The 70,478-nt window shown below is 56.0% G+C and overlaps 1 protein-coding gene across 1 annotated transcript; it reads right to left on the reverse strand.

Annotated features, from left to right (window-relative positions):
* Nucleotides 1-2,893: 2,893 nt before the first annotated feature.
* LOC311169066 (uncharacterized protein) lies at nt 2,894-30,443 on the reverse strand (the record flags this gene model as incomplete). Its single annotated transcript, XM_084230758.1, has 18 exons — nt 2,894-2,918; nt 3,614-3,752; nt 4,350-4,485; nt 4,621-4,881; nt 5,025-5,244; nt 5,371-5,458; nt 6,651-6,789; nt 7,497-7,598; nt 8,970-9,012; nt 10,464-10,691; nt 17,029-17,167; nt 19,615-19,750; nt 22,479-22,739; nt 23,960-24,179; nt 24,265-24,352; nt 25,955-26,093; nt 26,692-26,793; nt 30,426-30,443. The coding sequence occupies 18 exons, from the start codon at nt 30,441-30,443 to the stop codon at nt 2,894-2,896; spliced, it is 2,484 nt and encodes an 827-aa protein (XP_084086884.1).
* Nucleotides 30,444-70,478: the final 40,035 nt, after the last annotated feature.

Below are 70,478 nucleotides of genomic sequence, written 5' to 3' on the forward strand. Positions count from 1 at the left end.
CGAGCCCGGAAGCCGCTCCCGCCAGGCCCGACGCCGGGATCCGCCGGCCCGGGGGGCCCGCGGGCTGCCTCGCCCCGCAGCTCCCGGCCCGGCGGTGACCGCAGCGGGCAGCGTGCGGCCCTGAGGCCGGGCGGCTCCCGGGCGCCGGGGAGCTGCGAGCTTGGGGCCCGGGCCCGCGCGCCTCACCCGCGTCCACCACACGCGAGCACGCGCCCCTGCGTGCAGCCTCACGGGGCACACCCGCAGACACGCCGCGCCCACGAACACCGCCCCCCACGTGCACGCCGCACACACCTCCCCCGCGTACACGCCTCACTCACGGACACACTCGCGTGCACACCTCACACGCATACACCCACCCGCGCACACGCTTCACCAGCATACACGCCTCACCCGCGTACACCCCACGCGTACACACCTTACACACATACACGCCTCACCCGCGTACACCCCACGCGTACACACCTTACACACATACACGCCTCACCCGCGTACACCCCACGCGTACACACCTTACACACATACACGCCTCACCCGCGTACACCCCACGCGTACACACCTTACACACATACACGCCTCACCCGCGTACACCCCACGCGTACACACCTTACACACATACACGCCTCACCCGCGTACACCCCACGCGTACACACCTTACACACATACACGCCTCACCCGCGTACACCCCACGCGTACACACCTTACACACATACACGCCTCACCCGCGTACACCCCACGCGTACACACCTTACACACATACACGCCTCACCCGCGTACACCCCACGCGTACACACCTTACACACATACACGCCTCACCCGCGTACACCCCACGCGTACACACCTTACACACATACACGCCTCACCCGCGTACACCCCACGCGTACACACCTTACACACATACACGCCTCACCCGCGTACACCCCACGCGTACACACCTTACACACATACACGCCTCACCCGCGTACACCCCACGCGTACACACCTTACACACATACACGCCTCACCCGCGTACACCCCACGCGTACACACCTTACACACATACACGCCTCACCCGCGTACACCCCACGCGTACACACCTTACACACATACACGCCTCACCCGCGTACACCCCACGCGTACACACCTTACACACATACACGCCTCACCCGCGTACACCTCACGCGTACACACCTTACACACATACACGCCTCACCCGCGTACACCCCACGCGTACACACCTTACACACATACACGCCTCACCCGCGTACACCCCACGCGTACACACCTTACACACATACACGCCTCACCCGCGTACACCTCACGCGTACACACCTTACACACATACACGCCTCACCCGCGTACACCTCACGCGTACACACCTTACACACATACACGCCTCACCCGCGTACACCCCACGCGTACACACCTTACACACATACACGCCTCACCCGCGTACAGACCCCACCTGTGTACACGCCTCACCCGCGTACACGCCTCACCCACGTACAGACCCCACCTGTGTACACGCCTCACCCGCGTACACGCCTCACCCGCGTACACGCCTCACCCATGTACAGACCCCACCTGTGTACATGCCTCACCCGCGTACACACCCACCTGCGTACATGCACACCCCTGGAGAGGCCTGGCCAGCGCTGTGCCCCACACAGCCTGAAACCCGGGAGTGCGTGCGGGCGCGGCTCCAGGGCGCCTTCTGACTTTGGGCAAGACTTTGGGCAGGACTTTCATCTCCCTAATCTGCTTCTGCATCTTACCTGGCAGGCTCCTTATTGATGGCTTTTACTCCATTTTTATCATGTTTTTATTCAGTTCAAGCAATATTTATATATTAAATGTTCTTATATACGATATATTTTATATATATCACAGATACTTCTTCCACTTTTTCATGTATCTTTTGCTTCACTTATGGCTTTTTTTTTCTCCCAAGTTTAAATTCTTTGGTCAAAAATATGTTTTTTTGTCGTGGTTCCATCTTTGGTGTCACACTGAGAGTGGCCCTTGTGTCTTGATTGGTTATTTTATCATTTAACATTATGTTTAAAATTTAAATATCATTTTGAGTGCCGAGCGAGTAAGGAATGTGACTTAATTCCCCTCTACTCAACTAGTCCCAGGCACAGGGGTGTCTCTTGATGCTCTGGGTCCTTTAGCTGATTCCCGCGGAGAGCAGGTGACCCCAGGGCTGGGGGCCCATGTGGGTTTGAGTCCCAGGCAGTGATGTGGCAACTGAAACAGATGTAAAGGGAATTTTCCTCTTTGCTTTTGTGTTTCAAAATGTGAAGAATTAAGGAGAATGGAAATGACTCAGGCAGAGATAAAAAACGTAAGGGAAAGGCAGAATGTTTCTCCGCCTTGTTCCAGATGCCCAGCCCGAGAGGAAAATGACTGAGTTTGGTGAAGAGAAACAATCTGTAGAGGAGTTTGGGGCGCGGCCCTCTGGGAGGGCTCACCGGCCAGGCCTCCATAGGGAGGCGGGGGGCTCACTGTGTCCTGGGGGTCACGCACCAGCTGGCCGTCGGCACCGGCACCCCCGGCACAGTGTAGGCGACGCAGAGGGCCTTGTGGAATGTGGCAGGAGTACGCAGTGGGGCCGGGGTCACAGTGGGGGCTGGGCAGTGGGGACGGGCAGGGGTCGTGGCAGGGCCTGACAGGGGGACGTGGCGGGGGCCGGTGGCTAAGTCCCGTCCCGTCTCGCCTGAAGGCACAGAGTGAGTCATGGAGCATATGATCACTGAGAACTTATTTTATTGTCATGCCCCAGACGCACTTATTCCTGTCTGCGAATCCCGCCGCGTCTCTGTCTCTGACGCCCTTTGGCCCTGGCCCTGGAGCAGATGCCGGGTGGGTGGGGGCTCCACAGGGTGCGCCCGGCCCTGCGTCATCCGGGACCTCAGAACAGCAGGACACAGCGGATGCTGAAATGTAAAGCACTGAAGTGAGGCGAGTGAGTGGCCCGAGGAACACTTTTGTACCCCAGCTGTGCAGAGCGCCCCAGGCCGCAGCGCCCCCTTCCCTGCATCCCAGGCCCTGGGGCGCCTCTGTGAGCACCACCATCTGAGCAGGTCACCTGACAGCAGGGTCTAAGTTAAAGACCTAGATTAAAACATTATACATCAGGAAACGAGCAGAAAGTGTGGGGACAGCTGTGGGGAGACAGCTTGAGGGGACCTGCTGGGATGCAGCCTGGGAAATAGAAGCTTCACCAGGGCTGGATCCAGTTGCGCCGGGGCCTCCCTGCAGGGCTGAATGGACACTGAGCAGACGCCCGCAGCCTGGCGTCATTCTGGGGCCTGCATCTGCCTGGAGGGGGACATTGACTCCAGAAGGTCAGGTTGCTTGTCCCGCCCTCTAGGCAGAAGCCATGCAGGCCTGGCCAGTGCAAGGTGGCATCCGTGTGGCCCCCTGTGCGGCCTAGACCACAGGGCACTTTCCTGTAATAGGCCGTCGTGCCCCTGGGTAGCCTGGAGGAGAGACCCTTTCGCGGCCTACGAGAGTGCAAGGATACAGAGCAAGCGCTCGAAGAGCCCCACAGGCCCACGAGGTCATGATGTCCACTCTGCGGACCCTCCTAGCTGTGGTGTGGCGCACAGCCTGGCCCGACGACACTCACGTTTTCCCAGCGCGGTACAGCTCCATGGCCTCGTGCAGCTGGGCGAACGGCAGCTGGTGGGTCACCAGCGGGTCCATGTTCAGTCTGCCCTGCAAGGAGTCGGTCACCAGCTGGGGCACAGAGTCTTTGGTTTTGTAGTCTGCAAGGGGAAAATGCTGTGGTGATTCCCAAACATCAAAGTAAGCCCAGAAAACCCAGGAAATCATAGAGATGGCCCCTGTTCCTCTGAAGGTGCCACTGACCGGCAGAGAACGGTCTGGGCACCGAGGCCTGCACCTGTCAGTGAGGAAGCCGCCGCTGCTCTGCCCCTGGAGCCTGCGGAGAGAGCCTGGTGCTCTCCTGTCAGGACACCCCGGCCCCTGCGTCCCCCGTGTCTCCCCACATCCTCCCGCAGGTCCCAGGCCGGGCAGATGCTGCTTTACCGTGGGTGCGGCCAGAGCCAAGGGCTTGGCTCCTTTAACCCCCAGTGGGAGCCCGAGGGGCGGCTGGGAAAGCCACACAGCAGAAGGGTCCACCTCAGATGCTGACAGAATCATTAAACAGTGGAAAACCCCAAATCTGTTTTGCAGGAGATAAAGCTTTTATTTTAATTGGAAGAAACCCTTTTATTAAGTTCCCTAAAACTGATTTGTTGAATGCACGACTCAATGGCAAGGTCTTTGGCGCCTCTGCAGCTGCAGCTGCTCTCCGGGGAGATAAGGAGGTCAGCAGCTACCAGCGCCCTCCCCGCACCTACCGCCCAGACACACGCCCTTCAGGGTCCGGCCAGAGATGAGCGTCATCGCATGCAGGGAAAGCTGTGCCTCTGGTGTGGCGAGGCCTATGATGCAGCACACGCCGTGGCTCATGTTGCAGGAGTCCCAGGCGGCCATCTGAGGGGTGCGTCCATGAGGGGTGGCCCGGGGATGCCAGCTCCAGCTGCCCCGTCCCGGCAGAGACGCCTCCGCGCTGCCCCCTGCCACCCCCCCCCCCCGCACCCCTCACCAGCAGCCCCGCCAGCCTCTCACCATGGTCTCGGTGCAGCCCACGGCCTCGAAGGCGAAGTCCACCCCGAGGCCGGTCATCTCCAGCACCACCTCCTGCACGGGCTTCTGCAGCTTCCGCGGGTTGAGGCAGTCAGTGACCCCCAGAGCGCGGGCCCGGGGGAACTTCTCCTCGTTGATGTCCACCCCGATGATCCTGGAGGCCCCCAAGGCTTTGCAGCCCAGGACGATGGCCGAGCCGATCCCCCCGAGCCCAAAGACCGCGCAGGTGGAGCCGGGGGTGACCTGCAGACCCAGACGGGTGATCCGGAGACACAAGAACAACCATTGAGCCTCTGGGACAGTTGAGATGTTTGAGTGATGTGGCCTAGCTCTGGTGGCCCAGGGAAATCCCTGCAGCGCCAGCTCACACATAACACCTCCCTCACCTTGGCCGAGTTGACGGCAGCCCCAAAGCCCGTGGGCACCGCACAGCTGAAGATGCAGACCCTGTCCATGGGGGCGGCCGCGTCGACTTTGGCCACCGCGATCTCGGGCACCACCGTGTACTCCGTGAAGGTGCTGGTGCGGAAGGAGTGGTGGACCCGCTTCCCCCTGCAGGAGAACCTACTGGTGCCGTCCTGCATCAGCCCGGACGATGGCAGGACACTGTGCCCGGTGCCCAGACGGGGCAGCACGCCAGGAGCAGGAAGAGAGAGAGAGAGAGAGGAGGCGCCTTAGTGGCCGCGCAGGACCAAGAAGGCTCAGTGACCGGGGCGAGGGGCTGATACTGACTCTTGCTTCTCGCAGAAGTTGCCCCTGGGGTGCAGGCAGAAGCTGCATTGTCTGCACTGCGGGATGATGAGCGTGAGGACTTTATCCCCTGCGTGTGAGAAGGAAATGGCCATTAGCGGAAAATCTTCATCACACAGAAGCACACAATGTATCTGCCGAGCTCCCAGTGGGCCCCACAAGTGGCTGTGGGCAGGCCATCGCAGCCCAGACAGCCGGGCCCTGCTGTGGCGGGAGATGCCAGATAACCTGGTCTCAGAAACCCCAGCATTCTTCCTGGCGAGTGCAGGAATTTGGGTGTATTCTCGGGGTGAGCAGTCGTCAGCCTGCTTCTCCCTGGACTGGGTGGAGGACGCAGCTGGGCGGCCTGTTTCGGGCCACGGAGCTGGAAGCTGCACTGGTCAAGCCTGGGTCTGGTGGCAAGCCCCGGGGAGGCAGCTGGGCGCCGGAGCTCAGCCCCCAGACTGGTCCCTGGGTGCCCTGCAGACATTGTTGTGACAGAGACGTGACCCCTCTGACCTCACGCAGTGCTCCTGCGTATTAAACGTCTCTTGTAAGTTTAGACCAGGCACATTTTGTCTTCACCGCCTATAAATTCTAAAGGTACTGGACAGCAGAGAGCAGCTCTGCCCTCTCGTCCTTTCTCTACAAATACTTAGCATTTCCCACTGAACTCTACTGAAACGTGTCCAGCTAAAGGGCGCTGCAGTGTCACCCCCTGAGTCACATCCTGGGACACGAGTCGGGGCGCCTCCCACGTGCCCCGCTGTGCTGGTGCTGGGGGCCCTCTGGCCACAGCTGAGTGAGTGCGGGATGGAGCTGCACTGCCTGCACTTGCTGGGGTCTCTGCGTGTCTCCCTGCCGAGGCCCGGGGGCCTGTGCATCCTGGCTGCGTGGCTGCTCTTGTTCATTGTGGCCATTTGGGGCCCACTGAGGCCTGTCCAGACCCTTTTTCATGCGCCTAAGTAAGAACATGGACCTGCCTTTTGGCTCTCTGAAATGTCATTGCTCCTGTTGGCTGCACACCGGGCCTGGTCCCAGGGGGGCAGAGCATCCGTCTCCCAGCTGAGCCCCCTGGGCTGAGCCCACCAGTGACCACCCCCATGGGGCCCGAGGGCCCCTCCCTGATCCGCAGCATGGTGGGCACCCAGGCTCTGGAGCCACAGGGTACGGGTGACACTGGCCTGAGACATGTCGGAGTCGCCAGCCGGTGTTTGCCCATGAATGTGGATGCGTGTCATGTCCCGTCCCTGCCTGGGGGCTGTGTGTGGGACGTCTCCCACCTGGCTGCACTGAGCTCACGCCAGCGCCAACGCTCTCCACGAACCCAGCTCCCTCGTGGCCTGGGATGAAGGGGAAGTTCATGGGGATCAAGCCCTTCAGCACATGGTCGTCCGTCCCGCAGATCCCTGAGGATACCAGCTGCAGGGGGTGAAGGGTGGGCGTCACCAGCCCGGAACCTTCTGCCTTTATCTGAGACTAGACCTTCAGATGCTTCTATGGGAATCATCCCTCTTGACCCTTACAAGACAGTCGGGGACACAGGAGGGGCTGCCACCCCCCTTAAGAGCTGACTCAGGGCGACGGAGACACATGGCTGTAAGGGTCGGACCTGGCGCCCTGGCCTCTGAGCCGTGTGGTGTCCTGTGTGGTCAGCTGGCGGCCAGTGCGGGCTTTATGGCCACGTGGCGGCAGCACCGCCTTCGAGGGACACTGGACTTTAGTGTCCAAAATTGTGGAATGTTTTTCTCATGCTCTGGGAAACAGATTTTTAAAATTTTAAGCATGTAGATTGAAAACATGAATAACATGAGTTCAAGTTTAACTACTGGGGGCTTCCCGGGTGGCCTGGGGGTCAGTGTCAGGCTGCCACCGCGGGGCCTGAGTTCCATCCCCGGCCAGGGAGCTGACCCACAGGGCACAGCAGACCTCTCCTGTCTCCCGCTGCTCCCCCCAGCGATGGATGCCTGTTCTGCGCCCCACTCTGTCCCTGGTGAGTCCTGTCACCCCCGCACCCCAATTCTTGTACGCAAAAACAAAAAAACCCGCAAAACCAACCATTGCAAATATAGGGAAACCATTTCCTGTCATTTGCCATCAAAAGTAAAGGTTAAAAGACTTGCATTTACCTTGATCCGGACTTCTCCTGCCTTGGGCGGCTCCACTTGGACGTCCTCGACGGCGAGAGGTGCGTCGGCTGCCCAGGCGACGGCGGCCCGGCAGGTCAGCGTCTGTCAGGCGGGAGCGAGAGGCTCGCGGGGGCTGCTGCAGGCCTACCTGACCCTTGGCGCTGGTGTGTCGGGAAAACGCCATCGTCCGAAGTCGCTGTCAGCTCTGAGCGTGCCGTTTGCTTTCCGTCCAGGGCGGCTCCTCGCTGTGCGGGGTCCTCTCCGCGGCTTCTCTGGGACGCGTTTCCTCCCGCTCTGCGCCCCTCCCGAGGCCCCGCCCTCCCGACGCCCCGCCCTCCCGACGCCCCGCCCTCCCGAGACCCCGCCCTCCCCGAGGCCCCGCCCTCACGAGGCCCCGCCCTCCCCGAGGCCCACTCCCGACGCCCCGCCCCTCCGTCCCTGCCGGGCCTTTGGCCTTGCTGGACACCCGCAGCCGGCGCTTCTGGTGCGTGCCGAGCCTGGGGCCGAGCCTGGGGCCGAGCCTGGGGCCGAGCCTGGGGCTCCTGGGCCAGAAACGGGCCTCCAGCGGGGAGAGACCCGTGATGCGTGAGAAATGCCGCAGAGAAGCCCAAGCAAAACGCTGCAGGAAATACCTCTTTATGCAGATAATTCTGCCTCACTTGCCACACGCAAGTGAAAATACGTCCTCGTGAAAGGCATTTTCCTAGTGTCAGGTGACACACACTCAAGGCAGGAACCTAGGAAGCTCAGGCAAGGCTAGGGGGGACAGAAAGCCGCAGCCTGGCGGCCACTGGCACTCCAGCACTGTGGGAGCAGGCCCGGCGCCCATGTGTGTGCGCCCGTGCGTGCACTGTGCACGCCCGGTGCCCGCGTGTGCGCCCGTGTGTGTGCATGTGCGTGCCCGGTGCCCAGGTGTGTGCCCACTGAGTATACTGTTTTGCAGTCTGTTCTTCCGCTTACCATTAAGAATATGTATTTTTGGTTTATTTTGACTTTTTGTTTCCCACCTACCTGACTGTGTGCACACCCTCCTCACCCCACCCGCTCTAGCTAGCCACCCCGCCCTCCGCTGTGCCCTCCAGCTTGAGTAGTTTGCAGGCGATCGTACAGCCACTTAGGACTGGGTTCAACGATAGGCCACAACTTATTTCATTGACTTCCTTGTACTCGACACGCTTCCCCATTACTGTCAGAACAGCACCCAGCTGACGAGAACATGCATCATCATTTGGGTCAAATGACGGGCACATTTTAAAGGCTTCTGATGCAATATTGTCAAATTACCACCTGAGAACTTTCTAGCAATTTATATCCCAGCAGTGGGGTGTAAGTTCCCCCAGGCAGGAAAACGCTGGGGTTTGTCATAAAAGATTTTTGATGATCAGATTGGAAAAAGTGACATCTTAGTTCAGTCTCGGTGTGTCCTTGGGCTGGGAGAGGCGAGACCCAGGTCTGTCTAAAGGCAGCACTTACTTTGCCCGGCGTGTCCATGGGGAGTTTCTGGGTCCCTTGGTGCCTTCAGGTTTACCCAGGAGAATGTCCCTTCTTGGCTCTGCTTCTGAGCAAACCGGAGTGACTATTTATAAGTTTTACAAACCGAAAGTCATTATACAATCACTGAAGAGTCATTGAACATCGTTACATAATCACCATCCATAGGCGGAAACCAGAGGGGCAAAGGGCTGGCAGGTACATGAATGTGAGGGCCAGGAGGACACTTGACACGGGAGGGGGGGATGGGCTGCGAACCCGAGGGAGGGAGCACCGGGGATGGGGTCTGGGGTGATTTGGGGCAGGCTGACGCGGTGACACCAGAGGGGGGTCCTGTAACTCCAAAACATCAACAGGAACGCAAACCAAAGTGACCCCAGGAAAGGAGAACGTGAAGGTCATCAGGTGGAGTTGAGGTGAGAGGCAGATGGAGCCGCAGGGTGACAAGGACGCAGAGGGCTCCTAAGAACGGCCCAGCCTGGGGTGACTGAGAGACGGCACTCGTCAGGCCACGCTGGAGTTTGGGCATGTGGATTACACGTGGAAGGCCTTGGAGTTTGGGCATGTGGATTACACGTGGAAGGCTTCAAACCGGCCTCAGGCGGGATGGGCAGGCACCCCCGACGCCAAAGTTAGGATGGGTGGTGAGAGCCCAAGACAATGCTGGTTTGAGGGGAATCAGTAGGATTTACGTTCAGGGAAGTTGAGCTGCCCTTGCAGAAAGGCAGATCTGTGTAACATGGAGGAGGGGCAGGGCAAGGCCCGGCAAGCTCAGTCACCGTGGCAGGCCGTGCCCTGTCTGCTCTGGTTATTTGCTCCAGGTTTTCCTGCACCAGAGTGTGGTGGGGGGTGGGGGCTGGGGGCGGGCGTCAGAATTGGTGATCTGGGCCCCAGTCATTGCCTTGGCTCCTGTGGGCCGAGGCTTCCACACAAACATTAGATGGGACCAGGCGCCCCTGGGAGCTGAGGCTCTGTGCCCCCGAGCAGCTGTGGGCCATGATGTGGGGGAGAGAAGCTGGGGTGGTGGGGCGGCTCGCAGGCAATGGCTCTGGACTGCCGAGCCTGTCCTTCCGGGGCAGCAGGTTCCGGGATCCTGGGGGCCTCACAGCTGCTGATGCTTGGAGTCCTCCCCGGGGTGTCGCCCTTTCCCGGCCTGCGCCTGGGCACTCAGCCAAGGAACTGTTCCTCCCAGGGTGGGTTTGGCTCTGGCCTCGGCCGTGAGCCGCCCTGGGTGCAATGGGCCGGCTCGAGGCCTCTGGCGACTGTTCTTGGAGCCGTGCGGGCGGGGCAGGCGGGGGACCTGTGGCCACAGCGTGGAAAGGGGCCCTGCGCGGCTTGGAGGGTCTTGGTCTGCCGCCTCCCTCGTGGGTGCACCCCGCGGACACGGCCGGCCCTCTGCACCTGCGCTGATGTGGAAACTTGGCGGGAAGCGGCTGGGCCTGCTGGGCCGTCTGACCCGAGCCCCGCCGGGCACACCTGTGCAGACACCGGCCCGTGTCCTCCTCAGTGCTCCTGCTCAGCGTGGGCTGCAGAGCCGAGGGGACCAGGGCCTGCGGGTCGAGGTAGCCATTGGCAGGACAGAGCGCAACGCCCTCCCAAGGCAAGGCCTGAGGGACCCCGGCCCCCGCCGGCGCCACCTGGCCACGCTGAGCGGCCCCTGCACTTCTGGGCCCGGGGTCTGTCTTGGGCAGGGCTCTTTTGTGTCTGAGATGGAGAAGAGATGGAGATGGAGAAGAGGCGGCCGGAGGGCATGGTGGACCCAGCAGGAGTGGCGGCGGGATGAGCAAACACAGCTGCAGCAGGCAGGGGAGGTGCCCAGGCTCTCGCCCCTCCCGGCCGGGCGGCCTCACCGTCACTGCTTCCTGGGTCTGGGTCCACAAAAGGGGCCTGTGTGTCCAGCACACGGCTCCACTAACCCTCTGGCGCCCTGGAGCTTGGAGCAGGGAAAGCGCGGGCAGGTGCGGCGGGGCGCAGGAAGATGCCCATATCTTACCGAGGCTGCTCTCAAAGTTGCGGGCGGGCGGGAAACGTGGTTTACCCTAACCCAGTAGTCACAGGGACGGGCTCAGGCCCAGCCGGCTCCCGAGTCGCTCGGTGCTGAGGTGGACTCGGTGGCCGCCAGGGTCCAGGAGAACGTTTGCCCCCTTCGCTTCCAGGCCTGCAGGCCTCAGCCGCGGCCTGTTGGAGGTTGAGGGCGCGCAGGGGACGGGCGTCCAGCGTGGTCCAGACACGCGGCCTCACATCGCCACCGTCGTGGGAAAGAGGCCACAGAATCCCTCCTGGTGGGTGATGTCGGCGCCTGCTCAGAGCAGCCCCGCTCACCCTGGCAGCCCCGGAGGATGCAACCGCCGTCTGGGCGGCGCTCACGCCTGGCGTCCTGGGTGGGAGACGTGGCCGCCCCTGCACAACTGTCCCGGGCCGCACCCAGCAGCCCGCTGCAAAGCACAAGGAACGCGATTCCCTCGGGCCTTTCAGCCCCGGCGGGTGAGCGGCCGCCTCGCAGGCTCCGCCCAGCTTCAGGCTCCCCGCTGTCAAGCCTCGGATGTCGCCCCGCCTCCCCCCAGGAGGACTCACCCCACACGGAGAACTCAGTTGCTCTCAGCCAGCACGTGCGATGTCCTGGGCGCGCGGGCGCCCGACGTCCCTGTGTCCCTGCCCGGTTTTTCTCCTCGAGTGTCTGCAGGGCGCTGGCGCATAGTAGAGATCCGCCACCAAATGTGGGGATCACCAGACCCTGAACCGGGAGTCTGCACTGGTCCTCAGCCCAGCCCCACCTGCCCCACCCGCGGGCTCCTCTCTGGGGTGGGGGTGGGAGTGGGTGGTGGAGGAGGGGTGGGGAGGGGAGTTGGTGGGGAAGGGAGGGGGGAGGAGGGGGGAGGAGGGGTGGGTTGTGTGTGGGGGTGCCACGGCCTCACTGCCCCGCCTGCTTTCAGTCACCCTCAAAGATGAAGGCTGCTCTCAAGTAACTGGAGCTCCGGAGCTTGGCGAATTTATAGGCTGGCTTTTAAACTTGATTAGTTTGAACTTGGTTAGTAATTGGCTTTAAAGCTTGCCAGGGTGTAGCCTGACCTTGCAGCTCGGGGAGCTTCGATAGGGGTTGGGGGTCGGGCAGACTTCCCACACCGGGGAAGCTCACCCCCAGCTTTCCTGTCCGGGCAGCCCTGCATTCTCCTGACCAACTTGATCTGGCGGTTCTTTTCCTGATTTTATTTTAGCTCCTTCCTTCTCTTCTTGGCCCCTGTGTGTCCCCACGGGGCTCCCTGGGGCGACGCTTAGCTGCGTGTGCCCTCCAGCTTCCGGAGACCGGAACGAGGCGCTGCCGTCAGAGCTTGCTTGTGCTCTGTGCCTCCCGGCAGCCCCACGCAGGTGGCCGACTTTCAGACGAGGTGGTCTCATGTCTCTTTATTAAAGTGCCGTGTTTTCCCCCAGGAGGGATATATTCCGCGAGCACGCCACGCTGCTGACGCTCCTCCAGGCCAGCCTGTGTGTGTGGCCGCGGGGACATCCCTCCTGACGCAGGGCCGTGCGTGGTGGGGCTGCCCACCCAGAGGCAGTGCCAGCTCCGTCCCGATGACCAGGGCTCGCTCCACGTGTGGGGAACTGCACTTGGAAGAACAGGAGTCACAGTTCACTGGCTGGGGTTTGGGAGGATGTCGCTGGGGGAGCCAACAGGAGCCGGGAAGGGGGAGTCGCTGGGGGTCACTACAGGTGCTGGGCCGTGCCTACACTGGGCTGGTGGGTAAACCCTTTCCCGCGTGGCTGCCCTTGGTGGGCTGGCCCGGGTTGCCAGGTTTTCTTTATCTGAGAAGCAGAATTGCTTGGGAAGAAGAAGTCGGTCCTGGTGTTAAAGTAGAGGGGCCATGAGTTGAGCTGATTTGACCAGCCAGGCTGAAAAACCAGGGCGGGGTACTTGGTTAATAGCTGAGCTATGGGCAGCAGGAATGCGGGGCTGGCTGCAGACTGGGTCCCAGCCCTGGGGTGGTTCCAGCCTTACTGAACTTTGTCCACGATTATACTCCTTCCACAGTTTAAACACACCCTATTGTACTTTCAGGAGTACTGCTAAGCATTTTATCCTACATACAAATGAGCATTCTTATACAAAATATTCCCTTGTATCTTGGATGGTTTGTGTGATGTGGATTCCTAGAAGTCGGATTACTGAGACAGATAGGAGCTCTTTAAAAACACATCTGGGCCTCCCTGTGGTGCAGGGGTTGAGTCTCAGCGCTATGAAGCTACCGGCAGCCTCTGCAGCACAAGTTCGATCCCCAGCCCGGGAGATACCCACATGGCACAGCAGACCTCTCCTGCCTCCCCACTGCTCCCCTCAGCAGCAATCAAAGTAAAATGGCTAAAGCAATTTTGAAAAGAAGAAACTGAAGTGGGAAGATCTGCCCTGCCCGATGTTCAGACCCACTGTGCGGTCACCGCTGGCAGGACATTGCAGGACTAGTAAGGAGACACAGGACAGGTGCACACTCCCGTCTCCCGTTGGCTGGTCACCCCTTTGCTGAAATAAGACAACGGGTAGCTCGTTCCTCTGTCTCGCCTTAACCACCTGTGGCCATGGCATCTGCTCAGAGGCGGGGACACTCTGGCTGTGTGTCCTGTGCGGGGCTGGTGCTGGGAACGCCACCTGAGGAGCATGGACATGCTCTGCACAAGCACATGGGTTTTGGCCACAAGTGTGTGTGCATAAAATCGAAGAGTGTGCTTTTTTTTTTTTTTAAGATTTATTTATTTATACAAGCACTGGGTACAGTCAGAAGCGCGGGAGGGTGAGAGGATCCACCAGAGCCAGAGCGGGGAGCAGAACTGGCAGACTGACGAAGTGCACTGCTGAGGGGAGCAGCGGGTGCGGCAGGAGAGGTCTGCGCGCCATGTGGGACCCTCACTGGCCGCCGGGGATCAAACCGGCGCTGCAGAGGCTGCGGGCAGCTTTGCAGCCCAGTGCTCCGCTGCGCCACGGGGCGTTCCTCCTCCTTTTCTTGAGGCTCTTTTGCTCTTCCTTCCAAAGCCAGTGTTCTTGAAAGTCTTGAAGTCATTAACAACATGGTAACAATTTGATAGGTGCTTTATAAATCTTTATATAGTTCCTAAAAACGTAGATCATTACTTTCTGTAGTGATTTATATGGACTTGCAAGGAAGGTTTCCAGTTCCTAGCTGTATTGCCGTGTTGTGGTAGAGTCTCAGGCGACCCCCATGATTCCCACCTCCTAGGGAGGAGTTCGCCTTGGATTCTTAAGGTCGGAGGTCTCCTCGCTCCCACACTGACTCACCTCACACAAGACTGGGGTGACCCGGAAGCCGGGCGGTGGGCAGGCCAGCTGGGGGGAACTGGGCCTGCCCGCCGCCTGTGCAGTCCCTGCGTGCCCACCCAGAGGAGACAGCACCCGATCTCGGGGTTGAGAACGAGTGTCCTGGGCCTCAGCGGCCTGAGACGTCAGCATTTCAGTGTGAGCCACGCAAACGTCTGACCTTCAGAAGCCACGAGGGATCAATGTGTAAATGCGCGCTCCTTCAAGCCGCGCTTGCGTGGCCACTGCCTACCCAGCAGGAGAGCGCCAGTCGTGCGTGGAGAGACGTCCCAGGGGTTACCAACCACCTGCCGCCGTATCTCTTTTTTCAGTTCTCACAGATGGTCACAGAGAGCACTTCCGCTCGGATTCGGGGACATGGCGGGGGTCACTCTTGTTTACGAGGATGGGCTATGGGGAGTGGAGGGAACTTCTGGAACCTTTTGAATGATGTGCAGGCGACAGGCTAATAGGGAGGGAAGGGAGTGTGGGGTAAGATGTGGATTTTCAGGAAAGCGTGATGTTGTGCTCTTGGCAACAAACTGACGGTGGACGCCAGCGCTTCACGCTTCCATTGGGAAATTCAGTCTGAAATGGAAACGATGATGAAGTGGGAATGGGAGCAAGTCCTGACGCGATCGAGACAAAGTCCTGTACGCTGGGCAGATGCCGACTCTGTGGGCTCTCTGTCTGATGCTCTGTGAAGAGTTTGAGGCACGGTGTTTAGCCAACAATGCTTACAGTTTTGAAGATGGAACAGGGGACTCTGGGGCTCCAGTAACGGGGTGAGCGGCTCCTACCCCCCGAAGAAGAGCAGTGCTGGCCGTCCCGCTGCTGCTGCCCACGAGTGCTGGGCGGGAGCTGTCCCAGGGCTGTGGCTGTTTCCCGCCCCGCCCCCCGCCCGGGCTGCCGGGTCTCCCTGCCTCCTCCCCACCAGCCAGTGCAGACAGAGCTGGTGCCAGAGGCACAGCCACCCTCATGCCCAGGCCTGCCTGGGGCTGGGCCTCTGTGTGGGGGCCCCGCAGCCAGAGGAGAGAGCCGGGGGTGCAGCCTCTGCGGCGTCTGCTGGGCCCTGTGCAGGGCGGAGCCGGAGCCGGGCACAGTTGTCTGCCCTGCACGTGTGTGGGGCTAACGAAGGCTTTGACTGTGGTTAATAAAGACACGGGGTGTCGCCTGGGTGGGAAAGAGGACAGGACTTGATGTGGGGAGAAGGCTGAGAGGGCGTTTATGGGGCGCAGTGACCCAGCTCATGTTCCTGCCTCACTAAGATCGTAAACATTTGCTGGAAAATCATTCCACATCCATATTCTTGTCTGTAATTTATTGACAACATTACTTTTTTTTTTTTTAAGATTTATTTATTTATTTACACAAGCACTGGGTACAGTCAGAAGCGCGGGAGGGTGAGAGGATCCACCAGAGCCAGAGCGGGGAGCAGAGCAGGCAGAAGGACCGAAGGACACTGCTGAGGGGAGCAGCGGGCGGCAGGAGAGGTCTGCGCGCCATGCGGGACCCCCGCCTGTGGCTGGGGATTGAACCGGCGCTGCAGAGGCTGCAGGCAGCTTCGCAGCCCAGCGCTCAACCGCTGCGCCACCGGGGAGGCCCTTGACAACATCGCTGAAGAAAAAACTCAATGATGTTCCCTGGCTGGCGATGCAGAGGGAGGAGCTGAGGGGTTGCAGTGCGAGGGCCTTGGCGCTCTCAGAAGGTCAGCACCGTGCGGATGCTGAAACGGGAGCGGGAGACAGCGTCATGCCGGCCAAGTGCTGACTTACCGTGCCCAGGTGGGTGTCCCGGAGGCCACTCTGCTCCCACCGGCGTGTCCGCTTGGCCTGCCCCGTCTTGTCCTCCGGGAAGGGCAGTCACGGCGTCCTGACCCGGACGCGCGTCGGGTGCCACGAGCCGCCGTGGGTGGCTCCTGCTCTCTAGACGCTCCTCGTGCATTTCATCATGTCAACCCCCACTTGGACAAGGATGCCGTGAGGCAGGTTCTGATACGAGAGCCACCTTACAGCTGACACACGCAGAGTCTGAGAGAGACTCGCAGCTCACTCTGGGCTGTGCCTCTCGGCGTGGCGGGGGAGGCTAAGCCCAGACACCAAGCTGCTCAACTGAAAGCCCGAGAGGCAACCCCGCAAGGCCGTGTTGAAGGTTTAATGGAACTGCCACAGAGAAATGCTCAAGGAGCGCTGCAAGTCGATGCTAAGCTTATTTGTATCGGGAGCCGCCTCATTCTCGGGAAGGCCAGAAACGTGACATGTGTGCTGGAACGAATGCCCTTTCTAAAAGTGACCTTCCAGAACATAAATACTTTTAGAAAACATGGTCTGCACACCTTCAAAAACCACAGTAGAGACACACATTATAGACAGTCCGTGAGGAGAGTGTTTACCAGCCTCTTTCAGGCGTGCGTACTGCCCTTTCTGCTCGGGGTGGGATCCTGGCAGCTCACCGTGAACACCCGCTCGCAGTCTGAGCTGCAGCCCGAATCATGTCGGGACTTCCCAGGGCGAGGAAATCACCGGGTTCTACTGGCCGAGCGACCGCAGCCTGGTGGCCTTCCTCTCCCGCCCCCCCCCCCCCCCGCAGTCGGGCACCGCGGTGCCCACCCTCTGCTCAGAACTGCTGGGCCGCGCGCGCGGCCTCCCCCAGTGGCCGTGTCCGGGCCAGAGCCACGCCCGCTGCCCGCCACCCTCTCCCGTGGGCCACGTCCGCCATGCAAAGAACCGTGAAATTCACCTCTTTCCCTCACGGAGCAGGTCAAATCCTTCATTAATTTTTTCGAAAGGTAGAACATGGGTTATCAGTGGATCCAGGGCATACTTCTTGGCCATGAACTCTGCCACCAGCCTGGGGACGGAATCTCTGCTCTTAAAGCCTGAAAGGAAAACGACACCAACTGTCAGATCGAGACTTCAGGGTGAGGAGAGAACTGCAGGCTTTCCAAGGCAATTCAGTGAGTTTCCTGGAGACCCTGAGGGCTCTGCGGGCAGCGCATGTCCACCCCCCTGGGTGCTTTGGCCTCTGGCGCCCCAGTGACCGCTGCCGTTCACCGGCTCCTCGCACGCAGGAGCCCGCACAGACAGCTCTCCGCAGGCTAAGGCGGACGGCGCGTTTCATTTGGACTCCGTGGAAACAAAGGGATTATACTCCATTTATACTTGAATTTATACTTCATTGTCTGTTTAACTGTATTGCTTCTACCAGGGAAACCATGCTTTATAACACTGTGTTATTCAGAGACCACGCCGCACCACCGCCAGGCGCCCCCAGACCCCCACCCCACTGGGCCCGCCTCCCTGTGCCCCCCGCCTCCGTTCCCAGCATGTGTCTTGGCTCACACTGTGCACGTGTGGGCTTTCTCTGGGCTCCCAGGTCTGTCCCACTGGCCTGCGCGTTGTTTTTACTCCAATACTAGACTGCTTGGATGGCCGCGCTTTGTCACACTGTTTTGAGTCTGGATTGTGATGCCTCCCTTTCTCTTGTCAGAATTTCTCTGGCTACTCAGGATCTTTTAAGGTTCCATAGAAGTGTTTCATCTCCTCTGTGGAGGGTTTTCCCAGGTATTCTTTTTTGATGGCATTCTAATGGGACTGTTCTCTGTTCTTTCTCCTCACTTTCGTTGGCTGCGTGTGGGAACACGACTCGTTTTTGTGCACAGATTTTGCAGACCGCACGCCACTGTCACTGTTTCTACAGTTCCCTCGGTGTCCTCTTAAGGGTTTTCCGTGTAGATTATCATGTTGTCTGTAAATAGTGATCATTTTAATCCTTTTCTACTTTGGATTCCTTGTATATCTTTCTCTTTTCTGATTGCTCTAGGATTTCCAATACTATGTTGAATAGTCGCGGTGAAAGAGACGCCCTTGTCTTGAACCTGCTCGTACAGGAAAAGCTTTCAGTTTTCTCCCACTGAGTGTGACATTAGCTGCGGGTTCATTATATGTGACCTAGTTATGCTGAGGTTTGTTCCTTCTATTCCCATTTTTTCCCAGAGTTTTTATCATACATGCATGTGGTGAAATATCAATTTGTGGCTGTTCAGCTATCCTTGCATCCGTGGAAAAAACCCACTTTGTCATGATGTGTGATCCTTTTTGTGAATTTTGTTGTTTGCTAAGAATTTAATGCGGATCTTTGCATCTGCGCTCATCAGGGCTATTGGTCTCCAGGCGTATGTGTGTGTGTTGTCCTTGTCTACTTTTGGTATCAGTGTAATATTGGCCTCAAAATGCAGTTGGAAACATCCCCTATTACTCAGTTTTTTCAGAGAGTTTGAGGGGGGTAGGAATTAGTTGGCCTGGGAAGGTTGGGGGGAACTCACTAGTGAAACCACCTGGCATTGGGCTTTTGTTTTTTTTGGAGGCTTCTCATTACTGCTTCAGTTTCCTGGGTTGTGATTGTTGTGTTCAGGTTTTCTGTTTCTTCCTGATTCACTCTCGGAAGGTTGTGTACTTTTAAATATTTGTCGAGTTCTTCTAGTTTATTAAATTTATCAGCCTACAATTATTCCTAGTGCTTTCCTCTGAGTCTTGGTACTTCTGAGAGGTCTGCTGTAACCTCCTCTTTCATTTCTGGTTCTAGTCATTGGCATTTTCTCCTCTTTTTCCTCTGTGAGCCTAGCTACAGGTTTGTCTGCTTTGATTTTTTTTTTTTTTTTAAAGAACAGCTTTCAGTTTCATTGATCTTTTGGACTGTCTTTTTGTTTTCTATTGCATTTATCTGCACTCTTAAGTTTTATTGTTTCTTTTCTTTTATTGGGTGGTTTTGTTCGTTTGTTTTTCTCATTACTTAGGGTATAAGGTTAAGTGATTTATTTGAGCTCTGGCTTGTTTCTTGATGTCGGCCTGTGCTACTTTTGCTGCATCCCATAGATTGCAGTAACGCGTATCTTCATTTTCATTTGTCTGCAGGTATTTTTTTAATCTCTCCTTTGATTTCTTTATTATCCCAGTAGTTATTCAGTAGTATCTGGTGCTGTCTCCACATATTAGATGTTTATTCTGCTTTCTTTTTATGGTTGCTTTCTAGCTTTTAATACCATTGCCTTCAGAGGTGATAACTCATATAATTCCAATCTTCAAAAATTTACTGGCATTAATTTTTTTTGTGACCTAACACATAGTCTGTCCTCGTGAATGTTCCCGATGCACTTGAGAAGATTGGGTAGTTGGATTTAGGGAATACAGTATCCCATAAATGTTGATTAAGCCCAAGTTTTAATTTGTTTTTAACCCTGTTGCTTTTTAAAACCTGACCTTGTTGCTTTAAAACAGAAGAAATCCTGAGTTAATAAGAATTAGGCTCTCAAGCCTAATAACTTACCACCAAAAATTGCTCCTTTCAGCGTCCGTCCACCCAGTAGCAACCCAGGATGCAGAGGGAGACTCTGGGAACCAGGAGCCACACCCACGATGACACTGACACCGAATGCCTCATGACAGCACATCAAGGCGGACATCTGCAACCAGACAGACATGTGGCATCGTTACAGTGGACCTTCTGACAGCCCGCCCCGCCCCGTGATCCATAGAGCCCTGCGGCACTGACGTGGCTGGTTATGAGTGTGTAGAGGGAAGAGATGATGCCCTTTGCTTCTTCACTCTTCATTGTTTCGCAGAACCTCTAGCTATGGGTTTTGGAAAAGTCCAGAAAATACTTTTTGAATGAGACAATGGATGAATGACTCTGTGTTAATTCTCCCTTATAAAGTAATAAAGAATATAGTTACAAATGCGTATGTATACACACACACACACACACATATATATCATCTATAAAGGCTGATTTTACAAATAAAGGTAATGTTTTGTTGTCACACGATTTTTAAGCAGTCTGTGAGCTTACATTGACTTGTTAAATGGACATTTTTTGTTTTCATATTTATTTTTTAGATTTATTGACTTACGCATATTAGAGCTGGGGTGTAGGCCCGAGGTGCAGGAGGTGAGAGGACTCCCCAGAGATAGAGAGGGGAGCAGAACTGGCGGATCCACTGAAACACACTGCTGAGGGGAGCAGCGGGGAGACAGGAGGGGCCTACTGCAACATGTGGGTCAGCTCCCAGGCTGGAGATCAAACTCATGCCACAGTGGCTGGCATTTGCTTCATAGTGCTAAGACTTAACCCCTTGCATCACCGGGGAGGCCCATAAATGGACATTTAAAATTTTTTTTTTAATTTTTTACATCATTGTCAATTTTTAAACAGTATTTGCTTCCCCATCCCCCCAAAATGGACATTTTAAACTAACTGTTTGATGGTAAATACAGTATAACATAAGGTTGATTATATCATCAAAAATTGTCTCTTGGGCCTCTCTGGGGGCACAGGGGGTTAAGTCTCAGCACTATCAAGCTGTCACCAGCCTCTGCAGCATGAGTTCGATCCCCGGCCAGAGAGCTGACCCACATGGCACAGCCGACCTCTTCTGTCGCTGGTGAATCCTTACACCCCCACACCTCTGGCCTGCACCCCATCTCTGGTATGCATGAATAAATACATCTTAAAAAAATTATTCTTATTCACTTGATCATCTTCCTTTTCAGTGGGTCACTGTCCATGTCTAAAGTGGTCATCATTGTGTGTCTGTGGGTGAGAACATTTTAGCTCTACTTTCTTAGCATATTCCAAGCATATGATACAATATTAACATTAACCACATGCTTACATGCTTACATTGGAGTCCCAGAACTTACTCATAACTGGAAGTTTGTCCCCTTTGTCCAACATCTACCCGTTTTCTTTTCTTTTTTTTTTTCTTCTTCTTTTTTTATAGAGGCATGTTTTATTTATTTATTTGTTCGTTTTTTTTTTTTTTGTTTGTTTGTTTATACATGCACTGGGTACAGTCAGAAGCGCGGGAGGGTGAGAGAATTCACCAGAGCCAGAGCGGGGAGCAGAGCAGGCAGAAGGACCGAAGGACACTGCTGGGGGGAGCAGCGGGCGGCAGGAGAGGTCTGCGCGCCATGTGGGACCCTCCTCCCGTGGCCGGGAAGCAGCCGGGGATCGAACCGGCGCCGCAGAGGCCGAGGGCAGCTTCGCAACCCAGCGCTCAACCGCTGCGCCGCTGGGGAGGCCCATCTACCCATTTTCGACACCCACCTTGCCAGTGTTGGGAGCTGACTCTGCCAGCCCTTGCCCTCTGCTGTGCAGACTGGGCAGAATCTCCTCCCATGAAATGATATTGAGCCTAGAATTGTTCATCATTCAGCTGGCCATAGTGCATGTCATATATTTTAAAAACTGAAATTCATTAAAACATATAAAATTGGGTCTCCCTGGTGGCACAGCGGTTGAGCGCTGGGTTGCAAAGCTGCCCGCAGCCTCTGCAGCGCCGGTTTGATCCCCAGACACCAGGTGAGGGTCCCCCATGGCGCGCAGACCTCTCCTGCCGCCCGCTGCTCCCCTCAGCAGTGTCCTTCGGTCCTTCTGTCTGTTCTGTTCCCCGCTCTGGCTCTGGTGAATCCTTTCACCCTCTCACACATCTGGCCTGTACCCTGGTTCTTGTATAAATAAATAAATAAATCTTAAAAAAAAGAATGTGGGGTAAATCAAACTTGCTAATTTGAGAAAATAATTTTTTATTTATTTTTACTTGAGTTTGAATTTTTTTACTCATCATTAGTTAAGTAAACTTACAATTGTTTATTTTATTTTATTTTTTTTAAATAGAGGCATGTTTTATTTATTTGTTTGTTTGTTTTGTTTATACAAGCACTGGGTACAGTCAGAAGCGCGGGAGGGTGAGAGAATTCACCAGAGCCAGAGCGGGGAGCAGAGCAGGCGGAAGGACCGAAGCACACTGCTGAGGGGAGCAGCGGGCGGCAGGAGAGGTCTGCGCGCCATGCGGGACCCTCCTCCGGTGGCCAGGGAGCAGCCGGGGATCGAACCGGCGCCGCAGAGGCCGCGGGCAGCTTCGCAACCCAGCGCTCAACCGCTGCGCCACCTGGGAGGCCCTAAATTTACAATTGTTTAATTGAAAAAAACCCTTTCCCCCTCCAAAGGGTAAATAGTACTTAAGACAGGTTTGGTCAGATGGATCAGAGATTTCTCATACAATAGCTGACCATCCTGATAACACACCTTAGAGCCGCAGCCAAGAAGCACTCTTAACACACAACCTGGGAATCTTGCTCATGAGCCTCTGCGGGCACCAGCGGCCACCCAAGCGCCACCCCAGGACCTACCATGGTGTCCATGCGGCCAATGACCTCAAAGGAGAAGTCCACGCCCCCGTCGCACATCTCTGCCACCACCTCATGCACCGGCCGCGCTGAGTCCTGGGGGCTGAGGCACTCGGTGGCGCCCACCTCTCTGGCCTTGGCAAACTTGTCCTTGTTGATGTCCACCCCGATGATCCTGGCTGCCCCGGCCGCTTTACAGCCCATGACCACAGACAGGCCGACCCCACCCAGGCCAAACACCACGCAGGTGGAGCCCGGGGTGACCTGCGTGCACAGAAACAGGGAAGCATGTTGAGTGATGATTGCGTGACGCCTCACCCATGACTGGGCCCCTCATGCTCGTGTCCTGCCTGCTGGCCAGCCCTGGCGGTTTCAGTCCTTCGTGTTGGAGCCAACAGGTGGGGCTGAGTCCCCGGTCTCAGACTTTGCTCCAGCTCACACTGGACGCACCTGTGAGCTGTAATCTCAGTGCTTAGCCAGGCCCTGGAAGGGGACCGCACCCCAAGGAGAGCAGTGGCCAGCCGGTGCCAGCTCCTGTGCCCCACAACGCGCCTGCACAGCCACCATGGTGTGCGAGACCCATGGGTTGGCCAGCCCTTGGCACCGCCCTGGTCCCCCCAAGCCCTCGCAACAGGATTGCTGTCCAGCGCAGGCCATGAGGGTCAGGCCACGAGGGCGCAGGCCAGCCCTGGCTGGAGGCGGGCGTGGCCTGGGAGCCAGAAGCCCTCAGGGCCAACGCTGGTCATCGTCCCTGCTTTTCAGAGGTCGTGGGACAGCGCAGTGACAGCGCCCACCCCAGACTCAGTGGTTCCAGCACAAGTGCTCAGCCTGGCTTGGAATGGCTCCTTAGACTGCCCCAGGGCCCCCGAGAAGCAGGCAGGAAGGACCCTGCTGGGCAGGGCTGCACTCTTCCCACCCTGCACCAGGTGCCCCCCAGGCTCCTCCCCGGCAGGGACACGCGGCGACCCAGACAGGCGGGGCTCATACTTGTGGCACGCACGTACCAGCAGAGGGAGACTCACAGGAGGGGCTGGCGCGGTGCTCCCCCAGGGCGTGACGCGGGCAGCAGTGTGTCCCGGGCCCAGCGCAGGGCGCAGGCCTCTCGGGAGGACACAGCACAAAAACTCTCCTTCCGTGCACCTGGCGTGAGGGTGTGCGCGGCAGGCCAGGCGCTCCTCGAGCGCGCCCTTCCTCTACCTGCCGCCACTGACTGGGGTCAGCTGAGCCCCCTGCACCACGAATGCCTCCAAGTCTGGAGCCCTGGGGTGGATGGTGCGGAAGAGCCTCGTCCTGGCCTTGTCTTAACTATCATCAACCGTGTGGTCTCTCTGAGGCTTCCAGGGCGCGCTCTCACTTCCCCGGGCCCAAGTGCCTTATGCTCAACACCCTGAGTTCTGTGGGGTGTTTCAGGGCTACTTTGCTGGAGTCCTGGGCCCGGAGGCCCCGACAGGCCTGTGTGGTTGGCCCCCCACCGCTCGGCATACCTTGGCCACCTTGACCGCAGAGCCGTAGCCCGTGGAGAACCCGCAACCAATGAGGCAGACTTTGTCCAGCGGGGCGGCCGGATCGACTCTGGCCAGGGCCATCTCTTCCAGTACGGTGTACTGGGAGAAGGTGCTGGTGCCCAGGAAGTGGTGGATGGTCTTCCCTCTGCAGGTGAACCTGCTGGTGCCGTCCTCCAGGGTTCCCTGCTGCGTCTTCAAACTGGTCGGCAGAAGCACGTGTGCGCGTGAGGCTGGAGCACAGCCCGCCCGACCCACTGGCTGCGCGGGGAGTGGCGGAAACTTACTGGTTTTTCAAGCAGAAGTTGCCCTCTGGGTGTTTGCAGACGGTGCATTGCCTGCACTGTGGAACGAAGAGTGGGATGACCTTATCGCCTGGAGGAATAAAGGAAATTCTTCTGAAACCCCCACCCAGAGGGACAGGCCGAGAGCTCGTCGGTCAGCATGTCCGTGCGAAGCCCCAGGCCGAGGCTGGCCCCTGGGGCAGGGTCGCAGTCCACTGCGCTCGGGCTAAGACAGGTAAGGGCACATCCCCGACGGGCAGGCAGCGGTGGGGCCGGTGAGGATGTGCAGCCCCTTTTATTGCCTGTGCTGGGGGAGCTAACACACCGTCTCACCCGACCCTGCCATGAGGCAAGGTGGGTGGCCTTCCCGGGGCCTTGGGAGACACGGCCTCCTGGCACAGTTTGGGTCGCAGCCGTTGTAACCACTGTCTCTTGGTTTTCTAAGGTGCCTATGTTTGTCTTCACTTTGAAACAGATGCTTATTTTTTCATGTTTAGTTCTTTTTTTTTTAATTTTTTTTAATAGAGGCATGTTTTATTTATTTATTTGTTTGTTTTGTTTATACAAGCACTGGGTACAGTCAGAAGCGCGGGAGGGTGAGAGGATTCACCAGAGCCAGAGCGGGGAGCAGAGCAGGCAGCAGAGCAGGCAGAAGGACCGAAGGACACTGCTGAGGGGAGCAGCGGGCGGCAGGAGAGGTCTGCGCGCCATGTGGGACCCTCCTCCGGTGGCCGGGGAGCAGCCGGGGATCGAATCGGCGCTGTGGAGACTGCGCGGTCAGCTTCGCAACCCAGCGCTCAACCGCTGCGCCACCGGGGAGGCCCCTTCATGTTTAGTTCTTTTCTTGAGGAATGTTAACAAAAATGGGACAGAGAAGAATTGAAAACATTCCTTTGAAAACCTCAAGCCTAACTGAGTTGGTTTTATTTTATTGTATTTTAAAGATTTATTTATTTATTTATATAAGAACCAGGGTATAGACCAGATGCTCGGGAGGGTGAGAGGATTCACCAGAGACAGAACAGGGAACAGAACAGGCAGACTGACGAAATACACTGCTGAGGGGAGCAACAGTTGCCACAGGAGAGGTCTGCTGCACCCTGTGGGACCCTCGGGGGCCGGCCGGGATCGAACTGGTGCTGCAGAGGCTGTGGACAGTTTCACAGTGCGGCGCTCAACCGCCTGCGCCACCAAGGGAGGCCCAGTTGTTTGTTTGTTTGTTTTAGCGTAAGAACCTGATTTCAAATATTTGAAGCCAATCACTTAATTTGTGGATTATCTGTTTTTCCTGCTATGGTGGTAGAAGCAAAGGTGAAAACAGGGGAGTCACTTATTATTAATTTATTAAGAAAATACTAAGAACTGAAATTCAAACCAGGCAGTTTCTCTTACGGTTTTCTATTCACATGTCAATTAAGTATTTGGTCAGGAAGGAAGCTGAATGTACTGGCTAAGTAATTTCTTAGAATTAAGAAATTAATGTCAGCGCCCTCAATCCTGCAGTTCTTGGGCCCACCGGAGGCTGCGCCCCGTAGTGCAGGTGCACCAGTGGCGCACCTGTGACTTTGGCCTGGCAGGCGCGCAGGTGCCCGGGTCCGCGGTGCCAGGATCTACCAGGAGCTGTGCCTGACAGGTGCGATGGGGTTGGGGTTTGGGTGCGGCTGCTGCAGGCCCGCCCTGTGGGGCTACCTACCTGGCTTGACAGTTGTCACTCCTGCTCCCACACTCTCCACCACGCCCGCTGCCTCGTGGCCCAGAATCACGGGGAGCGGCGTGGGTAAGGACCCGTTCACCGCATGGTCGTCCGAGCGGCAGATGCCTGCGGCCACCATCTGTGGGCAGAGGCAGAGGTGGTCATGGTGTCCACACGGCCTTGGAGGCCGTCTTCCGACTCTGCGCTCCCAGAGTTTTAAGGGTGATCGTTATTGTAATAATTCCGACTCTTCCCAAATGGAAACGATTTAGATCACCCCAGGAGTATTCAGTGTAAAACCCTCCTCTGCTTCCTTTCTGGCATCAAACAACTGGGAATAATCAGTGAGATATTGTTTCTGAAATGCGCGTCTTGAATATGAGAATGCATCCTTTCTCAGAGACGTTGAAATCTTTGCACACTAGCACCAAGAAAATAAGTCATTTCCGTTCCAACATCTAATGCTGGTTTGTTTTGAGATCTTGATATATGTCCCTTTGTGCTTTTTTCCTGTACAGATGTGAAAATCCCTTATCTGTTTTTGGGATCACACTGTATACTCTTTGGTTTCCTTTTCAAAAATGTGGCAAGTTATACCGTTCTTTGACCACAAATGGAATTCTACTATCTGATGACCATGTAAAAGATGTCTCTTAATGGATTTTTGGTTACTTCCATGTTTACTGTTCTCTGAACGGGTTAAACCTAAAATTAATTAGAAGCAGAAAAAGTTTCACCTTAATGCGGACTTCATTGGCCCTCGGGGGCGCGACCTCCACCTCTTCAATGGAGAAGGGTTTGTTCAACTCCCGGAGCACCGCGGCTTTGCATTTTATGACCTGGAAGTGGAACAGAAAGAGGGCCGGGTTTTTCCTGCTCTCAATGCAGGGCTTACATCCTCCATCTTTCCCCGCATAGCCCCGGGTCTGCGATCTCACAAGAGCCTGTGAAAAGCAACAACCTCTGATCTGCGGAGAGGAAACCTTTTTAACATGTGAAGCAACTGCATAAGCAAAAAAAACAGGCGCTGGGAAGTTGTTTTTCTCCAAGGGTTGTTTATTCCTGAGATTGCTTAACAAGGCCCTGAAATTGGCTGTTTAGTAACTGTTGGCTGTACACGAAGTTCTGCATCATTGGTTTTCCAAAAGATTCAGTATCTGTTCACAGAAAAGCTGTTGATCTCTTACCATCTTACGCCAGTGAGAATGGCACATACTAAAAAAACGAGCAACAACAAATGTTGGCGAGGGTGTGGAGAAAAAGGAACTCTCCTGCACTGCTGGTGGGAGTGCAAACTGGTCCAGCCACTGTGGAGAGCTGTGTGGAGATTTCTGGACCTACTAAACACAGACCTTCCATAGGATCCAGCAATTCCACTCCTAGGTATTTACCCAAAGGACACAGAAACACCCATTCCAAAGAGCACCTGCACCCCTATGTTTATAGCAGCACTGTTTACAATAGCTAAGCTTTGGAAACAGCCCAAATGCCCAAAAATAGATGACTGGATCAAGAAGATGTGGTACATATATACCATGGAATATTACTCAGCATTCAAAAAAGATAAACACATGCCATTTGCAGCAACATGGATGGCGCTGGAAGGGATCATGCTCAGCGAAATAAGCCAGAAAGTAAAAAGAAAAATACCGGATGGTCTCACTCATAGCAGGAATCTAGAAAACCCAAATAAGGGACCAGGAAAAAGAATAACTATATGAAAAAAAATATCAAAATCAACAAACAACTATGAACCAGAGACACTCTATGGGGGGGTGGGGGGTGGGGAAAGGAGGGATTGGGGTCAAAATAAGGGGGTTGTAATTGTATGGGGAATATAAAAATAAAATTTAAATAATAAAAAGAAGAAATAAAAAAAAGAAAAAGATAAGCTGTTGATCTCTTGTGCAATTCTCTGCCTAAGACAAAATGGCCTGATTTTGTGATTCCAATTCCATTCCCCTCCCAAGGCTGAAGGGTTTCCACATCGCTCCTCTGGCAGTGAACCTTGGCAACTGTATCTCATTATCTGGTTTTTATGTAGTGAGTCCTTCCAGATTATATTTGAGCAAAAGTCAGAGTTCAAAACTCCATACACCCACACCCACATTCACACCCACACAATCACACAATTCACAAACACACACTCACATTCTTTCACACACACACACAACTAAACACAGGAGAGCTGTGTGTTTGATTTGCCAGTGAGCACCGCTTACCCACAAACGTGCTTAAAAGTGAAAATCAAACACGTATCTTAGTGCCTGGGAATCTAATATAAACCCTAGCTTTGTTATTGCAAAACTTGTACAGTTAAGAGAAATTTTTCCTGGAGTTATCTATGGGTAAGTAATTGCAAAAAAAAAAAAATTCAATTGAAACATTCTTTTCACAATTCATTTTCCACATGTGTCAACCCTCCTGCTTTGCAGTGTCTGCTGTGGTCAGCACTGGCGACCCCAGGGCCGGAGGACAGGCTGGGAGCCACAGACTGACCCTTCACCCCACGCCCTGCCCCAGCCTGCTGCTGCTGAAGGGCTGGTATATTTTACGGGTGGAAAGATTAGGTTCTGTGGACTCAGTGCTGACTGATTGTCCTGAAGTCACAGGACTTTTTATCAAGAGGCTAAACTAACAATGATGTAACAGCAGCGCTTAACAATGTTTGGGACACTTCTGTGCACTTGGCACTATTCTAAATGCTTTTCAGTTGCAGTTTTTCTCACAGCCACCCCCGAACCAGGCACTATCACATGCAGTGTTTGAAGAGAACGTAACGCAGGCGGGGCAGAGGCAGACGAAGCCCCTCATGGCGCCGAGCTGTGAGCCCCTCACTACTGTTTTCATCCACACACTTGCTGCTGAACCTCGTTTCTTTCCATCTGAATTTTGGCAAACCTAATTTTTCTCTTTTTTAGTCATAATTTAGAATGAACATGCATTGTAAATGCTAGCCAAGAATGAATGAACATCGAGCTGGAATAAGAAAGCTGACAATTGGCTGCACATGTGGCTTCCACAGAGCTGCTGCCAGGAGCCTGCTGCATCGCACGGGCACACCCTGAGCCGCTCCTGTCGACGTGGCCTGCCACAGCGGCTGTGCGGGACAGCGGTCCCTAAGCAGCCTGACAACGTGGGGCGGCTCAGCCGACTGAGCACAGGCATCCCTGCACCTGCAAGGGCTCTGAGCAGGCAGACATGCCTCCATGGAGGACTGAGAACAACATACTAGTAGTAACTCCAACTGTGCCAGAGATAATTTTTCTGTAAAATGTTCATTTTTTTGTGGTCAAGACCTTATTCTGTAGGGTTTCCATGGACATTTCCTGTGCTTTCATAGAATCCTTCTGAGTCAGGGCCTCCCTAGTGGTGCAAGGGGTGATAAATGTCAGCTCTATGAAGCTCTCGCCAGCCACTGCAGCACAAGTTTGAACCCAGGCCAGGGAGCTGACCCATGGGGTGCAGCAGAACTCTCCCAACTCCCTGCTGCTCCCCTCAGCAGTGTATTCCAGTAAATCTACCTGATTTACTCCCCACTCTGTCTCTGGCAAATCCTCTCATCCCTGCATCTCTGGCCTGCACCCAGTTCTTGTATGCATAAATAAGTAAAATAAATCTTTGAAAATAAAAAGATTCCTTCTGAGTCAGAAACTGCATGTTGGTGTTGGCTCTGTAACTGTGACGTTGCTGATGGTTCCAGAGAAATGTGCTTATTGTGATCTCGTCCACACTAGTCCAAAGGACATTTCAAAGTCCTCTGACTCAAATCTTCTCATGAGACTTTTTTGGTACATATTTTTAAATTTTTTATTTATACAAGAACTGGCCAGAGGTGCGGGAGGATGAGAGGATTCACCAGAGACAGAGCGGGGAGTACAGGCAGACAAACTAGAGACAGAACAGGCAGACAAACCAAAAACGGTGCTGAGGGGAGCAGCCAGTGAGACATGAGAGGTCTGCCACGCCATGTGGGTATCTCCCTGGCTGGCAGGAAATCGAACCCGCACTGTGGAGGCTGCAGACAGCTTCACAGCTCTGTGCTCAACCTGCTGCGCCACCGGGGAGGCCCCCTTCCCATGAGACTTTTGTCAGACTTAGCTTTCCTATGTTCCTAACAGTGATGCCATTACAAAGAATAACACATTTCAGTTCTGGTTTCTTAATTCAAAAAGCCCTGGATTAAAACCACTTCGAACGCTGCATTTGCGAGTCAGTCGTGGTTGACTCGAGGCTCTGCACTCTCGTCTAGCACAGGGACTGAGACAAGGCGGCAGATGCGCTGACTCTTGTCAGAGATGCCCGCACCAGTCTCGGCGGCTGCACCAGGTCTCTGCCCTTGCAGAGTGAAGCATGCTCTGAGCACAGTCGTCTTTCTGATTCCAACCGACGTTAAGCCACTCACCAAGCAGTCTTCTGCTTCCGTGCTGCGCTAGCGAGACCGAACTCCCCAAAGGAGAGCGTGGCTTACCTTTCCCGCCGTGCTCATGGCTGCTGCTCTGCGGGCGGGGGCCGTGGACTCCGGCCACGGCGCGGCCATATGAGGCGGGCCTGTGGCCCCGGCCCGGCCCTGCCCGCAGCACGCCCCGCCCCCCGCCCCCCCGCCCCCCGCTCGCGGCCGGCCAAGTCAAACAAGGCAGCGGCTGGCTCCGGCCGCTCCGGTTGCGAGAGCCCGGCCAGGCCAGCCGTGACCCCGTGGGGTAAACATCACCCGGCGCGCCCTTTGGTCCCTCGTCACGCGGGTCCTGCGCCCCGGGGGCGCCCCGCTCCCGCTCCGGGGCGGGGGGGGGGGACAGGACGGGCCCGGCCGGGCGCAGAGGGTCCAGGGGGTCCAGAGGGTCCGCCCGGCCGCCGCCGGCTGGGCCGTCCGGGGGCGTCCAGGCCCGCGCGCCCGTGGGCGGCAGGGGAGAGGCCGGCGCGGCTCCGGCAGCCTCATCCCGCCCGGGCCGACCGGAGGCCGCGCTGGGGCCAGGCCGGCGGGTGCCCGGGCCGCGAGCCGCGGAGGGCGCCTGCAGCCCGGCGCGCGCCCCGAGAGTCTGCGCGGGGTGGGAGGACGCGGCTGGGCCGCGCATCGCGACCCTGGTGCCCGAGACCGGGCCGGGCCGGGCGGACCCGCGCGCCCTGCGGGGGGCCGCGGGGAGGTGATGGGGCTGCGGGGCTGCGCGCCTGTGGGGGCGTCGCCTAAGGGAGCCCCGAGGGGGGCCTCGCGGACATCGACGCGGACGCACAGGGGCCAAGCGCTGCTGCCCCCACCCCACACCGCGAGGGAGCAGGTGTCCCCGGTTCAGGCCGCCGAGGTGTGCGACCCAAACAGCACAGACGCAGCCACACACAACACACAGAGAGTACACAACAGCCAGCACACAACACCCAGCACACACAGATGTAGGCGGTGGGCCCTGCTCTCCACTCCGGTCTCCAGCACCAGCTCCCTGAGGCAGCATCTGTGTCTGACTCATCTTGTTCTTCTCCACAGTCCCGGCTGCTGCCCAACACATTGTCCCGAATATAGATCTCTTTTTAAACATTTATTTATGCATACAAGAACCGGGGTACAGGCCAGGGATGCCGGGGGTGAGAGGATGCACCAGAGACAGAGTGGGGAGCAGAACAGGCAGACTGACCAAAACACACTGCTGAGGGGAGCAGCGGGCGAGACAGGAGAGGTCTGCTGCGCCATGTGGGTAGCTCCCTGGCCCTATGGTTGTTTTAAAGACAGAAGAGAGGGTGGCTTCAGAGGGAGTTCGAAATATGCTTGAAAAATGGAAGGAAAAGTAGCTGCTTGAACTCCAGGGGTCGCTCATTTTGCGGATCTGGGTTTTGAGAGATTCTCTGTGATCCCTTCAAAATCTGTACAGACCTCTGTCTCATAAACAGCTTCACATCCACTGATCCCACCAAGCCAGAGCCTTAGAACTCACCCCAACATCCTGGCCACCCACCGGGACAGCTGTTGGCTCCTGAAGCACATCTGCAGGATGGGGCAGGAACCCTCCTTCCTCCGTTTCCAGAGCCTCCAGCTGGTCCAGACCTCCACGATGTCCTGCCGGGAACGACATCTAACTGCCCTCTCAGTTTCCACTCTCCACCTCAGTCTATACTCCACAGAATAGAAGGACCCCGAAAGTGAATCAGAACTTCTAGCTTCCTCCCACCTCTGCTTCAACCCCTCGTTCACCTGGAATAAATCCCGTCCCCTTGCCTGACCCGCAGTGACTGGCACGTGCCACCTTCTCCCTCGTATCCCTGGCAACGGCGCCCTCCCTTCCGGTTCCTCCTACCCCAGCTCTCACCTGGAGACCTGCCCGCCAGCTCTTCCTCCATTGTTGTGCCTGGTTCACCCTCATCCTGCAGCTGCAGACTCCAACATCCTTTCCTCAGAGAGGCCCCCCCCGGACCACCCCCACATCACCATGTCACTTTTATATTCATGCTCAGGTCTTTGCCTTCGTCACGCTTGTGACACTACGTCGTCGTGTATTTCACCGTATGAGTCCCCTGCTGGGCTGTGAGCTGACTGCAGTCAAGGATCATCACTCTTTTTTGGTTATATATGCAGCTTTTTGCATGTTGCTTGCCATATAGTAGATGCTCAATGAACGTCACTTGGAAGCATTACATTATAAAAACCCTCTTTGGCCCTCCAGGGTTACAGTCCTTCCCTGCTCGGCGTTACCGAGGGAACCTTGTTTCCGTGGCTGTGTGCATGGACTCAACAGGAACCCTGAGGCTCAGGTCCTGCTCTGAGGACCTTGGGCCAGTTACTCTATGCTTGAGAATTTCACCTGTAAAATGGAGATGCTAATAATAGGAATAATACATACTTTAGAGGACAGCAGAGGATGACTAAATAAATCAATGTATCTGTAAAAACCAATGCCTGATATGTAGAAAATTGGCCATCTTTACTATATCTATAATTGTTTCATTAGTTCCTACATCACTCCTTTGTGTAATTTTTTTTGTGTCTGTGTTGTGTCTAGACCACACATCAGATCATCACTTCCTTCACTCTCACCCTAAGGAAAATCAACTGAACTTGGTCTATTACATAGTATTCAGCTGTGGTTAGTGTGTGAATAACAAATCATAAAATCCGATTTTTTTTTTGTTTGGGAAAGGAAAAATGAAATCAAAGAGCAGAAGTAGGAAATACCTGGAGAGAAAAATTCCACCTAGCATTTGGAAGGATAGCCTTTTTTTTTTTTAAGATTTATTTATTTATGCATACAATAACTGGGGTATAGGCCAGAGGTGCTGGTGGTGAGAGGACTCACCAGAGACAGAGTGGGGAGCAGAACAGGCAGACTGACTGAAATACACTGCTGAGGGGAGCTGCAGAGGAGACAGGAGAGGTCTGCTGCGCCATGAGGGTCAGCTCCCTGGCCTGCCAGGGATCAAACAAACCCGTGCTGCAGAGGCTGCAGACAGCTTCACAGTGCTGTGCTTAACCCCTTCCGCCACCAGGATGCCCCAGAAGGATAGTCTTTATCATTGTGGTTAGACTTACCTTTGGAAAGAAATTAACTAGGTCTTTCCTCTAGACAACTTCGGTTTTGGAAGTTCTGGCTGATGTGTTAAAACAGGAAACAGTGGCCTGGCAACATTATCAAGCCTGTTTGTACAATAGTCACTCCCAGGATGTAGTCCGTGAAAATAATCAAAATCACCCACAAAGATGAAGGTTACTGGCTTGGCCACGTTCGGACCACACTGACCACCGCCTGGGTGTCCTCCAGTGTCCGCGCCACGGCGCCACCTAGTGGAGATCAACGCAGCTGCTGTGAGTCCTTTGTTTTTACAAAAACTTTGGTGTCCATGGGACAAAGAAACAAAAAAAAGCATAAAAATGAGACCACAAAACGGGGCTTTTCTCTGTCACGGTACGTGACTTTGATTTCCCTTTTAACATGTCTGTACTTTCCAAATCTTTACACATTGATGAAAGAGTGTTTTTCTTTTTCAATCAAACGATTTTTATTTTTTTATTTTTAAAAAAGATTTATTTATTTGTGCATACAAGAGCTGGGGTACAGGTCAGAGGCGTGGGGGGTGGAGGATTCACCAGAGACAGCGCGGGGAGCAGAGCAGGCAGACCAGCGAAATGCACTGCTGGGGGACAGCGGGGGACAGGAGAGGTCTGCGCGCCCTGTGGGTCTCTCCCCGGCCGGGGATTGAACTCGTGCTGCGGAGGCCGTGCACAGCTTCATAGCTTGCGTCTTAACCCCTTGCGCCCCCAGGGAGGCCCTGAGCAAGTTTTTAAACCCAAGCAGACCCGTTTTGCGGTTGTCGTGGCTTCCTGGCGTTTCGTTGGCGTATTTTTGGAGGACACAGGGCTCTTTGCCTCCGTTTGAGTCTCCAGCTTGTCGGGCGCCGCGGGCCTGCCGTGGGCGTGGCCACCGAGGGCGCGAGGGGCGTGGCCGCCCCCACCTGCTGCACCTGCCGCACCTGCCGCACCTGCAGGCCCCCCACGCATGAGCGCAGTGCAGTCGCGGCGGCGTCGCCCCCGCCGGCTTCCCCGACCTTGGGGGAGCTGGGGCTGCCGGGCCTGGTCGCTCTAGACCCGGCCGGGGGTCGTCATCCGTGCGATTATCGGGGTCCCTCGGCCGGCAGAGAGCAGGTGAGCCGGGCGGGGGCGGGGGACATCTCCCTGAGGCGGCCGGCCGCGGGGCGGGGGGCGTCCCGGGGCGGGAGGGCTGGGGGTGGAGAACTGGGGGGCAACCGGGGTGCGTCCTGGGCCTGGAGGAATGGAGGGGCCGGGCTCGCTCCTGAGCGTGACCCCCTGCCCGCCCCAGGGCTGAAGCGCGGCCTCCTGCCCCGCCGGCGCCTCTGCGGCCTGGACAGCACCGGGGCCGCCGCTGGGCGCGGTTGTCACGGCTCGTCGTGGGGTCTGGGGAGCAGGGAGAGTCTCCGGGGCCGGGTGCAGCCGGCAGGAGGAGAGGCCGCCCCGAGGCCGGGCCTGAGCAGCCCCCGACCCCTCCGTCTCTCGCCCCTCTGTGCCCCGGAGGCGGGGAGAGGGGATGTGGGGGGCGCCTCAGCCTTTGGGGCTCCCCAGGCGTCTGTCCAGGCTGGGCTCGGGGTGGAAGCCCCTGCCCCGGACGGGCGCCTCCTCCCTGTCGGGGACTCTCTGCGCAGGAGACGCCGAGTTCAGATTCCTGGTGGGGCGCCCTTGGCGCAGAGTCACCCCGACCGCTTCGGGCTCAGACCCCACTTTCGTTATCTGCGAAATGACCTGCAGGGGAGACTGCGGAGTTCCCAGGTTGAGTCAGCGAGCAGGACGCCCCCAGCCTCGCCCTGGGGCGTTGGCGCTTCTGGGCCCTGCGCCCCGCGCCCCCGAGGGCCAGGGCCGGAGCCCGCGCTGGGCCTGTGCCGGGCCGCGCCCACCCGGGCTCGCCCTGGGCGGCCGCGCCGGTCGGGCTGGGAGCGGCCCCCGCGCAGCGCAGCGTCTTCCCGTTGATTCCTGCTCTTCACTTCTTTCACTGGCACTGTCTGGTTTTTCACTGTGCAGGTTTTTTTTTTTCCAAAGTTTCCTGCAGCTGCTCTCGACGGGTCACCACGAGGTGTAGACACACAAGTGAGTTTTGCGTGTACGCAGAGTTGGCGTTCTGTCACCTTACTGGATCCCTCTTCTCTAACCACTTGCCGTTTCTGGCGGGGCGATGCTCCCCGGCCGGGATGGCGCGCGGGCCGCAGTGGCCTCCGCCAGCTCCGTCGCACCCAGACGAGCCCCTGCACCCCAGGAAGGCCCGAGTCTTCTTTGTGGGCGGCTCCTCACTGACGGGATTCCCGGGTTGTGTCACAGAACCTGCCCTTTGGGCCACAGCCCAGCGGTGGGGGGGGTGGGGGGTGGGGGGTGGGGTCCCAGTGTGGCCCCAGCACCCGCGCGCTGGTTTGGGGGACCGCACCCCCAAACGGAGCCGCAGACCGAAGGCCACTCAGTCCCCGAGCCGGCTCCGCCCCGAGGGCACCCGCTCCGAGGCACAGGGGGGTGGGGGGTGGAGGGGACGGCCCCCCTGCTCCCCCGGCGCGCCCACCCCTGCCCCAGGCCTTGCGCTCCCTGCGCAGGTGGGTCACGTCGAAAGGGCCTTGGGGGCGGGGAGAGGCCCGGTGGTGCAGCCGGAGATGACTCCAGGGGGCAGCTCCGGGCCTCGGGCTTGTCCTGGGGCCTCCCGGAGAGACCAGGGCAGGCGGGGGTGGGTGCAGGGCTGGGGGGGGCTGGAGGAGGTCGGGGGGCCTGGGGTCGGGGCGGGGGCACGGGGGACAGAGGGGGGCCGAGGTGGCTCGGGCAAGGAGCGAGGGCTGGACAGGGCCCGGGGCCTTCACCTCCGAGCTCTGAGGGGCGAGCGCCCCGGGGCACCCCACCCCGCACAGCGGGGGCGGTAGGGCCAGTGCAGCCCCTGAGATTGGGTCCCCCGCGCTGTCCCCCGGCCCCTCCCAAGGCGCAGCCACCCCCTGCCGGCGGCCTCCTAAGAAATGGGGGATCTGCGGCAGTCCCAGGCGGGGTGGGTTCTTCGTGGGTTCAGGCAGTGGGAAGACAACGTCAGAGTCCAGTGTCACCCCGCAGGTCAGGGACAGAGGCCGGCAGGGACCCTCCGCGCCACCCTATGTCCCTGCCCGCAGGCCCAGGCGCCCAACCGGCCCCCCCCCACACCCGGGGCTCCACCACCTGCTGCGCCCGTGCCCCCACATGCAAGGGGTGGCCACAAGGCTAAGAGGCCTGAAAGACGGACCCCTCTCTTCCCACGGGAACCGAGCTCCCAGCTGAGGCACCGGGACAGGCTCTGTCAGGCCGCAGGGAGCTCAAGAGAGTTTCCTGCGCCCGGGTGATGGGGGAGAGGCCTTCCCGGCGGAGAGCAGAACACCTAGTTGAGGGGGGGAACTGGGCAGCCTCGGGGTGTGTGTGTGGGGGGAGGCGACAGGTGGAGCGCAGCCTGGAAGGGCCCGAAGCTGAGACGAGGGGAGCTTTTGGAGTGGGGTGGAGGGATTTTGGGCTACTTGGCTCCGTAAATGGCAGGAAGCCCATGCCATCCCCGGGAGAGGCGGGAGCCAGACGCAGCTCAGGAGAGGGTCGGGTGGAGAAACTTGGGGTCAGAACAGCCTCTAGCCCCGCAAGCCTTGCTAGTGGGGAACACGCAGAGCCACCTCTCAGGGACAGTCTCCCCTTCCCTCCACCAGGGCGCGGGCGCTGGGGTGACCCTGGAAGGTGTGGCCGCGCCCTCTGCCGGGCCCCCTGGACACGGCTTGTGTATTTATCTGTCATCCGGTCGTGTCCCCCTGAAATCGCAACAGCTCAGCACATGCCTGGCCGAGCCATCCCTGGGCCTAGTCCTCAGCCTGCAAGCGGGGGAGCTGCCCAGCCGTTGTCACCCCCTCTTCTGTCTCAGGGCTTCCCGGAGTGCCCCAGCGCGCCCCAGCAGACGGCACCATCCTGGTGGTGTGTGCTCTGCTTGTAAAGAGTCGGTTCCTTGACCTTTGGAAAGAGGCCGCTGTTGAGGGATCACGTCCTGGAGCGAGGGAGGGCCAACTCTTGGCTCCTGGGCATCCCTTGCAGTTTTTTATTCATCCTGAGGATGGATTTTGTTGCTTTGCCTTCGTTTTACCATGTCACCCTTCCCTCTTTGGTCCGTTTGTAAGTGTCGGACTAGTTTCCTCTCACTTCTCCAAAGCAACAGCATCAGGATGGGTTATACCCGTTTCCCTCCAGCTTTGGGATGTGCTTCCCTTCATTAGCTCTTGGGTTTGAAAAAATGTGCTTCTACTCCTCGTGTCAATGTGGAGGGTGAATCCTTTGTGTTCTCCGACTACAAATGATCCCCGTGGTGGAAGCAGCCTCGGCAGCTGCCCCGTGTTTTTTATGTCCCACCGTCCTGTTTCTAACTCTCAATGGCTGGACTGACTCAAAAAGTCATTTTCTTGATTTCTGGCTCTGTGGGAATGTGGCCTCTCCGTCGCTTTCCCAAGCTTTCTGGAAGCCTTGGCTGCAGCCTGCCTGGATCACGACGTGGACGTGTGTGTGTGTGTGTGTGTGTGTGTGTGTGTCTTGGACATTTGAGGCTGATTTTCCACGTGTACAAGCCTAAACTCGGCTTATGACCCTGCGCGCCGTATTCTGGCCCGCCCGTCCCAAGCCCGTGAAGGTTACGGGAAACCCTGCGAGGATGCGTCTATTTTTCTCATTTGTGCTGTCCGAGCGCAGCGGCTGCGACTGGACATGGAAATAGAGCGTCGCTCCGCCGAGAACATGGGATTCACGCCAGAACCCCCAAGGACATGGTGAAAGGGAGCCCCTTTGCGTCACTAGACTGGGATTCCGAGGCCTTTCCCTGATATGCTAGAGAAAGGAGGACATGCAGGTTTGAAATGGGGGGTCTCTCCCCATCCTGCTCCTGGGGTGCAGTCACCCCAACAAGAAGGGGCATCTAAAGGGAAAGGACACAAATCTGAATAGGGTCACTGTATCCGCGTGGCGTCCCGCCCTGTCCTCGTGTCCCGCCCCGTTGCGTCCCGCTGCTCCCTGCCTGTCCCGCCCTGTCGCGGTACGTCCCCCCCCCCCCGCCGTGCCCCGTCTCGTCGCATCCCGCCACGTCCTGTCCTGCCCCATCGTGTCCCGCCCAACGGGTTGACCTTAGCAGGGCGCAGCAGCGGCCGCAGCCCCCTCCCTACTGGCAGCCCAGTGAGGAGGAGAGGCCCCAGGACCCAGGCCGCCCAGTGTCAGTTCCACCAGGAAACCATACTGGACCACCTGCGCCCCGGACTTGGGCCGTGCACACCCCACCCCCGAGGGCATCATCTGCCATCCAGGAAGAGGCACAGACACCCCGAGTGGCAGTGGGGAAGGGGGCATTCCTAGCGAGCAGCCCCTGCCAGGGGGCGGGTGGGGTGCGGGACTGAGGGCAAGCAGTCGCCACACCGGCGTGGAGCCTTGGCCTCCTGGGCACCCCTCACCCTGAGCAGGGCCATCCCCCTGGCTTGGAGGGCTCCAGGGGGGAACAACCAACTCCCAAGAGTGGCGTGAGTGTGTCCACGGCACAGAGAGAATATACACACAGCCTGGCCACCAAGCGAAGACAAGGCCGGGGCCCACCTCCTACAAAATGTGGCGGGGCACCCCACCAACAGGGGGTGCAGCCACAGACCCCTGCGGGACATAGGCACAGGGGGCAACCCCCAACCCCATGTTGCCATTTGCAGTGAGGTATCAGGACAGGGAGAAGACTAGGGGGTTAAGGCCCCATCCACAGGAGCCCGTGAGGGGAACAGGCCCCAAGCCGGTGGGGGCAACTGTTGTGCCCAAGATCAGCAGACTCGGCGAGCATAGCCTCCAAGAATCCAAAGACAGCTGATGCAAATGCAAAAGGGAGTTTATGACGGGCTCGAGTCCGGGCCCTTGACACGCACCGATGCAACGGCAGAGGTCGAGAGCCCGGAACAGAGGAAGCAGGGGTATCTTATAGGGTCGCGAGTGGCGCGAATTTTGAGAAAAGCTGGCAATGACTCACTGGCTACTACAAAGGCATTTTGGCGCGCGCGGTTCCAGTTTCAAACTGATTGGACGGTTAGGGATGCTGTCCCATGTATGGACAGGCCTGCCCTCATTGGCGGCTGGGGTGGTCTGCTTTTTCGTCACCAAGGGGAGTGAGGGTTGTGACTGCTGAAACTATCTCCGGAATGCGGCTGGACAAGGACTAACATATCAAGGTGGAGGATATACAAAATGGCAAAACCTCGGCTGAGCTTGGTTCCACAGCAACCCCACAGAGGCCACAGGCAGGAGCTCGGAGGGCCTTCTCCATAGAACACCCGCACCCCAGACATCTGGAGCCCCCCCTCTTCTCAGCCCTGCTAACACCACAGTCACAGGCCAGGGGCACAGCCCCCACACGCCATGGGCTTGGGTGCAAGGCCTGGCCCCACCACAGCTCGGGGCTCAGGGGCGCCAGTTCTGCACCTGCCTTTGTGCCTGAGAACACCAAGTGGCCACAGAGCCCACCCCAGACAGCACAGCCTCTTAAGAGGGAGGGTAGAGGCTGCAGCTGAGGCCCCAGCAGGTTGAGACTACAGGACACCCTTTGCCCCATTCCCAGCAAGAGCCCGTGGCTCCACTAAAATCTTTTTTTTTTTTTTAAAGATTTATTTATTTATACAAGCACTGGGTACAGTCAGTAGCGCGGGAGGGTGAGAGAATTCACCAGAGCCAGAGCGGGTAGCAGAGCAGGCAGAAGGACCGAAGTACACTGCTGAGGGGAGCAGCGGGCGGCAGGAGAGGTCTGCGCGCCATGTGGGACCCTCCTCCGGTGGCCGGGGAGCAGCCGGGGATTGAACCGGCGCCGCAGAGGTCGCCGGCAGCTTCGCAACCCAGCGCTCAACAGCTGCACCACCAGGGAGGCCCACCACTGAAATCTTGACCATGTGGGGCACAGGGTAGGCACAACCCACTGCACCTGCACCAGGTCTTGGGGAGCCTGCAGGCAACCAGAGCCCCGCCCCATAAGCACCCGCCCCCAGTGCTCACCCATAGCCCCTGTGGCCTCTCAGAGCCACCACCACACTTGCCGTGGTGCTTGTTCCTTGAGCCCATCTGCACCGGCACAACCTCACCCCATTGATGAGCAGAGGCAACCCCCACAGGAAGCACGCAGGCATAGCACAGTCAGCCCAGCCCACACTGCTGGGTGAGGTGATCCCAGGGAGTAAAAATGGCACCTTGCACGGTGCCATAGGAGATGCACGGGCCTGCAGAGAGGAGCCACCACCCCTCAGAGCCCAGCACTGACAGCCCAGGCCCCCTCTCAACATGGGCAGGGCACCCCTAACCACCACTGCAATGGGGCTGAAGCAAAGCACTCTTCCAGGGACAGTCCCGTGAAGGCGGAGCAACCCTGGGGGACATGGCACCAGGGGGCAGAACCACTGAACCAGATAGGGGCAAGCCCCAGCCAGCATCAGCCCTCCATGCCCCCAGGTGCCCTCTCCTGGAGGCTGCAGCAGCACCAGCCCCACAGGCACAGCAAGGCTCCCACTGCCATCCCCCTGGATGGCCAGACTCTAAAGGCAGTTGGAGCCTGAAGCTGGCCCCAGCACCTCTGGGGCATTGCCTGTCATGGCCCCCCCATCTTGAGCGCTGGAATCCCATGTCCAAGCTGCAGCACTCACAGTGGGGAAGATGCCACTCCAGGGGCCCTTGTACACAGGACTCAGCCAGCACTTGGCACTGAATCAGGGAGGAGGAACAGCCATCTGGGGGGCTCAGAGCATTCTCTTCCTATTTGCCAAACAGCCTCCCGCCATGTGACAGCAGTATTGACCCCCGCAAACATGCAGGGCTCAGCCAACAGCTTGGGCAACAGCCTTTGGCAGTTCAGGCGCCCCACTGCCCACCCAAACTCAGGAAGGCTGCAAACCTCCGTGATGGGGACACTGACCCATCAGGCAGCGCAGTCACCGGGAGCTGGTCTCCCCCTGCCCACCAGGGGCACCACCACTCTAGGGCCCAGCTGGAGGGCTCCACTGCACAACCAGACACACAGGACCCAAAGGACACCAGCTCACGGGGCAAGTAGCACCCTGTGGGAGATGGGTGCTGCTCCACCACCCACAACTCCAGGCCTCTGACACTTCAGGCAATGCAGGCCCACCCCAGGCCCCCATGGGCCTCCAGTTACCACCTTTGCTGGATCTACTGTGACATTATAGCCCCCATGGGGCTGCAGTGGCCTGGGCTCTGTCCAGGGGCAGGCACTCCTAGAGCCCCACCAGTACCAGCTCCCCCTGCAGGACCATCCGGTCTCTCTTGCACACTGGTGCTGGCAACGTGGGGCTCCTCCTTTCCCTGGCATCTCCAGCAGCACCACACAAAGGCTGCTCTCCAGCCCCCAAACAGCCCCATGGACCCAGATGGCTCAAGGCACTGGCTCTTTCCAAAGTCAAGGTTCCAAGTAGCAGGACACCCCACTGAAGGGGACCAGGCAGTATCCACCCACCACACCAACCATGAGCTGCCCAGTTAGTAGCCACAGGTGCCCACAGCTCTGAGGGCCAAGAAGACTGACCCCCCAAGCATGAGACTCATCTGGGCCCCCCCTACAACTTGACGAGCATCGGCTGTACAACACAAGGCCCCTTTCACTGCCTCCCAGGTGGGTAGTGGCCATGGGAGGGAGCCCAGAGACCCTGGCACCGTGTAAGCCAAAGGGCAGGTGCCCGGTGGTGGCCAGAGCAGTCCAGAGCATGGCTCAAGAAGACCAAGACAAGAAAGGCCGCAGGCCCTGAGGAGCCAACTCTTGAGGCTGTAGACGCACAGCAGGGCCAGCTCATGACATTGGCAGCTGCATGACTGACCACCAGAAGGCGAGGACCAGCTCCCAAAGGAGCCACACCACTGAGGTGGGTAGTTGTGGACACTCAGTCAAGCCCCAGTTTGGTCTGAGGCCAGCACCACAGCAGGGGGGCCACGGGGACCCAAGGCAAGGGCAGCACCCACTGCTGTGGCGCTGCTTTCAGGGCATCAGGACAGTGAGGCACACGGGGGTCAGGCCCAGTAGAGAAGCAGGAACACAGAAGAGGAGCAAGTCCTGGCCCATTGGGGCACACAGCAGAGGCCCCAGGCAGGGACTAAGGTTCCTGGAGCACACGGAGGCACCTCCGCAGAAAACATGCACCCCCCAGGACACCCGCGTCCTCCCAGCCCCAGTATTCCCCACTCACTACATGGGGAGCAGCCACCTGCGCTGGTGTTGGCACAAGGTCTGACCCAGTAGCAGCCTCAGGAGGGGGGATTTTCTCTCCTCATCCACCTGTGCTGGAGCCCACTTTGGGGCACAGGGTTCCACGTCCTCTCACAGGAAGGGCTGGTGCGGGCCACAGCGCTCGCCATACCCGGTGGGGGACTGGCAAGTGTTACCCCAGCCTCGACAGGAGGCTTCCAGTCCCCTTCAGAGCGCCCCCCTCGCCAGGTCCAGGGGTGGGGTGCATTGCGGGCCGAGAGTCTGCATCTTGCATGAGGCACAAGTGCCCTTATGAGGTTCTGGGGCGCCTGCGGGAAACTCACAGCCCTGCCGGGCGACACCCCCAACTGCTCCAGGACAGAGACGCTGACGGCAGGTCCCGCGGCCTCGCAGCGTGAGCCCCGCTTTTGCCGGAGCACCTTTTCTCCTTGGGCCACTCACCCGCTGCTGGGCCGCGGCGGTGCCTGCGGGAGCCCCGGTGGCCGCGGCTTTGCTCGCGCCGTGGGCTGCGCTGCTGCGGCGCGTGGCGCGGCGCGTCGAGGCGCCCTGGAGGCGGGCGCGGGGCTCGCGGAGACGCCCCAACACGCGGACGCGAGGAGGGCGCGCGGGGCTCCGCCGGGGAGGGGAGCCACCGAGACGCTGGCGGCAAAATGCCCCGATTTGGGGCCAGGAAAACCTCGGGGCCGGGGGCGGGGCCGAGCCGCAGGTCCCCGCGGGCCCCTGGAGCGGCGGCCCGAACCCGAACCCGAACCCGAACCCGAACCCCGCCTCCGGCGCGACCCCTTTCCCGCCGCCCGGCCGCCGGGACCTCTGGTCGACCTCGGGCGCGGGGCGGGGCCGGGACACCGGCGGGGCCGTCCAGCCTCGGCCGCCCGGACGGGGCCTCTCCGCGCTGGGGCGCTGCCGGCCCGGCTCCCCCGCGGCCCGATTCCCCCCGCGGCCCGGCTCCCCCGCGGCCCTCCCGAGGGCGGCTCCGGCCCGACCCCGCCGGAGACCCGCGTCCTGCGGCTGCGGGACCCCGGGATCCGACCCCGGGCCCCGGCTTCAGCCCACGGCGCGGCCCGGTTCGCGGCTGCTGTGCCGGCTCCGGCCCCGGCTCCGGCGCCGCCCCCACCCGCAGCGCCCGGCCCGGCCCCCGCCCGACCCGCGTTCACGGACCCCGCTTGATTCGCCGCTCCCGACCCGCGGCTCCTGCCGGAGACTTGGGGCGAACAGCGTCGGCACCTCCGACCTCCGGGCGCGGCAGCGAGGAGCGGGGCTGGGCCCCGGTGGCCCTCACACCCCGGGCACCCCCGGGGCGCCCTCCCCGGGGCGGCCTGCGGCGGTCGGGCCAGCGGAGATGCGGCCCGGGGACCGCCCGGCAGATGCGCGCCCCGCGCTGGGCAGCGGGGGGCTCCGGGCGTCCCGGGCGCCCCAGGCTCGGGGTGGGGGGGGCAGCGAGGGGCTCCGGGCGGGCTGCGCGTGTACCGGGCGCCCCGGGCGGCCCAGGCTCTGGGGATCCCGGGCGGGCTGGGCCTGCCGGGCGGGTGGGGTCCCGGGCGTGGGGTCCCGGCGGCTGCGGGAGGAGGCGCGGCCCCGCGGGGAGCTGGTCGTTCGCACAGCGCCAGCCCCCCAGGCGAGTGCTATGCCGGCGCCCCCGCAGACCTGCCCCACAACCCCCCGGCGACGCGCGCCCCGCGCACAGCCCGCCCGCCCGGCCCGGCCCGCCTGGCCCGCCGCGCCCGCCTCCCGGAACCGCGCGGGGCGCCGCCGCCCAACCCGCCCCTTCGCGGTGGCCGTCGGGGCCGAGGCGACGTCTACGCGGCCGCCAGGGGGCGCCCCCCGCCCGGCTCCGCCTCCCCCCCCCCCCCCCCCCCGCGCGGCTCTGGCGGGTCCGACGGCCGCTCCCGGGAGACGCTGAGACCCGCGGCCGAGGCGAGGGGGGTCGGCGCGCGCCAGCACGAGCCCCGCAAGGACGCGGGACACGACCCAGTGGGCCGGGCCTGGGAAGCGGGGGCGGCGGGGAGTCCCTTCCCGTCGGCGGGAACTGGGGAGCGGGTGTGCGGCGCCCGCCTGGGGGCGCAGGGGTGGCCCCGAGGTCAGGCCTCCCGCAGGCGGCCGCCGGCTCGGGCCCTGCCCTGGGGTCGCCCCGCCTGCGCGGCCAACGTAGCGCGCCTCTGGGGACAGGGCCGCCCCCCGCGCCCGCCGGCGCCCGCTCGCTCGGCTGGGGGTGCCGGGACCCCCCTGGGACGCGAGCCTCGCGCTGCGCACGGTCCTGGGACGGGCTCAGGAGGCCCTACTGTGCGCCCGTGGCCCGGCCGTGGCCTTCGGACTTGGAGGCCCCCAGGGCGGGTGTGTGGATGCTCCGCGCCGGCCACCCCAGGGCTCGTTCTTCCTGAGGACCCCCGTGTGCTGCAGCCCGGGGACGTCCAGAGCGCAGGGGAGATTCAGGCCCCACAACTCCCGACCTGCTGGGGGCCAGGCCAGGGCTTCCCCCACTTCCTCATTTCCAGGATGTTTTCTGAGGCCCCACTGGGCGCCAGGGCGGGTGCGGGGGACGCCAGACCAGAAGCCGAAAGTCCTGCAGGCCCCGGGTCCTTCGCAGGGCGGGGCTGAGCGGGCGGAGCCGAGCGGCCTCGCGGGTCCGGGCTCCTCCTCCAGCCGGACACCGCAGACCCCTTGGCTTAACTTATCTTCAAATAACTCCTGTTTTTCACACTTTTGGGGGTGGAGCGAGGAAACCCGCGCACGGCTTGGACAAGGGTAAGAAGAGATTCACCCTGCGGGGAGACGCTGCGGCTGTTCGGGCGATGGTTTTGCTTCGACGCGCAGGCGAAGGTGTTTGCAGTGAGGCGAGGTCGGATCTCACTCACTTCAGAGCAGGTTGGAAACAGACGTCTCCACGGCCGTGTTAGCAGCAGTTGTCTGTTAGAAAGCCCAGTGAACTCCGGTTTTTCTTGGTGGTGTTCAGAATTTCAAAGGTGTTGGACTAGACAACGCGCCACGCTTTATACTTCTTGGTATAATTGGAAAATCTCGTCTGCGTTTTCAAAATGTGGGGTTGCTGTGTGGGCCTGTTGTCCCCCACACAGGGCAGCTCGTCAGTCGACGCTGTGCCCAGACTGCGGGCACCTCGGAGGGCGGGGAAGGGCCGCGGGCGGGACCCCGGGCTCCGGAGGGCGGCAGGAGGGGCGAGGGGGGCCGGGAAGGCCGCGGGCGCGCGCGGGCTCTCGGCACAGTCACCAGGTCATGTTGGGGTGCGGGGGGCGCAGGGGCCTGATAAACTGCGCAGCTCGCGCCCAGACGCGCCAGGGGCGGGCGGGTCAGGCTCCCGGGCCGGGCGGGCGCTGCGTCGGGGACGAAGGAGCAGCCGCGCCCTTGGCTGAGCTTTCCGGGGCCAAAAGTGGGGGGGCTGGGAGGCTCGTGGCCCCCGAGCCCGGAAGGCAGGGGAGCCCCTCCCCGGAGACCCGGCCGGCCGCGGGGAACCTGTCGGGGCCGCCGCGTTTAGGGTCGCGCGGGAGGGGTCGGCGGCTGCCCCGCCCGCCCGCCCGCCCCTCCGCGGCCCCGCTCGGCCGGACCGTCCCCCGCGCCCTGGTCCCGCCGCCCCCGCCCCCGGCTCCGTCTGCGGGGACAGGACCGCGGCGGCCAGGACGGGGCGGCGGTGCCGGGCTGCGGGGGGCTGCGGGGGCGCCGGGGATGGGGGGGGAGGGGCCGCTCTGCCAAACTTTCCTACTGGACCTCGACGGCCGAGCCCGCAGCCCCCAGCGCGCCCTCCCGCCCGCGGGGGTCCCCAGGGCGCCCGGAGCTGCAAGAGCCCACGGGAGGCCCCGTCCCTGCGGCTCCGCGGCCTCCCGGGCTCCGGGGTGGAGGCTGCAGCGGAGGCGGGGACGCGGGCGGGGCGGCCGGAGGGGCCCCCGGGGCCACAGATGCAGGCGACCCCTTGGACTCCCTGCCCTGGGGGGAGACTGAACCCCGCCTTTGTGGGGCCCCCCCACTGAAGGAACCAGCGCCGGCTGTGCGGCTGGAGCAGGAGACGCGAGAGAGGCTGCGGGGAGCCCCTCCCCCGCGTCCCCCCAGCCGCCCCCGCGTCCCCCCAGCCGCCCCCCGTCCCCCCAGCCGCCCCCCGCGTCCCCCCTTCTCCCCATCCTGTCCCCTCGCCGGGGCTCCCCCAGGCCGGCAGGCCCCCAGCGCGCCCCTCTCCCCTCTCGGGCAGCGCGGGCCGGGCCGGGAGACTCGGGGGCGGGCGGGGCCGCTGCGTCCTTCTCAGCGGTGGACTCTGGCCGGCGGGGCGGCGGGGCCGGCCGGGGCGGGGCCGGGGCCCGGGCGGGGCGGGGCCGGGGCCCGGGCGGGGCGGGCTCCGGGGCTCGCGCGGGGCCGGAGGACACACCGGCAGACCCGGCCCTGAGCGTGACCCCCGCGGCCGCGGGCTGCTCCCGGAGCCTCGGGTCCCGGAGGGCGCCCCCGGGCGGGCCCCCCTCTGCCCGCTTCCAGCCCCGCAGGGGCGGGTGGTGCGGGGCGCACGTGTCGCCCTCGGGGCGGCGCCTCCCGCCCCCGGCCAGCGGAGGGTCAGCGCGGGCGGGCGTGGCCGCTGGGGGGTCGCTGCGTCACTAAAATGTGATTTTAATTCTGTGTGTTTTTGATACTTGAATGAACCCGTTGTTTCCATCTGGGGTCGCTCAGCAGCGTGAGGCGAGGCGGGGCGCAGCGTGGACGCGGGCGCTGCGAGCCCGCCCGGCAGGGGCGGTCAGGGGTCTGAAGGGTGGGACGCGGGGGGGGCACGAGGAGCCGCGGACGCCTGACCAGGGCGGACATCGTCCTGCGGAGGGTCCCGCAGCCCGTGGCGGTGCAGGACACGCGCACCCGGAGGCGCGAGCTGGGCTTCAGGGCAGGCCGGTAACAGTCACGCCTTTTCAGGAGCAGCCCGGGCCTGTGGCCTCCTGCAGCGCTTGTAACATTATTCTTTGTCTTAAAGAAGGCACCGTCGCTAAACAAATGTTTTCAGGATATTTACTTTAAACAACCCAACAGTTACTGTGTCACTAGCAGAAAGCCCGTGTCTGCAACTAACATTTCTGAGTTTGCCACTGGACGCCTAACTATGGGCCAGAGGAAGCAAAGGGCAGGAAGTTACCTGGGGGAAGGGAGACAGAGAGATTTTTTAAACCAACCTATAAAGTTTAGACTAACGTATAACTAATTGATTAACGCAAAAAACAGAAGGCTTTTATACAGAAATCATCATTTATAGTATATTGTTTTAATACTGATTTGATATTAAGGAACCAAGGGCCCGGAGGGCGTTCATGCCAGGCAAGTCGCACTGGCTCTTCCCTCGCCCCCAGCTCTCAATCAAGGGAGGAGGTTTCCTAATCTAACAGAAGAGTTTTCTACCTATCACTCCTCTACGTATCTAGTCAGCCTAGTTTCCGTATTTAACTTTAAGATCAGGGGCAATTTCCTCTTCCATAAGGTTGCCGGTTGTTGTTCTAAAGAACCACAAATATTTCATCAGGGGCAGGGGCGGACATGGTTATAGCCTTTGATTCTCAAAAATGGTCCATCTGTGACACATCAGTAGTTGTAACATTGACCATTTCCGAGTGCGTTATTTGTGCTGCCGTGGTTACTAGCTCAACCACTCACAACATTGCTGTTGACTTGTTCCTGAACGCACACTCGAACAGCTGTCATGCCAATTCTCACATCCAGGGGAATCAGCCCTGAACAAACAGGAAGGATTTAGCAGGAGTCACTATGGCGTCTCCTGGTTTATCAGGAATCTTCTTACACTTGCAGCATGGCTCGCCTCTGCCACCCAACTGTTATCTTTAACTTTAAAGTAAAAGAATTTCCTTCTCCAATTAGCTCTTGCCTCAAGAGACCACATCTCTGTATCAAAGACTTGGCCGATAGATGTTCACAGCCTTTTGTTCCTAGAAGTTTTTTCACTTTGTTAATGTAAAGCCAAATGTTGAATTCCTGCCTTTTTGGCAGAGGACTACGAATTTTATTAAAAAACGCAACATTTGAATCATGCAGTGCCATTTGTCATCAAATTGGTTATTCAGTGATTGATCAGTATTTGCTGTTTTACTTTTATTTTATTTTATTTTTATTTATTTTTTTTTAAAAGTACTATTTTTTTTTATAGAGGCATGCTTTATTTATTTGTTTGCTGGTTTGTTTGTTTGTCCTGTTTACACATGCACTGGGCACAGTCAGAAGCGCGGGAGGGTGAGAGAATTCACCAGAGCCAGAGTGGGGAGCAGAGCAGGCAGAAGGACCGAAGGACACTGCTGAGGGGAGCAGCGGGCGGCAGGAGAGGTCTGCACGCCATGTGGGACCCTCCTCCGGTGGCCGGGGAGCAGCCGGGGATCGAACCAGCGCCGCAGAGGCCGCGCGCAGTTTCGCAACCCAGCGCTCAACCGCTGCGCCACCGGGGAGGCCCAGCTGCTGTTTTACTTTTAAATGCGTATTTTAGCAATGGTAGAAACTAGCCATAAACAAATGAGGAGAATCTTGGAGTCAGCTCACTCCATTCCTGATTTTTCAGAAATCTGCCCCATGCCCTGACGTTTGTCAGACACACGAGTAGCGCGGCTCCCAATAGGCGGGGCTGCTCCCTCTCTGCTGCGGCGCCCACACAGGCGCCCCCTCCCTCCCCATGGGGCCGGCTGGTGGGCAGGCGTGCGGGGTCACCAACACGCGCCTCCCTGGGCGACGGCGCTGCCGGGGGCGCCGCTCCCCACGGCCACACCCCAGGAGCCTGTCTGCGTCCAGAGTCACAGTCGCTGCTGTGTCTGCTGGGGGTTTTAGTCATAGTTTCAAATCCTTGCGCTGTAAGTAAAGTGCTCGTGAGCATTTTCACACATAAAGATTTTTTTTTATCCGAATTTGAAATCATTTCCTCAGGTCATGTCCAAAAATAAAATTACTATTTCCTCTGAAAATGTAAGTATTTGGGGCCTCCGGGGCGCAGCGGGGTGAGCACGGGGGGGGCGTCCACCCCGCGGCCTCGGGGCAGCCCCAGGGCGCAGCCCCTCCTGTCCCCGCTCCCGCCCGGCTCGGCGGAGCCTCTTGCCCGCGCATCCGGCCTGCCCGGCTGCTGCATAAACACATGAATCTTAAAAATAAACTTCTGACCTTGTACAGTTTACAAGTTTACCCGGAAATAAAACCACGGTTGAACTACACAAAAGAATCTATATAAATTTTGACACCACCATCTTTCCTGTCAGTGATGGAACCTCTGCTGAAATAATCAGGTTTTCATTTCTAGGATGAGACAGAAAATGAACGTGTTCTGTTCGGCAGGACAGTAGATTTATATCCATCTGTGACAAGTTGACTTGGAATACAGGATTTTCATTCTATTGTGTTCTCCATTTCTTTTTGCAAAGGCAATGAACTAATCACAGGAAGGTTTTATCAGTTATTTCAAATTTTGTTTAATGGAAAGTCATGGCTCCATTCAAAATTTCTGTAACTGCAACAGAATTTTTAAGGCTTTCTTTAAAAAAATCTATGGTTACTTTTCAACTGCCAAGGAGCAGGGTGGTAATTGCACCAATGATTGCACCAATGTTTAAATTTGCTTTGGTTGACTGGTTCTGAAACTGAAAGGGAGCTGTGTACATTGTCGAATATTTGAACATTAGAATGAAATAAAATGAGAAACAGTGAACTGTGATTTTTTTCCTCAAAAGATAAATACTCTTAGGGTCTCCCTAGTGGTGCAGGAGTTAAAGTCTCAGTGCTATCAACCTATTGCCAGCCATTGTGGCCTGAATTTGATCCCCAGCCAGGGAGTTGACCCACAGGCGCAGCGGACCTCTCCTGTTTCTCTGCTGCTCCCCTCAGCAGTGGGTTTCAGGGTATCCACCTGTTCTGCTCCCCGCTCTGTCTCTGGTGAATCCTCTCACCTCCTGCACCTCTGGCTTAGACCCCAGTTCTTGTTTGCAAAAAATAAATAAATCTTTTTGAAATAGATATTTTTAAGAATTAGCTTACTTTCTTCCACATAATTTCCAATAATTTGTACTGTGAACTATAACACCCATGTGTAAGGGCAGAGACTATAAATGTGAAATTTTAGAATTACAAAAATGAACTCCCATTAACTGGGTGAAGAAACCTAAGACCACATTATATCATAATCTTCCTCCCCAAGTAAGCAGGAATATGTGTCTGTCATTATAATTATTCCCCGTGCCCTTCATGACAGTTCATCACCTAAGTGTGTATCACTAAATGCAGACACAACACGTGATTTCAATTTTGTCTGGTTTTTAAAATTTAAATGAATCATATTATGTTCACTTTATATCTGGAATAATGCTATGCCTACAATTTTATATCTCTCCTCCTTCATGTAACATTATAAGTCTTTTCCAAGTCATTTAAAACTATTCAGATTATTGTGCCTCATCGCTACATTTGTTTCATGTACATAGCGCTACATATTTCACTGTTTCCTGGAGTTTTGACTTAGATTGTTTCCAGTATTTGTAAGTATGAGAAAATGCTGGTTAGCATGTTTACAAATAAAGGTGTGTGTGTGTGTGCGTGTGTGTGTGAAAGCATTTCCTTAGCTCATGTCTCAAATCCTGAATTACTATTTCCTTTAATACAGACACACTCATCTATGTAACGTCCCAAGTGCTAACAGCTAAATCCCGAGTCCCCGCGGAAGGCGACCCCACCTTGTGCTCTTCCCCGAATGCACGAGGACCCCTATCTCAGCGGGTTCCTACCTCCACGTCATTCCGTCTCCCCATCTTCAGAGCTCTGACGTCACACCCGCTTCCTGCTCCTCCTCTGCGCGGACCCCCACGACTCTCCGGGCTGCGTCCCCCCCTGGCCCGGCCGACCCACCCCTCGGCAGCGGCTCTATCCCCTCTGCGCCTCCCGCCGCCCCGGCCGCACTGCCCCTCCGCGCCACCAGGCGGCGCGCGCCGCTGCTCCAGCCCTGGTTCCCCCGCGAGCCTCTCCTTCCTTGGCCCCGCCCCGCCCCCTGCGTGTTGACATCACGCCCCTGCGCACTGACGCGGAGTGGCGGCCAGGGCGGAAGTGGAGGAGATGCGGATGCCAGGAGCGCCCGCCCCGGCGGAGCGGGCCCGCGGGCCGAGGAAGGAGAAGCCCCGGGGGCAGCGCGCAGGCGTGAGGGGAGCGCGCGCCGCCTGGTGGCGAGGCGGGGAACTGCGGCCTCGCGGGGAGTCCTGACGAGGCGCTGGGGCGGGCGAGACACTCCTGCTCTCACTGTGGGGGAGCAGCGGGGTTGGGGGGGCCTCTGTGGCTGCGGGTCAGTGTCCCCAGCATGTTTTTGATGCACGTGGACGCGACCTGCTGTTTCCATGGCTGCAGGAATTTCAGGGTCACGGCACCTTCAGAGATGTGGGCGCTTCTCCTCGTTTCCGTTGGATTTTCTAAACTTCAGCTGCAGCGGGACGGGCGGGGGCGCCACCGTGAGCGCCCCGGGGCCTTCCCGCGTGCCCTGGCCCTGGGGCCCGTACACCCGCACTTGCAGCCCTGCCCCTGCCCCTCCGCCCCTGCCCCCCCGCCTCTGCTCCTGCAGCCCCGCCCCTGCTCCTGCAGCCCCGCACCTGCTTCTCCAGCCCCGCACCTGCTTCCCCAGCCCTGCCCCTGCTCCTGCCTCTGCACCTGCAGCCCCTCCCCTGCTCCTGCAGCCCCTCCCCTGCCCCCGCAGCCCGCCCCTCCCCTGCAGCCCCTCCCCTGCAGCCCCTCCTTTGCACCTGCAGCCCCTCCCCAGCCCAACACTGGCTCCCGCCTCCCAAGTGGCCGGGCTCGCCTTGGCACTTGCTTCTCCGGACTTGGGGTGAAGTCCTTGCCTGCGGGAACCCGGTTTCTTCAGGAGCTGCCCCAGAGGGAGTGGAAGGTGAGGACATCTCCCTGCCCGTGGCTGCCGTCAGAGCGGTGAGTCAGGGGGCCCAGGGCGGGGCTGGCTGGCTGTGGAGAGCTCTGCGCGGGTCATTTTGGGTCCTGGAGGAACATGGGGGTCAGGACATTCCTGAGTGTGACCCTGTGGGTGCCCAGCGCCCCTGAATGAAAGCTCAGCCCCTTTGTTTGCTCCCGGCGCCTCCCTGCTGCACTGATCAACCCCCGGATGGGTTTTCTGGGTTCTCCATTCTGTTCCATTGACCTGTGTGCTTTATTTCTGTGGACATAGGATATAATTTGGGGAACGTATTGTAAACTTTTCTGGGGCTGACATCCCCCTCCCCACGCCAGGGCTAGCAGGCAGGAGGGCAGAGTTGAGTCCCAGTCTCCCGGGGTGCAGGTTCTGACCAAGTGGGTTGCATGGTGCCTGGCACTCTGCATTTCTCATGGGGTCTGAGATACTGCCTGTGCTGGGCCTGGGCCCACGTCTGGGGGCCGAGGCGTCACTACCTGTCGTGCAGGTGATGTGGCCATTCAGAGCCTTGAAGGGGGTTTGACCCTGGAAACTGCCTCATGAGGCGACTTTACAATAGCCCTTGAAAAGAATCCAGACTTTCCTGAGCCTTGAGTGACCAGGAGCCACATGGCCTGCCATACTCTGGCTACAAGTCTTTGGTTTTCTAAAATGGGTTATTGTTAACCGATTCAGTGTATTGAAAGCAGTGGCCCTCTCTGCATCACTGAAGGACTGACCCGAGAAACCCCACAGCAGTGACAGCTGGGCGCTGTCACCAGTTGGGGTGGAAAGTTTCTTCATGGGGAGTATGTGAGACACTGAAGGGCCCTTTTCCAAGCTCTTGAGATCTTTTCTCTATAGATTGTGCTAAGAGGATTCCTCCTATTTCAGGGATTGCGTAAACCACAGTGACTCATGTGGGAACTGGACATTTTGGAGATAATCCACTTTATCTTTTTTTTTAAGCTTTTGTTTATTTTTTTAATAAAAGAACTGGGGTGCAGGCCAGAGGTGAGGGAGAGTGAGAGGATTCACCAGAGACACAGTAGGGAGTAGAACAGGCAGATCTACCAAGATACACTGCTGAGGGGAGCATCAGGCGAGACAGGAGAGGTCTGCTGCACCATGTGGGTAGCTCCCCAGCCAGGCTTGAACTCAGACCATTGTGGTGACAGCACTGAGATTTAACCCGTAGGCCACTGGGCAGGGGGAGGCTGCACTTTACCTTTTAATGTGTTAAACTGATGTTACCTCCTTCCTTGCCAATCCCTCTGTTACGCTTGCTTTGGAGAGAAGTTGAATTTCTCTGCAAAGGAGAAAGGAATCAGCATTTATTGAGCACCTGCTGGAGCAACAAGTTCATCGCTTTAGTTACATGATCTCCATTAATGACGCTATAGAGGTATTATTTCTACCCTGTAGTCGTGGACCCTGAGGTCCAAAAGGGATCCGTGACTTCTCTGAGATCAAAAAATAAGCACAAGGGCCAGATATATTTGGACTCCCAAATCTTTGTATTTTGTCCTGAACTGGAGGTTTTAAAATGAGGGTAAATTGTAACCCTCTTGGAGGCCAGGGGGAGGGAAGGCGTGTAGGCGCCCCCACCCATCCTCAGAACAGGTCCTTGGGTGCTGGGTGTCCTCTATAAGGAAGGAGCTTCGACCTAAAACAAGACAGAACAAAACTTTCACGTTGCATTGCACCATGTGAAGATGATGTCATTAATATTGAACGTGAATGACTCCATAGTTTTAGAATGGCTCTCATCCCAAACAGGATTGCTACTCGTAAGAGACTGCAGTTAAAAACAGCCTTTTTCTAATGATTCCCGCACAGCAGGTTTAATTGCTGCACCTACCAGAGAAAATTCCTGGAGATCTAGAACAATTGGTGAGGAGGGGATGCCTCAGCAGTGCTTGCAAAATTGTTCAGGATGAGACCCCCTTTAGGAGCATTTATTTATTTATATTGTCTTAGGGTCTTTTTTAAAAAAAAAAGATTTATTCATTTATTTATACAAGCACTGGGTACAGTCAGAAATGCGGGAGGGTGAGAGAATTCACCGGAGCCAGAGTGGAGAAGAGAACAGGCAGACTGATGAAGTACACTGCTGAGGGGACCAGCTGGCAGCAGGAGAGGTCTGTGTGCCATGTGGGACTCTCACCCGGGGGCCAGGGATCGAAGCGGCGCTGCAGAGTCTGCGGGTAACTTCGCAGCCCAGCACTCAACCGCTGCGCCACCGGGGAGGCCCTGTCTTAGGGTCTTCCCTTTCCTTAAAGAGCATCTCTTTTTTTCTTCTTTTCTTTTTTTTAAAAAAGATTTATTTATTTATTTATTTATTTGTTTGTTTGTTTGTTTGTTTGTTTGTTTGTTTATTTATACAAGAACTGGGGTACAGGCCAGATGCACGGGAGGGTGAAAGGAGTCACCAGAGACAGAGCGGGGAGCAGAGCAGGCAGATTGACTGAAATACACTGCTGAGGGGAGCACTGGGGGAGACAGGAGATGTCTGCTGCACCATGTGAGCATCTCTGTGGCCGGTGGGGATCAAACCAGCACTGCAGAGGCTGCGGGCAGCTTCACAGCGCTGCACTCAACTGCCTGAGCCACCAGGGAGGTCCTTTTGTTCTTTTATTACATAGTTATTCATTTCTGTCTAGTTATTGGTTTCTCCCCTCAGGGGTGGTCCCCATAGTTCTCCCACCACCATAGCACCCATGATCCATCACCTTGTGCTCTTCCCTCCCCTCTGTTTACCCCCTCCCTCCCCCTCCCTGCAGAATGCCTCAGGTCTTGGTCAGCCTGCTAGGGTTGTCTTTTTCTTTATCTTTTGTTCTGTTTCTCTATATTTCACATGTAAGTGAAACCATCTGATGTTTATCTTTCCCCTGCCTTATTGTGGCTAGCATCATCCCTTCCAGCTCCATCCATATCACCACATGCGGCATGAATTTGTCTTTTTTTTTTTGATTGCAGAGTAATATTCCGTGGTGTAATTATATCACAACGTTTTGATCCATTCATCTATTTTCTGGCATTTGAGTTGTTTCCATGTCAAGGCTACTGTAAATAGTGCTGCAATAAACACAGGAGTTCAAGTTTCCTGTTTTGTTTTTGTTTTTGTCCCTTAGGTAGATTCCTAGGAGTGGAACGCCGGATCATGTGTAGACCTGTTTTCAGTGTTCTGTGGAACCTCCACACAGCTGCCCATAGTGGCTGGACCAGTTTGAGCTCCCACCAGCGGCGTCAGAGGCTCCCTTTTCTCCGCTGCTTCTTCAGCATTTGTTGTTTCCAGTTTTTCTTTTTCAATGTGGAGCCTTCTCAGTGGAGTGAGGTGGCAGCTCATTGTGGTTTTGATTTGCATTTCCCAAGCCAGTTTTTCAACAGCAAATAGACATATGAAACAAACACACCAGAGAAACCAAAAATCACATTTGCGCTTATGGTAGCCAGTGCCATAGGGAAGCCCAATTTCCCCATGGGGCTGACTAACCACGGATGGCTGTCCTAAATCTTCGTGGTCGCCAAATCTGTTATAGGACAGGGAGAGGGTCAGCCCAAACCCTGCAAACCTGCCTGTTCTAAATGGGTTCTGCCTTCTGCCGCATTAACACAAAACATATGACACTTTAATGGGAAGGAACTTTAATAAAACTAGGAAACAATACAGGTAAGGCAAAGAGTCTAGTTTCTAAATGAAGCACCCAAAGTTACCCGTCCCCTCGTGGGTAAAAGTCCATCCAAATGGGATTGGCCCAGAGCAAAGCCCCAAAGCCTGCCACAAGTCTAAAGCATCTTCCAGTGGGGACCCACAGCAAAGGGTCAGAAATAACCAGACAAGCCCGGAAGGAAAAGAGCAAAATCAACATCAAGATAAAAGCTGCCATTGTCACCTCCCCATGGGTCTCACCCACATCTGTGTCACCCAGTCTACGACCAAAAGACAAGAGCAGTTTCTTCACGTGTCTCTAGGCTCCATGCGCCTCCTCCAGGTCTCCTGGCTCCATCCTGCTTCCTTCCTCAGTCTCTTCTGCAGCTTCTTCTCTTCCTGCTCAGCTCCACCCTCCCTTGGGTGGGGCAGGGAACCTCCCCCTTTCCTGGGGACCACCCTGTTACAATATCAGTGATGCTGAACGTCTTTTCTGTGCCTGCTGGCCATTTGCATTTCTTCTTTGGCAAAGTGTCTTTTTACTTCTGGCATTTTTTTTTTGACTGGGATGTTTTTGTTGAGTCATGTAAGCTCTTTGTAAATCTTTGATATCAGTCCCTTAGCTGTCATGCAGTGTGCTGATATTTTCCCCCATTTGGCGGGTGTCTCTGTGTTGACCGTCTCTTGCTGGTTAGCCCCAGCTGTCTACATTCTCTCTGGTTTCCTTGCTTCTGGAGAAGAAACCTCAAAGACGTTTCTGAGGATAGTGTCATTGTGTGTTGGCCTGTGTTCCCTTCTGTGTATTCTATGGTGCCAGGTTTCACATGCAAGTCTTTCCTCCACTTGAGTTGGTTTGTGTATGGTGTGAGGTAGTGGTCTAGTTTCATTCTTTTGCATGTTGCAATCCAGTTTCCCCAGCACCATTTATGGAAGAGGCTATTCTTGTTCCAGTGTATATTCTTTGTTCCTGTGTCATAGTGTTATAGGGCAGCCCCATACAAAACGGGTTGCCCGACTGTGGGTCCTCACCCGCGCATTTAAAAGGACTTATCAATACTCTACTGCAGGTAAACACGAAAGGTTAATAAAAGGTTTATTTATAAGGGAAGGGCAAATGAGGAAATGTACAACTCAGGGAGAAAAATGGAAGACAAATTTTTAAATGCATCTTACCCAATCCGCCAATCTGGAATCCCAAATGGTACTCTGAGAGCTGGCCGCGAGCCAGGAGCCGTGAAGCCAGGAGGCGAGCGAGAGAGCGAGCCCCCCCAAGGCCCACGTGTTTGGTTTTTATACCCAACCCTGGCTGCTTAACTCCTCCCTCAGGTCTCTGCCACCTTCCCTTTGGTGGTGACAGGATTTGTCTTTCCCAATGTCCTGATGGCTTTGGTCTGGTGTGGGGGTGGAGTCCACAAAGCCTGTTTGGGACTAGCTCAGGACATCCTTTCCCCCTAACAATTGGTTAGTTCACCATTGGTCTCTGTGTCTGTTTTTGTTCTAATACTGTTTTCATTATAACAGCTTTGTAGTATTCTTTGATGGCTGGGAGTGCAATACCTTGTGGGTCTGCCACTCCTAAGTAGATTGTTTGGCCACCATTTTGTCACCTATAGTTCTAAGCAAGGTCAAGATGGCTTGGTCAGTTAGATGCAGAGCCCAACCCTTCAAGGTGCCCTTTCAAATCAAACAAGAGCACAAAGCTGGATCACGCTGGGAAGGCTATGCATCACGAGGTATGACCAGGAATGCCTGGGGACCTGAAGACCAATGCATAACAAAGGACCCCAGAAGCTGATCAGTGGAAGCCTTGTTGATAAGATTAGAACCTTGGCTGGGGATTAGGGTGTGACCTCCATGACAATACCGAGTCATCCAGCAGATGAGAAGTGCCTGGAGGGCAGACTCACAATCCCTGATCTTCTACATTCTTCCCCTTTCTTTCATCTCCTATCCCTTCATCTCCTTCCCCTTTCCTTTTGCTCCTCACCCTTACAACCGATGCTGTGGATCAATAAGAAGGCCAGGATCTTGTGCTTCAGCAGCATCCTGCATTATGTAGCCTGCTCCACGACTCCGGACTCCCGTTTCTTTATCAGTGTGGTGTTGCCCAACGCAACAATAGCTCCTTTCTCCTCCACCCTTTTAGTCAGAAGAACTTTCACTACTAGAGGTTGCTGTGATCCCACATGAATTTGAGCCCTATTGGTTCCATTTCATTGAGAACACCATTGTGATTTGTGTTGGAATTGCATGGAATCTGTAAATTGCATACAAATAGGAAGTCGCAACTAGGTTTGTTACGTTTTTCCAATTATGGAACATTCATAAAACGAGTGTTAATAAAAAATGTAGGTGTTATTTTCTGTAATTTCTAAAAAGGTATTGTTTTCTATGATTTCTAAAACAGACAAAATAGGTCTGTTCTCTAGAGATGAAGAAAGGATGTTTAAGATGGAAAGGCAATGGCATTTTATCATAGAATAGATGACCAGTTATTGATCGTATAATATTAGGATATTAATCCACATTTCTGCTGATGGAACGCTCAGTAAGATCATCCCTTTGTCACCTGCTTCATGGTGCCACCAGAGAAAATGTTGCACTTAAGTGACTTACTTGCACGCTTTATAAAGGAATTAAGTCAGGAAATTCAAAGGTGAAACTGGAAAACATGAAGTTGATAATGAAGTTAGAGCCACGTCTCTGGTCACGTGTGTCTGTAAAATCCACAGTCCTCAATTGCGGGCTGGTCACCCGCCACTGGACAAGGCAGGGCCAGACCCACTGATCTGTGGATGGTCCTTTCTGAAGCTGGGCCTGGGGTCTGACTTTGTACCTGGCGAGCAAGGGCACTTTGCTGCTGTCTTGGGCGGATTGGGTCACGTCCTCCTATCTTTACCTGGCTGGGGAGAGGAAAGGGAGGAACCAGATGTTTCCCGAGGGCTGTCTGCAGTCCTTCCCTCGGTCCTCGCTGCCCTCACAAGACAACCTGTTTGTCACATCATTTATCTACAGCCTCAAAAATCTCTTCAGTGGCTCCCACTGTCCGCGCTCAGGCTAAAGTCCAAGCCTCCAGACAAGCTTACGAGAGTCTTGCCATCTGCTCCTGCTGTGTCAGGCCCGCGGCCCTTCTTTGACAACCTCCTTCTCTCTGGCTTCCCCATTCACCTGACCGAGACTGTGTCAAGGGTCATTTTGCAGCAGCCCTGCTGGTCGCCCCCTCGACCAGGAGCGTGTCAGGTGTCCCTTCCAGGGAAGGCTGTGACGTCTCAAGCTCCCTGTCACAATTCTTGTGGGTCTGTTGAGGTTCCCTGTGCCCCTGATTGCTCCTGAGGGTGCTCTGAGCTGTGGGCTCGGCTCAGCCCGTGTCCTCATCCAGCAGACAGTGGGTGCTCAGCAACCACAGGTGAAGGGGTTGTGTCTGCCTCTCAAATCGAGGGGATACTTTCCTTTGTACAGATAAGGAAATGGAGGCTCAGGTATTAGAGGAATAAACTATCTTCCCCAACTCCAGGCCTCCCTGATGAGCGTAGAACCTTCCATTTTGTCAGAGCAGGTGGTCTCTGGGCTCTGGCCTGTCGGCACCTCTCTCTCCCCAACTCGGTGCAGGCAGAGGCGCAGCTCTGGTGCCTGCTGAGGGGAGGTGCCGGGGCAGCCCCGCCCACCTCTCTCTCAGCAGTCAGGGGCCTCCTGGAATGACCCTGCCAGGTGGGCGCTCATCCCTCGTGGGCAGTGAGGAGAGGGTGTGGTTGTCACACCCCCAGGGCTGGGCTTCCAGCCATGGTGAGGGTGCAGGGGCTCAGAGAGTCTGTGCAGCTTCTGTCCCAGGTGGTGACCAGCTCCAGTGGGACCCAGGTGTGGTGGACACAGCTGCAGGGCGAGCTCTGGGGTGGAGCGTGGTGCATTTTGACCTTGTTCCATTGGGTCCTCCGCTCAGAGCGCTCAGAGCACAGTTTCATGCACTGGTGGGTCTCCTTGCCCCCCTTCACAGTGCGAGTTCTGACCCAATGGGTTGCTTAGTAGTGAACCTGGACCTCTGGCCTCCTCCATGCCCACAACCCAACCTGCCAGTGCCTGGCAGTTTTCCACATCCAGCCCTCCCTCCTCTAGGTCCTCCTGACCAGTGCCCCCTACTCTGCCATCAGCTGCCCACAGGAGATGCTCCTCACTCTCCCCTCCCTCTGGGCTCCCGTCCTGCCCAGATGGAAGTGCAGAGGGTGCCGCCCCGCTGGGTCCTGCAGGACCAGGTTCCTGCCCCCACCCATGCTGGCCCCACTCCCCCCTTAACCGTCCCCCCTGCCCCCCACAGCCCCAGGCTGGGACTTCACTCCAAGTCTTACGGGAGCCTGGCCAGGGCAGGACGGGACTCACGGTAGCGACACCCACCCGATGGTCCCGCTGCATCACGATGGTGTGGAAATTCAAAGTGAGCTACAGGTAAATAGCCCATGTTTCCTCCGAAGATGGTGACAATGTAAAAAAAAAAGTAAGATGAATGGGGAAGGCTTGAGTGTCCTCACGTCTGGGGTGGAAATGTTGGTGAGGATGGCCATTTTGTGGGGCCTGTGTGCAATTCCATTTCAACATTGCTCAAATGGGTTGAGACTAGAACACCTGTTGCCATTGTTGCTACCTTGAAAGTCACCGTGTCAGAAACAATTAAGGTCACGGATAGACATGGCAATACCTGTCTGCTCTGTGTCAGTGGCTTCCTTTCAATGACAGTGGACAAAATTTATTTCAAGGGTACCTTTTTAGCCAAAAATAAAATCCCCTTTTTAAAAAATGGGAGTTAAATATTGTTGGCATTCTTTGGTTCCTTGATGCCTCTTACTATTTCCAGTTGTTCTTTTTTTTCTTCCATTTCCTTGAGCCTTAGCACCCTTTTCATTTATGAAACTTCTGACCTTGTACGGGTTACAAGTTTATGCAGAAATAAAACCACTGTTGAACTACCACAAAAGAATCTATATAAAATTGATACCACCCTCTTTCCTGTCAATGATGGAACCTCTGCTGAAATAATCAAGTTTTCATTTCTAGGATGAGACGTAAAATGAACGAGTTCTGTTTGGCAGGACAGTAGATTTATATCCATCTGTGACAGTTGACTTGGAATACAGGATTTTCATTCTATTGTGTTCTCTATTTCTTTTTGAAAAGGCAGTGAACTAGGAATATCTGATAAGAAATGACACCCTGGGATGTAGATTCTGAGGAAATACAGGCCTCTGAGGAGAAAAAACTGAGGAGAAATACTGTAGAAAGGAGGGTTGAGGAGAATTATTTGAGGAGATATGACATGTTGGAAAGCAGATTCTGAGGAGAAGACAGGCCTGTGAGGAGAAAATCTGAGGAGAAATACTGCAGTAAGGGGTGTTGAGGAGAAATATCTGAGGAGAAATGACACCCTTGGAATCAGATTCTGACGAGAAGATAGGCCTAGTGGAGCAAAATCTGAGGAGAAATACTGCAGTAAGGAGTGTTGAGAAGTATCTGAGGAGTAATGACACATTGTGAAGCACATAGTGAGAACACAGGCTTCAAGGGGGAGGAGAAATACTTTAGTAGGAGTGCAGAGGAGAAATATCTGATGATAAATGACAAGTTGGGAAGCAAATTCGGAGGAGAAGACAGGTCTCTGAGGAGAAATACTCCAGTAAGCAGTGTTGAGAAGTTTCTGAGGAGAAATGAACCCCTAGGAAGCAGATTCTGAGGAGAAGACAGGCCTCTGAGGAGAAATACTGCAGTAAGGATTGTTGAGAAGTATCTGAGAAGAAATGACACTTTGGGAAGCACATACTGAAGAGAGACAGGCTTCTGTGGAAAAAATAACTGAGGAGAAATACTGCAGTAAGGATTGTTGAGGAGGAATATCTGTCAAGAAATGACTTGCTAGGAAGGAGATTCTGAGGAGAAGACAGGCCTCTGAGGAGAAAAAAGTGAGGAGAAATACTGCAGAAAGGAGTGTTGAGGAGGAATATCTGAGGAGAAATGACCCCCTGGGAATCAGATTCTGAGGAGAAGACAGGCCTCTGAGGAGAAAAATCTGAGGAGAAATACTGCAGCAAGGAGTGTTGCGGAAAAATATCAGGTGAGAAATGACACATTGGGAAGCAGATTCTGAAGAGAAGACAAGCCTCTGAGGAGAAAAATCTGAGGAGAAATACTGCAGTAAGGAGTGTTGAGGAGAAATATCTGAGGTGAAATGACACGTTGGGAAGCAATTTATGAGGAGAAGATGGGCCTCTGAGGAGAAAATCTGAGGAGAAATACTGCAGTAAGGAGTGTTGAGGAGGAATATCTGAGGAGAAATGACCCCCTGGGAAGCAGATTCTGAGGAGAAGAGGGCCTCTGTGGAGAAATTTTGAGGAGAAATACTGCAGTAATTCTTGTTGAGGAGAAATATCTGAGGAGATGTGACACTCTTGGAATCAGATTCTGACGAGAAGACAGGCCTAGTGGAGAAAAATCTGAGGAGAAATACTGTAGTAAGGAGTGTTGAGTAGAAATATCTGAGGAGAAATGACCCCCTGGGGAGCAGATTCTGAGGAGAAGAGGGCCTGTAGGAGAAAATCTGAGGAGAAATACTGCAGTAAGGAGTCTTGAGGAGTAATATCTGAGGAGAAATGACCCGGTGGGAAGCAGATTCTGAGGAGAAGACAGGCCTCTGAGGAGAAAATAGTGAGGAGAAATACTGCAGTATGGAGTGTTGAGGAAGAATATCTGAGGAGAAATGACACCCTGGGATGCAGATTCTGAGGACAAGACAGGCCTCTGAGGAGAAAAATCTGAGAAGAAATACTGTAGTAAGGAGTGTTGCGGAGAAATATCAGGTGAGAAATGACACATTGTGAAGCAGATTCTGAGGAGAAGACAGGCCTCTGAGGAGAAAAAAGTGAGGAGAAATACTGCAGTAAGGAGAGTTGAGGAGGAATATCTGAGGAGAAATGACCCCCTGGGAAGCAGATTCTGAGGAGAAGACAGGCCTCTGAGGAGAAAACTCTGAGGAGAAATACTGCAGTAAGGAGTGTTGAGGAGGAATATCTGAGGAGAAATGACACGTTGGGAAGCAGATTCTGAGGAGAAGACAGGCCTCTGAGGAGAAAACTCTGAGGAGAAATACTGCAGTAAGGAGTGTTGAGGGGAAATATCTGAGGCGAAATGACACGTTGGGAAGCAGATTCTGAGGAGAAGATGGGCCTCTGAGGAGAAAATCTGAAGAGAAATACTGCAGTAAGGAGTGTTGAGGAGGAATATCTGAGAAATGACCCCCTGGGGAGCAGATTCTGAGAAGACAGCCTCTGAGGAGAAAAAAGAGAGGAGAAATACTGCAGTAAGGAGTGTTGAGGAGGAATATCTGAGGAGAAATGACCCCCTGGGAAGCAGATTCTGAGGAGAAGACAGTCCTCTTAAGAGAAAAAAGTGAGGAGAAATACTGCAGTAAGAAGTGTTGAGGAGGAATATCTGAGGAGAAATGACCCCCTGGGAAGCGGATTCTGAGGAGAAGACAGGCCTCTGAGGAGAAAAATTTGAGGAGAAATACTGCAGTAATTCTTGTTGAGGAGAAATATCTGAGGAGAAATGACACTTTTGGAATCAGATTCTGATGAGAAGACAGGCCTAGTGGAGAAAAATCTGAGGAGAAATACTGCAGTACGGATTATTGAGGAGAAGTGTCTGAGGAGTAATGACACATCGTGAAGCAAATACTGAGAAGGGCTGGCGGGTAGAGAGGCCCTGGCTGGGGGGCGGCACCGGGACAGGGCCGGCAGCTGCTGCCTGTGCAGGGGGAGCTGGGGTCAGGAGCCTCCGCACCGTCCTGGGACAGGAGGTTGCTGCCCTGAGCGAGGTCTCTCCATCGTGATCCCCATGGCGGCACCCTCTCTCCTACAGCTCAAATCGTGCTCAGCTTCCCCGTGAGAACTGGGGACCATTTCAGGTCATATTCATGGGCTTCCTGGGGGGCAGGAGGGTACAGATGGAGATCCCCAACTCTGGCCAGCCCCTGCAGGACGAGTCCACCCCCGCGGGTCAGGAGCAGCCCTCAGGGCGCAGCAGACCTCCCCGTCTCCTCGCTGTCCCCTTCAGCCCTGGATTTCAATCCATCCGCCAGTTCTGCTCCCCACTCTGTCTCTGGTGACTCCTCTCACCCCCGCACCCCTGGCCTGTACCCTGGTTCTTGTATAAATAAATAAATCTTTAAAAATAAAAATAGCATTTTTCTGATTATTCACACACAGCAGGCTTACTTGCTGCACAGGCCAGAGACAATTCCTTGAGATCTAGAACAACGGATGAGGGGATGCCTCTGCATTGCCTCCAGCAGTGCTCAGGTGAGACCCCCTTTAGAGTATTTATTTATATTGTCTTAGGGTCTTCCCTGTCCTTAAAGACCATCTCTCTTTTTTTTTTCTTTTCTTGCATCGTTGTTCATTTTTTTTAGTTATTGGTGTCTCCCCTCAGGGGTGGTCCCCACAGTGCTCCCACCAAAATAGCCCCCGTGCCCCATCACCATAATCCCTTGTGCTCTTCCCTCCCCTCTGTTCACCCCCTCCCTCCCCCTCCCGGCTGGGTGCCTCAGGTCTTGGTCAGCCTGCTAGGGTTGTCTTTTTCTCTACCTTTTGTTCAGTTTCTCTACTTTTCGCATGTAAGTGAAACCACGTGATATTTATCTTTCTCCTGCCTTATTGTGGCTAGCATCATCCCTTGCAGCTCCATCTCTGTTGCCACCAGTGGCATGATTTTTTGATTGCTGAGCAATATTCCGTGGTGTAACTGTACCACAACGTTTTGATCCATTCATCTGTTTTCTGGTATGAGTTGTTTCCATGTCACGGCTATTATAAATAGGGCTGCAATGAACACAGCAGTTCGGGTTTCCTGGGTTTTTTTTTTGTCCCTTTGGTGGATTCCTAGGAGTGGAAAGCCGGATCATGTATAGACCCATTTTCAGTGTTCTGAGGACCCTCCACACAGCTGCCCATAGTGGCTGGACCAGTTTGCGCACCCACCGGCGGTGTCAGAGGCTCCTTTTTCTCTGCCACTTCTCCAGCATTTGTTGTTTCCAATTTCTCTTTTTAAATGTGGAGCCTTCTCAGTGGAGTGAGGTGGCAGCTCATTGTGATTTTGATTTGCATTTCCCTGATATCAGTGATGCTGAACATCTTTTCTGTGCCTGCTGGCCATTTGCATTACTTCTTTGACAAAGTGTCTTTTTACTTCTGGCATTTTTTTTGACTGGGTTGTTTGTTTTTGTTGAGTCGTGTAAGCTCTTTGTAGATCTTTGATATCAGTCCCTTAGCTGTTATGTGGTGTGGTGTGCTGATATTTTCCCTCATGCAGCGGGTGTCTCTGTGTTGATGACTGTCGCTTGTGTAGCACCATCTATCTACATTCTCCCTGGTTTCCTTGCTTCTGGAGACAACTCCTTAATGACGTTTCTGAGGATCGTGTCATTGAGTGTTGGCCTATGTTCTGTTCTGTGTATTCTGTGGTGCCAATTTTCACATGCAAGTCTTTCATCCACTGGAGTTGGTTTGTGTGTGGTGTGAGGTAGTGGTCTAGTTCCATTCTTTTGCATGTTGCAATCCAGTTTCCCCAGCATCATTTATGGAAGAGGCTATTTTTTCCAATGTATATTCTTTGCTCCTCTGTCATAGGTTAGTTCACCATATATGGGTGGTTTCATTTCTGGGCTTAAATTTGATTCCATTGGTCTCTGTGTCTGGTTTTGTCCCAACACAGTTTTTATGAGAATAGCTTTGTCGTGTTGTCAGCTGTCTGGGAGTGTCAGGCCTCCATTATTCCTCTCTTTTAGTCAGGAGAACTTTTGCTACTTGAGGTTTTGTGATTCCATATGAATTTCAACAGTACTGGTTCCATTTTGTTGAAGAACACCATTTAAAGTTTCATCGAAATTGCACTGAATCTGTAAATTGTATTCAAATAGGAAATCTCATCTGGTATGTTACTTTTTCCCAATTATGGAACATTCATCAAACAGTGTTAATAAAAAATGTAGGTGTTATTTTCTATAAATTCTAAAAAGACAAAGTAGGTCTGTTCTCCGGATGAAGAAGGAATATTTCAGATTGAAAGGCAAAGGCATTTTATCATATAATAGACAACCAGTTATTGATCATATAATATTAGGATATTCTTCCACCTTTTTGCTGATGGAACGCTCAGTAAGATCATCCCTTTGTCACCTGCTTCATGGTGCCACCAGAGAAAATGTTGCACTTAAGTGACTTACTTGCACGCTTTATAAAGGAATCAAGGAGAGGAATTAAGTCAGGAAATTCAAAAGATGAAACTGGAAAACATGAAGTTGATAATGAAGTTAGAGCCACGTCTCTGGTCACGTGTGTCTGTAAAATCCACAATCCTCAATTGCGGGCTGGTCACCCGCCACTGGACAAGGCAGGGCCAGACCCACTGATCTGTGGATGGTCCTTTCTGAAGCTGGGCCTGGGGTCTGACTTTGTACCTGGAGAGCAAGGGCACTTTGCTGCTGCCTTGGGCGGATTGGGTCACGTCCTCCTATCTTTACCTGGCTGGGGAGAGGAAAGGGAGGAACCAGATGTTTCCCGAGGGCTGTCTGCAGTCCTTCCCTCGGTCCTCGCTGCCCTCACAAGACAACCTGTTTGTCACGTCATTTATCTACAGCCTCAAAAATCTCTTCAGTGGCTCCCACTGTCCGCGCTCAGGCTAAAGTCCAAGCCTCCAGACAAGCTTACGAGAGTCTTGCCATCTGCTCCTGCTGTGTCAGGCCCATGGCCCCTCTCTGACAGCCTCCTTCTCTCCGGCTTCCCCATTCACCTGACCGAGTCCATGTCAAGGGTCTTTCTGCAGCAGCCCTGCTGGTCGCCCTCTCGGCCAGGAGCGTGTCAGGTGTCCCTTCCAGGGAAGGCTGTGGCGTCTCAAGCTCTCTGTCACAATTCTTGTGGGTCTGTTGATGTTCCCTGTGTCCCCGATTGCTCCTGAGGGTGCTCTGAGCTGTGGGCTCGGCTCAGCCCCTGTCCTCATCCAGCAGACAGTGGGCACTCAGCAACAACAGTTGAAAGGGTCGTGTCTGCCTCTCTAGTCGAGGGGATACTTTCCTTTGTACAGGTAAGGAAACAGAGGCTCAGGTATTAGAGGAAAAAACTATCTTCCCCGCCCCCAGGCCTGCCTGATGAGCATAGAACCTTCCATTTTGTCAGAGCGGGTGGTCTCTGGGCTCTGGCCTGTCAGCTCCTCTCTCTCCCCTGCTCGGTGCAGGCAGAGGCGTAGCCCTGGCGCCTGCTGGGGGGAGGTGCTGGGGCAGCCCCGCCCACCTCTCTCTCAGCAGTCAGGGGCCTCCTGGAATGACCCTGCCAGGTGGGCGCTCATCCCTCATGGGCAGTGAGGAGAGGGTGCGGTTGTCGCACCCCCAGGGCGGGGCTTCTGGCCATCGTGAGGGTGCAGGGGCTCAGAGAGTCTGTGCAGCTTCTGTGCCAGGCAGTGACCAGCTCCAGCGGGACCCGGGTGTGGTGGACACAGCTGCAGGGCGAGCTCCGTGGTGGAGCGCGGTGCATTTTTACCTTGTTCCATTGGGTCCTCCGCTCAGAGCGCTCAGAGCACAGCTTCACGCGCTGGTGGGTCTCCTGGCCCCCCTTCACAGTGCGGGTTCTGACCCAGTGGGCTGCTCAGGAGTGAACCCGGACCTCTGGTCTCCTCCATGCCCACAACACAACCTGCCAGCGCCTGGCGGTTTTCCACATCCAGCCCTCCCTCCTCTGGGTCCTCCCGGCAAGTGCCCCCCACTCTGCCATCGGCCGCCCACAGGAGATGCTCCTCACTCTCCCCTCCCTCTGGGCTCCCCTTCTGCCCAGATGGAAGCACAGAGGGTGCTGCCCCGCTGGGTCCTGCAGGACCAGGTTTCTGCCCCCACCCCTGCCGGCCCCACTCCCCCCTTAACCGTTCACCCCCCACCCTGCAGGCCCAGGCCGGACTTCACTCCAAGTCTTACGGGAGCCTGGATGGGAGAGGACGGGACTCACGGTGGCGACACCCACCCGATGGTCCCGCTGCATCATGACGGTGTGGAAATTCAAAGTGAGCTACAGGTAAATAGCCCACGTTTCCTCCGAAGATGGTGACAATGTAAAAATTTTAAGATGAATGGGGAAGGCTTGAGTGTCCTCACGTCTGGGGTGGAAATGTTGGTGAGGATGTCCATTTGTGGGGCCTGTGTGCAATTCCGTTTCAACATTGCTCAAATGGGTTGAGACTAGAACACCTGTTGCCATTGTTGCTGCCTTGAAAGTCACTGTCAGAAACAATTAAGGTCACGGATAGACATGGCAATACCTGTCTGCTCTGTGTCAGTGGCTTCCTTTCAATGACAGTGGACAAAATTTATTTCAAGGGTACCTTTTTAGCCAAAAATAAAATCCCCTTTTTAAAAAATGGGAGTTAAATATTGTTGGCATTCTTTGGTTCCTTGATGCCTCTTACTATTTCCAGTTGTTCTTTTTTTTCTTCCATTTCCTTGAGCCTTAGCACCCTTTTCATTTATGAAACTTCTAATTTTGTACAGTTTACAAGTTTACCCAGAAATAAAACCACTGTTGAACTACCACAAAAGAATCTATATAAATTTTGACACCACCATCTTTCCTGTCAGTGATGGAACCTGTGCTGAAATAATCAGGTTTTCATCTAGGATGAGACAGAAAATGAACGTGTTCTGTTTGGCAGAACACTAGATTTATATCAATCTGTGACAGTTGACTTGGAATACAGGATTTTCATTCTATTGTGTTCTCTATTTCTTTTTGCAAAAGTAGTGAACTAGGAATATCTGATGAGAAATGACACCCTGGGCTGTAGATTCTGAGGAGAAGACAGGCCTCTGAGGAGAAAAAAACTGAGGAGAAATACTGTACAAAGTAGGGTTGAGGAGAATTATCTGAGGAGATATGACATGTTGGGAAGCAGATTCTGAGAAGACAGGCCTCTGAGGAGAAATACTGCAGTAAGGGGTGTTGAGGAGAAATATCTGAGGAGAAATGACACCCTTGGAAGCAGATTCTGAGAAGACAGGCCTCTGAGGAGAAAAAAAACTGAGGAGAAATACTGCAGTAAGGAGTGTTGAGGAGGAATATCTGATGAGAAATGACACGTTGGCAAGCAGATTCTGAGGAGAAGACAGGGCTCTGAGGAGAAAAGTCTGAGAAGAAATACTGTAGTAAGGAGTGTTAAGGAGAAGTATTTGAGGAGAAATGACATGTTGGGAATTATTCCCATACAGCAGGCTCAATTGCTGCACCTACCAGAAAAAAAATTCCTGGATATCTAGAACAATTGGTGAGGAAGACATGTCCCAGCAGTGGCTGCAGTATTGTTCAGGATGAGACCCCCCTTTGGGTGCATTTATTTATTTATATTGTTTTAGGGTCTTCCCTGTCCTTAAAGCCCATCTCTTTTTTTTCCTTCTTTTCTTACATCCTTGTTCATTTTTGTTTAGTTATTGGTTTCTCCCCTCACCATATGGTGCTCCCACACCATAGCAGCCGTGACCCATCACCATAATCCCTTGTGCTCTTCCCTCCCCATGTTGATCCCCCTCCCCACCCCCCGCTGGATGCCTCAGCTCTTGGTCAGCCTGCTAGGGTTATCTTTTTATTTACATTTTGTTCAGTTTCTCTATATTTTGCATATAAGTGAAACCATCTGATATTTCTTTCTCCTGCCTTATTGTGGCTAGCATAATTCCTTCCAGCTTCATCCATATTGCCACAAGTGGCATGGGTTTGTCTTTTTTGATTGCTGAGTAATATTCCATTGTGTATTTATACCACAACATTTTGATCCATTCATCTGTTTTGTTGCATTGTTGCATTGTTCCATATCATGGCTATTGAATATAGTGCTGCAATAAACATAAGAGTTCAGGTTTCCTGGTTTTTTTTTTTTTTTTTTGCCCCTTGGATAGATTCCTAGGAGTGGAATTGCTGGATCATATGTAGATCCGTTTTCAGTGTTCTGAGGAAGCTCCACACAGTGGCTGGACCAGTTTGCCTTCACACCAGCAGTGCAGGAGTCTCCTTTTTCTCCACAACTTCATCAGCATTTGTTGTTTCCAGTTGTTTTTTTTTTTTTAATGTAGAGCATTCTTGCTGGAGTGAGGTGGCATCTATGTGGTTTTGATTTGAGTTTTTTTGATATTAGTGATGCTGAACCTTTTCTCTGTGCCTGTTGTTCATTTGCATTTCTTCTTTGGAGAAGTGT

The sequence above is a fragment of the Talpa europaea genome, assembly GCF_964194135.1.
Source record: "Talpa europaea genome assembly, chromosome: 3".
In the NCBI taxonomy this organism is placed as follows: Eukaryota; Metazoa; Chordata; class Mammalia; order Eulipotyphla; family Talpidae; genus Talpa; species Talpa europaea.